The 70,991-nt window shown below is 51.4% G+C and overlaps 1 protein-coding gene across 3 annotated transcripts; it reads right to left on the bottom strand.

Annotated features, from left to right (window-relative positions):
- Positions 1 to 7,771: 7,771 nt before the first annotated feature.
- ARID3A (AT-rich interaction domain 3A) lies at positions 7,772 to 51,003 on the bottom strand. 3 transcript variants are annotated; one of them, XM_038740141.1, is made up of 9 exons: positions 50,915 to 51,003; positions 43,463 to 44,581; positions 40,270 to 40,615; positions 16,478 to 16,550; positions 10,594 to 10,777; positions 10,000 to 10,247; positions 9,224 to 9,520; positions 8,975 to 9,067; positions 7,772 to 8,548 (listed from the first exon to the last, which is right to left on the bottom strand). In XM_038740141.1, the coding sequence occupies exons 2-9, from the start codon at positions 44,002 to 44,004 to the stop codon at positions 8,313 to 8,315; spliced, it is 2,019 nt and encodes a 672-aa protein (XP_038596069.1). In that variant the 5' UTR covers positions 44,005 to 44,581; positions 50,915 to 51,003; the 3' UTR covers positions 7,772 to 8,312. The 3 variants fall into 3 exon arrangements, with proteins under 3 accessions (XP_038596069.1, XP_038596070.1, XP_038596068.1); XM_038740142.1 differs by lacking the exon at positions 50,915 to 51,003 and adding an exon at positions 50,189 to 50,370 and having other exon boundaries at positions 9,224 to 9,463; XM_038740140.1 differs by lacking the exon at positions 50,915 to 51,003 and adding an exon at positions 50,189 to 50,370.
- Positions 51,004 to 70,991: the final 19,988 nt, after the last annotated feature.

Consider the following 70,991-nt stretch of genomic DNA (forward strand, 5'->3'; position numbering starts at 1 on the left):
AAGCCTGAGCTAGAGCTGGTAGGGGGTGAGTGGGTGTGTTAAAAGAGGTAAATTCAGTGAGGTGGAACCGATCAGTTGATCAATCCATTGTATTTATTGAGCACTTACTGAGTGCAGAGCACTGTAATAAGTGCTTGAGAGAGTACAATGTAACAGTGGTGTTAGACACGTTCCCTGCCCATAATGAGCTTACAGTCTAGAGGTCCTTCTATTAGGTCTAGTGCACCACTTTCTCCCAGGGGGAAAAAGACTTCAGTCATTGGTACTGGCTCCCCTTGCCCCCACAAGACTCCAGGGCTGGTGACGGGGCCTTTTGACGACTCCACCCACACACCTGGATGTGGCTTTCCCCTCAGCCCCATCCCCAGCCAAACAACAGCATAACAGGGGCTCAGACGTTCCCCACCCAGAGTGTGGTAGAGGAGGCAACAGCTTGAAACAGAGGCCCCATGGAGGCTGAGGGGTGGGGAGGACAGAGATTCAGCTTGCTGCAGTCAGCATGCCCTCCCTCCACTGAGTATGCTCCTGGGTGGTGGTGCTGGAAAAGAGCACCTGGAATACAGGAGGGGGTGGGGGCAAAAAGGTCATGTTGAAAGACATACACTTTTGCCTTGTCCCACATTCCCTCACTCCCCAACCCAAGAACTCCAGACCCTTTGTCCAACCTATGACCCCCTTCCCCTTCTAGTGAGGGGGAGGTAGGAGACTCACTGCCATATATCATCCAGGCTCTTCTGAAAGAGGTCCCTGAAGCAACAGAGGGAAGGTAAAGTTGGGACCCCATTCATCCTGTCCCTGGGCCCCCAGATGTAATGTTCTGGTAGCCCAGAACACCCACCTTCACTCCCCCCACTCCTCAAATAATAACTATCATTATGGTATTTGTTAAGCGCTTACTATGTGCCAGACACTGTTCTAAACACTGGGGTGAATACAAGCAAATCAGGTTGGACAGTCCCTGTCCCACATGGGGCTCAGAGTCTCAATCCCCAGTTTACAGATGAGGCAACTGAGGTACAGAGAAGTGACTTGCCCAAGGTCACACAGGAGAGAAGTGGTGGATCCAGGATTAAAACTCATGACCTTCGGACTCCCAAGCCCCTGGTCTATCCACTACACCATGCGGCAAGCTGTTCACAACCCCCAAAATATAAGGGAGCAGGCAGCTGGAAGGAGAGAAATGTGTGGAATAAAATGTCTCTGTTCCAAACTCACCGAGGCAGCAGGAGGCAGGCAATAGTCAGGGCCTCGGGCTGCCTACTGGAGGTCACTTGATAACAAGCTGTTTCTTGCAAGCACTCTGGTGCCCAACGGCCAGCTCAGCTGAGCTCCGTCAACTCAGCCAAGCAGCACTGGCATGGACTGGATCCACTGGGAATTCCTGCCCTCTGGGAGCAAAGACCCTGCTCTAACCAGTCTCTGTCCCCACACCAACCCCCAAAGTCTGACTTCAGGCTGGGCCCCAAGAGAAGGGGATGACACCAGCCCAACTCCCCCGGGGGGGTTAGATGTGGGTGTAGGGAGGGGCGGGGCGGGGCGGGGCAGACAGAATGAGAAGTTGGGAACCTCAACTCCCTCATGGCTGGCCCTGGAAGGAGACAGGCACCACTGCCCCCATTTTGCAGAAAGGTAAAGCCACTGATGCCAGGCTGGGGATCCTGCTGTCTTCAGAGCAAACCGGGTGTTCCCCTTTTCCTCCATCCTTCCTCTCTTGCTCCGATCCATCCCTGCCTCTGGTCTGTGTGCCTCAGGGACTGTCCTGTGTGACTTCATTGCATCTCAGGTCTAGTTGTTGCCTTCTCTTTCTGGTTAGCTGGTCGGTGGGCATCTTACTCTGGCTTCGGTCCACATCTGCCTCTCTAGCTGCTGAACGCTGCTGTTTTTCCTGAATTCCCTCTGTTATTGTCTTCCTGTCCACCTTTTTTGACCCCTCGAGTCTGGTGGATCCTTGAGGGCCCCAGCCCAGGTGCAAATAAGTGGTGGTGTACCACTCCCCAGCACTCAGTCCAATGCTTTCCTCCTCCAACCCCAAAGGTCCCAGCTACCTTGCTGTGTCGCAAGGTAGGAAACAGAATCAAAGAGCCCCCAGGCCCCAGGGAGGTTCCAACCCTCCACTCCCTATCCCCAAGCAATTGGGGCCCGAAACATCCTAACTCCCAGCTGGTCCTGGAGGGGGAGCGAAAACAAAAATGATAAGGAGGAAAAAAAAAAATTCGGGGGTTTTGGGTTTTTTTTTTCTCTTAAAAAGTCAGAACTTTTTTTTTGGTTTCATTTTTAATATTTCATCAACTTTACAGGGTTACAATTGTCTTAAATATTTCTGAAGTTTAAATACAATCTGTATAATGTTATTATAAAATGTAAACTTTCAGTGTTTTTAATCACAAGTTTTATTTTATATATTTTTTTTTAATACCTGAATGTTCTGCAAAACTGAAATAGTCAAAGCCAGCCCTGGCACAGCCGGCAGGCTGGCAGAGCTGTATCAGAGGTAGAATGTGGTTTTTTGCCTTTTTTTTGGTTATTTTTTCTTGTTTTTAAATAATTTTTTTCTTAAGTTTTTACCTGAGTTCAGGCCTGGTCCCCCAGCCACAGATCTGACTGGGATTCCATGCTGTCTAAACAACCCCAGAGAAACTGAAATTTCACATGCTTTTAAAAAAAAAAAAAAGCTGACTAATATGCTCTCCAAAAATGAGAAACCCAAAGGAAAATGTAAGAAGCAAAACAAGGGAAAAAAATTGACTGTACAAACACAACTACTCAAAACTAATCCCAACCCCACCCCACACCCCCAGATCCCCACCCCCCACTTACCAGAAAGGGTTAGATGCAGGACAGCCCCTCAGAGACCCAGTTTAAGTTAGATCCCCCAAAATAGCAGGTAAAAATAGGCTCATCAAGCAAGAAAAAAAAAATCCCAAAGCACAGCAAAAAGTTTTGCACCAGGGAGTAGAGCTGTGCCCTTGCCAGCCTTGGGGACGAGAAGCAGGAAAAGGGGAGGAAGTTGGTTTAAAGGGGTGCTGGGCTTGGCCCTCCAGAAAAGCCTCCCCTCCCCAACCAGAAGCAGAAGTTGCTGCTGGAGATGGCCACACAGGCTTTAGGAGAGGGTAGGGGGGCTGGGGGGAGGATGTGGGGAATTTCACATGTGTATGGGGCAGTTAAGTGGCCTCGGGGTGGGGGGAGTTGCAGCAGGGACTTCCCGGCTTCCCCCTCACCTTTGCTGAGCTCAAGTGTTGCTCCTAGGGCAGGACTGGGAGGGAAAGCCCCCCGATGGGGAGCAGTCTCCCACAAAGCCACATCAAGTCTCAGTAGTGTCCCTTTCAGGGAGTTTGGTGCCCCGGGTCTCCTCTCCAAGGGGCTATTCCTTTGGGTGATAGAGGGGAAGGGAAGGTGCCGCTAACTGGGAGACACCAACAGGCTGCCAACTGAAAGAGGCTGACTGTCTGGGGCTGGGAGGGGAGCTCAACTCCTGCCCGGCTGTGCTGGCCAACACAGCTCAATAGAGGGTCTCTAGAAGAACCTCCCAGAGCTGAAAACTGGGTGGTCCCTCTTCCTCTAGCACCCCCAGCCCAGTACAGCTCTCCCTCTCTTTCCTTTACTCCACCCCACTTGCCAAATTAAACAAAATCCACCTCCCTCTTTAAGTCACCTTCCCAGGGTGTCAAGAAAGCTACCCTAAAAACAACAGGGCCTCATGTGTGCCTTCTGCCACCCCAACTTTCCCAATACAATCATTGGAGCTAAACAGCAGATTATATTCCCCTGAGTTAAAAATCCAGCTCCTGCAGAGAGACCTGGAAAACACACACACAAAAGACATCCTTTACACAGAGGTCTCAAAATACACACACACACACACACACACAGTGTATAGATATATATATATATATATATATAAATTTCAATATAAATTTTGTTTCTCCCATCCCCACTCCCCTCCCTTTCCAACCCCTCCACCCCCACCCCCCACTTCAAAAAACTTGCTCACCTACAAGAATAAGCCACGCACTAGTCTGACCGTAGATGATCACGCTTGGAATGGAGCAGCCATGAGTTAGGGAAGAATGGGAGGGGGCTTGAGTCTGCTACTATAAGGCGGGGTGGGAAATGGGGAACAAGCTAGCTCAGGATGGACCAACCCCAGCTGGAGAAGAGACCCCCCGCCCCCCCCCCCCCCCCCCCCCCCCCCCCCCACCCAGAGTTTGGGCACTAACCCTCTGAATCAGTTTGAGGGGCCTGGAAGGGATTTTTTTTGGCATTAAATATCAGCTATGAGGTAGACATTTTAAAAGCTTCATTTGCTTCCCTGCTATCCACCCACCCCAGCCCAGACACCAACCCATGGAAACTTTTAAAAGCCCAAAATAAGCTGCCGACTCTCGGTTTTAACTGTGGGTTTGGCCAAGGAGGGCAGCTGAGGCTGGAGGAAACTAGTGTTTGGGATTGGATTCCCTGTAGCCAAAGCTCCTGGATCTAAAGGTAAAGTCACCTGCTTCTGAGGAAATGACCCAGGAAAGAGAAAGAACACAGAACTCCTGGAGATATAGGCTCCCATCCACACTCCAGGACAAAAGGGTTACCCTGGCCAACAAGAGGAACTTGCTGGATCAAGAGTAGGCTCCTGCCTGCTCCAGGGTGGAGGCCATCCATGGGCCTGAGGAAAGTATTGGTCAAATCAGGAAGTCCACTGACACACCATCCTGCAGCCAGCCCAAAAACATCTGCCACTCTCCCACCCACCTCTATTCTCTTTAAAAACAAAACAAAACCCCCCAAAACAAACAAAAAGAAACCCCAAAGGAGAAAACAAAATGATCACTCCTGTCTGTACAGCATGAATAGCAACTCAAACACAGGGTGGCCTGGTGGGGCGGTGCATCTAAGAAAAACTTACGCTTCCAGGCCAGTCCTAATTCCCCATCTCAGGATCCCACATAACCACATCTCCTATAAGACCCACATTTCCCTACCCACAATAATGTTCAATTCTAGATGCCCCATGGACACAAGCTTTTCATCAGGAGAGTAGGGTTAGAGCTAAAAGGGATCAGACACACACAATTTGGGGGTCTCTGTCCAGCTCTGCTCGGAAGCTCTGGAGTCTTGGAACCCCCCAAGGGGAGCGAGGCCGGGAGACCAACCCAGGAGCTGCCAGGGCGGGAACGGCCTGCATCATTCCCAGCTAGGACCCAGAGGTGGGGGAAGGGGGAACACAGTGGCCCCCATCACCCTCATAGGACTGGTTCCTGTGCATTTAGACCAGGCTCCCATCGCCCGCTCCACAGACCTAGCACTTCTGCTTTGTCTCCCCAACTAGACTGGAAACTCTTTGAGGTTAGAGATCGTGCCCATTAATTCTACTGTACTCTCCCAAGCGTTTAGTTCAGGACTGCATAGAATGAGCACTCAAATACCATCTACTGATTGATTGTCCCCTCAGCCAGGATGGGAAGACTGAGCACACCAGAAGACAAACCATTCTCAGAGCTCCTCCTGTTCCTGGTTTGCAGTTGCCCACCACACTACTGGGGGTTGGGGGTGTCACAAGGAGTCCCAGCAGGCCCTGTTTGCCCACAAAACAAGGACCCCAGGTTAGACCACGAGCTCCTTGAGGACAGGGATCATATCTATTAACTCCATTGTACTCTGCCACATGCTTAGTACAGTGCTCTGCACATAGCAAGAGCTTAATAAATATCATTGATTGCTGCCTCCCCCTCAAACATGATGAGGAAGAGAGGATTGACAATTTTAAAAAAATAAACACTCCTCTTTCTCTGGAACAGGGATTGACCAGGTGGCAGAGGATGAAGAGCAGACAGGGAGATGCCACACCACATTGCTGGATAGCACAGCTGGTGGGGATTTCGTCAGCCAGGAAAGACAGCTACCTGAAGAGAATGGAGGTGGGGGGGTGAATGGGAGAGGGGAGGAGACTTTCCATCCCACCACTGCCCCTGAACCTTGTGTGTGGTTCCCCAGTTCACCTACTTCCCCTCATTGAGCACAGTTCCCTGGGCCTAATTATTGGAACCTGATGGGGGGCCGGGGGAGCGGGTGAGGACCTGAAGGCTAGCGGAAAGGAGCCAGGGAGCCAACAAGCCAATCTCCCCAGAACTCCTACTGCCACCCCCACCCTGGGGAAATTACAAAACAAGTGCAGGTAAAATCAGAAACCGGGCAGGATGAAGGGTTTTCCCACCAGAGGGATGGGGGTGGGGAGGATCCCAAATAAACCTATGTGGGAGGCAAGACCCCCCAGGGGAGAAGGAAAGGGTGTTGGGGTCCAGCAGAACCTCCCTTATCACACAGAGGGGATCTTAGTGACTGGGAGGAGAAAAAACAAATATTTAGAAATTTGACCCTGGCTGTGAAACCATCTCCCCCTCACTCCCAGGGTACTCAGCCTGATGAGAAGGAAAAGAGTGCAAGTTGGACAGGCTGTCCACACTGCTCTCCAGACCTGGAAATTGGGGGCGAGCATGCTAGAATTCCTTTCTGCTCTTGCTTAACATCTAACCCTCCTGCCCCCACTCCCAGTGCTTTCCAGTTTCTAATGAGTCAATCTATGACTTGGGGGAGGGGAGAGGAAGGACAAATAGTTTGCACTTACATTTCTCTGCATGAGCAGCTAAAGGACCTTGTGGTCTGACCTAAAAGAGTGAGTTTGGGGGGTTTGCTGGACCTTATTTCTGCAGCAGGGTGAGACCTCTTTCTATCCTGTGCAGGCGGAAGATAATGGGAATGTGGACTCAAAGCTGGGGGGGGGGGGGGGGGGGGGGGGGGGGGAGGAGAGAGAGAGAGAGAGAGAGAGAGAGAGAGAGAGAGAGAGAGAGAGAGAGAGAGAGAGAGAGAGAGAGAGAGAGAGAGAGATGTCCAGGTGTTTTCTTAGGTCCTCACCCTCAAGATTTTTCTCTTAGCAATCTCAGTCCTAGGTGACCAAACTCCCCAACCCCAGCCCTAGCATCAACACCTGCAAGATCCTCATCTCCCACGCCACTGGCTCCTTCAACTCAAATTTCCTCAATCTTCCCCTCCAATTCATAATTACATCCCTGCCCTTAAAAACCGCTACCCCAGGCTTGTTTGGGCTGCTTTTCCAGAGCTTCCTGAATCTTTGGGTGATGAGACAGAGGGCCCTGTCTCTCTCAGTTTCTCTTCATCTACTTCCTTGTGAGGGGAAGATAAGGGACCATTAGTTAGCAGCACACAGACCTGACAACCTGCACCTCTGATAGGACACACACGGACACACACACACACACACACACACACACACACACACACACAATGAGAAAACACACAGGTGTCAAAAGGAACAGTCCTCAAGTTGAATAAAATAGTAGCAGCCTTCCCCCTGCACCTAAATCTATCCTGTTCCCCCTACCTCACATCCTGTCCCCAGCACCTGAGTTTAACTCTGGGAGACTCCAGTCCCCATAACTCCAGTGTTACTGAGTATCATAAGCTTTGGAAATTAACCATGCATCAGACAAAAATTCACAAAAGTAAAATCAGTCACTGGAGAGAAAGGGAGGGAGGAAAATAAAAGTTACTAGAGCTTTTTTTGTAATTTTAAAGTCCAGTTTCCCTGACCACACACACAGAGATAGAGAACACTTTTTTCCCCTAGATTTGAGTATTCTTAGAGAATAAAATAGATTATTTACAAAAAAACCTTCTTATAATTCCATATGGCTCAAGTGTGGTTATTTCTAAAGAAAAAAAAGATATATATATATATTTTTTAGAAGAACCTCCACCTAAAACCCACCCTCCCACTCCAAAAAGAAAATCTTCATCCGATCTTGGCCTGGAAGGTTTCAATGCAACTTGAGGAAAAGCTGGGGTGTTATGTATGAGATGCATCCCAAATGAGAAAAGAATCAAATCAAGACAGTGCAGGGGCTGGGCAGGAAGGGGCCAGGGGGAGTGCAAGGTAAACAGAGGTTGAATTTTACATTGCAACTGGTCAAAGAGCTGGATTCAAGTCGCCAAGCATTGTCATCAAACTCCTGAAAAGCTTTCCCTTTGCTGTCTCTCCATTTCTCATAGCTGTTCTGCCTTGTTCCTCTTCCTGCATCTCTCACGTTCCGAAACCCCAGAAATTCTCAAATGTTTCTTGGTTTTCTCCCCCCATTTTATTTAATAGATATGATTTGTTTTTGGCATCAGCTGATCTAGCATCTCCTGCTTGGGACCTCTTTCCTCTTCTCCATCCATCCCCGCCCAGGCGTTACCCCACCAGTCCATGGACTGGCTATGTCCCAGAGAGAGGAGGGGTTGGTCGCCATGGCCACAGGCTGGGGTTAGGGCAGAGAGTTATTCGAGGTATTCTGAGGGACAGGCAAACCCGCTGTCCCGGGCTGAGAGCTGGCGCTGGCCCCGCCGCCACTGCTGCTGCTCCCGCTGCTGCCGCCACTCCGGCCACTGCTGCCGCCACTGCTGCTGCCATTGCCACCACTGCCACCCCCTCCGCTGCCCTTACTGTGAGCGGAAGATGGGACAGAGACGGATGCTCCCGAAGGTTGGGCAAATAGCACTCCTGAGGGAGAAGGGAGAGGAGACGGGGAGAAAGGGAAGAAGTGTTTTCTAAACATTCCACCGAACGCGGACAGCAAAAACCCAAGACAACCTTTGGCTCCATCCTCAAGTTGGTGGGGAGCACTAGTGCTCTGCCTGGGCAGACAAGGTGGATGCTTTGGGGGTAAATGGACCAGTTCCACCTTTAAGAACCCAACCCATCCAGGGCAGCCAAGACTTGACAGAGGGGATTTGGGGGCTCTTCAAAAATGTGTGGATTTGGCTCATTGCCAACTGTGCACAGCTGCCCTCTTATCTCCTTTGGTTCCCTTATGATTAGCTGTCTGGGTTTGACCGCAGAACGGGTCTTAAAATGTGGATTTCTCTCCTCATTTCCCTGGTGCTTCAGGCTCTGAGGGAGGAACCAGGGGATGGTCCTAGTCCCTACCTGCATACATGATGCCGTTGATCTCGACTGATACGCTGATGCTATTGGTGCCATTTGTGCTGATCAGATTGATGGCTGAATCCTGGCGATTGTCTGCAGTAGAAGCACGCGCACACATGTCAGACTGGGAATGGATCGTGCCCCCTCCCACCCTTCCTCCCGCCCCCAGCCGCTTACAGTCCACCCTCCTGCCCTGGCACCTGCTGTCAGAGGAGAGCCCAGACCATCCACCCACCCGCCTGCAGGTACCTTGGCTAGTGATGCTGATGCTCATGGGGACCTGGGTGGTCATCGCAAGGAAGTTCTGCTGCAGGGCCCGCTGCATCAGCCGCTGCTGCTCGTCAGCCACCAGCGCCATCTTCTTCTCTGGAGGCTCTCCGGACTCCAGTTTCTCCCGCAACTGTTCCAAGGCTGCGGCCTGGGCGGCCACTGCAGCCTGGGCTGCTGCCGCCTGCACCGCTGCGGCCTGGGCTGCCACCATGGAATGCCCTGCCAGGGAGACAGGCAGACGGCTGGGAACCGCGATGGGTATGGCCGAATCCTCTTCTGTGTCGGGGGGTGAGGGGTGGGGAGGAGATATGGCATTGGGGAGGGAAGAGGGGAGCAGGGTAAGCCAAGGGTGTTTGGGCTCACACCCTTCACTCTGTCCAAGCAAGCCTCCTCACCCTCTCATTTTTACCTAATCCGTCACAGACCCCACTGTTCAGGCCTCTCACTTTCATTTGTTACTTATTCAATTGGACCTATTGTCTTCTGCCTGTGGCTGGTTGTTCATGTTGCTTGTCACCCCTAGGAACAGATTTCCCAATAGGCCCTGTCCTAGAGTGGGAATTATTTTTGGGGGGGGGGGGGTGGGGGGGTGAGGAGAAGGGTGAGAGAACACAATTTCTCATCGAAGGGAAAGAGTAAAGATTTTTCCCCAGTTTTTTCATCTCTCAATCTGATCAAGCAGAGTGTAGGGCAGTCCCAGGTGATTATCCCCATTTCCTAGGCATGGAAAACTGAGGTCTCAGCTCCACACTCACCTTTCTTGTTCTTCTGGGTGGAGGTAATGGGGCTTCCGTTGGTGCTAGCCGCCAAGCCAAGGGTGGGCACCTGCATCTTGGGTGAGGAGAGCATGCCGTGGGCCCCGCCAGGTGAGTAGGTGAAGAGAGAGCCTCCGAAGCCCTGGCGCCGGCCCTCTCTCCGGTTGCTGTCTATTGCAGCCTGCAACTCGTTGGGGTTGCTCAGACCCCGTTTCTCGCATTCATAGGGATACAGGTACTTCATGTATCTGCCGGAGGCGGGAGAGGAATAAGAGGAACAGCCACTGAGAACCCCTACAACCTCTTTACTGCTGCTCGACCCCCTCGGCACCCTGCTGGGACCTCTAAAGATGTCTCCGTGGGCTGGGCGGACTGGCAGTCTGGGAGCTTGGGATGAAACGTGACACGTGGGCCACTCTCACTTCACAAAAACCCCTCAATTCCTGCCGCGCCCCCGCCCCATCCCTCTCAGGTACCAGATCCCATCAAGGGGAAAGAAATTCAACCCCGGAACAGCAGGCAAGTGTGTCTTTGGGATCTTCTCCCTCCTGGGGAACTAGGCCTAAGCTACGCCTTCCTATTCCAGGCACTCACTGCGTCCGGAGGGTAAAGGCAGCGCTGGTAATTGATGTGGGTAGGTTCAGGCCCTTGGTAATTTCTCGCCAGAGTTTCTTGTTGATGACTTCTACCAGCCCACCCTTCTCTGTCACCAGCACGTATAGCATATACAGGTCCAGCACCTGCTTGGCCATGATTGGGATCCGGTTCACTGGGGTCCCTGCAACCAAAAAGGGAGGGATTGGAAGGTTAGCTTAGCATAAAAGAGCTGGGAGAAGGGGCTGGCAGGAAACTGGGGGAGTGGAGGTGTCACAGCCCTCTAAAGAGGGTGTCACACCTCACAACCTCTTTAATGCCCCTCTTTTGCACTCATATCTAGCAGAGAAAGAGAAATAAAGGGACATTTGCCTGGAACTTTATTCAGTAGTGTAAATAGGGAGTAAACATGCAGAGTTTTCAGGGAAGGGTGGACAGCAATGGGGGACGGTGGCGAGGGAGGTCTTTTGGACAGAACTCCAGCTTCTCACGCTGTGGGTAAGATTTAGAACTTCACATCCTACTCTCCCCATCCACTTTCCTTGACAGTTTCCTAGTGCTATATTTGGGAAGAATGCCTAGTCTAGTCACCATGGGATTGGTCTTCCCAGAGGCCCAGCTGTGGGGTGGATTAGTGCCTTATTCCCCACCCCAATCTCCCACCCACTGAACTAATAATAATGATGGTATTTGTTAAGTGCTTACTATGTGCCAAGCACTGTTCTAAGTGCTGGACGAGAGAGGGTAACATCTGGCTAGCAGAATTGGAGGGGAGGACGGAGGGAAGAGGTGGAGGGCGGGGAATCCTGATCACTCCATTTCATTAGACTCAAGGTTGGAGAGTTGCCCTGTGCTTCCAAGATGTCAATGCTGCAATGAGACAGCATCCACGAGTGTGAGCATCTTTGGAGAGAGAATCTCTTGCGCACCATGTCCATGAAAATAGTTGGGCTCCTTTACCGGCCCCTCACCATTCAGGGTAAGCACTGCTCAGAGACCAGTGGTGAAGGGGGGAAAGGTGCATCTATTGCCAGTGGGGCAAGGGAAAAGCAAAACACCCACAATCACCCATAGCAACACCAAAAATGCACAGCTGTCTCTGCGAAACTAAACAGCCCAAAGACAGGAAATAACAGGAATATCGGATCAGAGCATGACAGCTGTTTCCAGGGGCAGCATCACTGGACAGATTTGAAGGCCGGATCCCCGACAACTACTGCAGGGATGAGGAAAGACCTCCCCAAAACAAGATTCCTCCAGATGCTGCCTCTGTGAGCCAGTTTTCACAAGGCTGGGCAACCTCATCCTGAGCTCCCAAACCGACTGTACACTCAGCCGGCCCACAGGCTACAAAGTGGCACCATATTTCCTGGGTGAGGGAGTATGATATGGAGGTGACCCTTGAACATAGTGAAGCAGGGTGGAAAGTGTTAAAAACCCACACTCTATCTCTACCACACCAGCTAGGAGCGGGAAATACCATGATTCTCCAGAAGCTCCTTCTTTGTGGTCTGAGGACGAGAGGAGACGTTATACCTCTCTCCCTTTGGGAAAGTGAGAGTCCCAGTGTCCGCAAGTGCCTTGGGGCCCCTGCAGTAGATAGAGTCCTGGGCTGCATGGGCTGAGGGACTGACCCAAGGGATGGTGGCCTGGCTCATGGTTTGATGGTTTTACACAATGCAAAGCAGTTGCCCAACACCCAGGGTGGCTGGCCGGGAGGTAGTGGAAGGCGGGGTGAGGAGTGGAGGGGGGAAGTGGTGGATGACCGACAGCCACCACGCTGCTGCCAAAGTCCATCCCCCACAACTTTCACCCCCTGTGCAGGGAGAAACAAACCACCCAGATTTAAGAAGCTTTGAGTTCTCAAAGCCCGCGATTCTCGACCCTCCCCATTCCCTTCATCCCTTTCCTACCTGCCGCAGGAGAGTGAGAGGATGGAGCATCCAAATTATAACAAGAGGTGACCCCAGTGGGAGGTACAGGAAGAGGGTATCTGAGCATCCCTCCTCAGAAGGCATGGAAGCACCCTGGGGATCGGGTAGCTTGGGAGCCAGAACCAAGAGACCTGAATTCCTGAATCCTGTTTCTCGGCTCTACCCTAATGGGACCTGGCTCACATCCCTTTACCCTTCCCCCAGACTTTAAACCAAGCCTTCTCCTTTCTCCACCCCTCCACTCCTCTCCTGAGCAGGGAGAGAGGGCAGCTTTAAAATAACTCCAGGGCACCTCCTTTTTCATTCCTGCAAGTAGGCTGGGAGGGACCAAGAGTTGAGGGGGAGAAGAGAAGAGGGAGATTTCTGGTCCATAACTCTTCTGCCTTCACCCCCAGGCTCCCCCAACCCGGGCCATCACCTGCCAGGATCTGTGGCCCCCAAACCAGAACCCTGAGCTTCTCTCCCCCTAGATTCCCAGGTTTCATCAGTGCCGGGGATTCAGATATTTGATTTTAATGGGAGAGGGAAGAGGTTTCAGGGATTGGGAAAGCCGGTCAGTTCAGGAGAGAGGGAGGCAGATGCAGACTAAAAAATAAAATTAAATTAAAAAATCACACACTAGAGTTCAACCAAAACCAGAGTGACACACACACACACACACACACACACACACACACACACAGACATCCAGATACAGGCACAACCTAGACAGACCAGAGGGGGAGAGGTGTAGAGACAGAGTAGTAATGGCATTTATTAAGCCTTACAATGTGTGAATCGCTGTACTAGGCACTGGGGAGAGATAAACGGGCATCAACTCAGACTTGATCTCTGATCCACTGGCCCGGCGGTGGTGGGGGTGGGGGGGGGGCACACTCAGAGGGGCCCGGGAGAATAGGCACAAGTGGGGAAAGAGTAACAGGGTCAATTCAGCAACAACAGCCACAGCCTGGCAGACAGCCAGAGGGTGAGGAAAGAATGAAGGAAAAGGGAAACATCCTTATCATCTGCGCTCACTAGGTCATATAGCCACTTTAAAGCAAACCCCAAAATTCCCCAGGAACAGCAGGTACGTTACCCCAAATTTTTAATGACCCTCTTGGGGACATTTAAACCTTGAAGCTGTTGGAAGGGAAAGGTCTGAATAAGTCTTTAATGTCCAGGACTAAAACTGCAAGGAAATGGTGGAGATGAGGGGAGGAGAATGTCAAACATCATTCCCAATAGCTGGCTGGGGGAAAGGAAACACAAATCTAATTTGGCTCTTGGAAAAGCCCCAATTCCCAACTCTGGCCCGCTATCCCCTTGTCCACCCCCCGCAGCCGCCTGTCCCTACCCCTTCAGACTCCCTGGCTCAGGCCGCCTCTGCCATCCAAGCAGAACAGAGGGCTTTGTGTGAGGGCAGGGGGCAGTGGGAAGGATGTTTATATAATAACAGAGGGGGGAGGCCCCACAGTGGGGGCCGGGGGGAGGGCTGCGAGCAGAGCAAAGGGGTGGAATCTGAGCAACAAACTGGTCCATTCATTGCCGGGTGGCCTGCAGAATGATCCCCATCAGGAAGGAGTGCGGGGGGCCCCGTCTCCGCCTGACCCCTGCTTCGGCCAGCTCCCCACCCCCTGCCCCCAGATCAAAAACCATGGCAGGGCAGGTGGAGTGGCCCAGAAGTAGGATCAGATTCCCCTTAGGGTGGTGGTGGGGGGCCCTCAGGGTGCCCTTCTGTGATTATCCTGCCTGTCTCCCCCCTTCCCTTCCCAAGAGCCTTTGCTAAAGCCTCAGTCACCACCTAAGGAACCAGAAGGAGACACTCCCCCATCCAGCATTCAGAGGGCAGAGAACCCCATCTCTGGAGAGACAGAGTCTACAAGAGGATCTGATTTCCCTAAGTGGAAGCTCCCATCCCCAAAACTCCCAGCAGGGGAAGGGTTAACCTGAAGGAGCTGATATGATTGCTCAGCTGCAGCTGCCCCTCACCCCCACCTCGGTGGCCATCCAACCACAGCACACTCACCCCCACCCCCTCCTCCAACTCTCCACCCCACCTTTCAAAGTGTGTTTAGAGAAACTTCTCTCTTCCCTGGGGCTGAGGGGCAAGGGGCGGGGGGCTGGGGGCACACTAGGGCAGACCTGGAAATTCAGCAGGAAGACCAACCCCCACCCCATCCCCACCGGTCCACAGCAGAAGAGCCAAGAATTTCCTGAATATGCTTGCTCTCCTAGTCAGTCTGGCCCTGGGGAGGGCTGTGAAGAGCTGGGGGTCAATTCAATCAATCATATTTATCAATCAATTGGTGGTCAATTCCACCCCCAACCCTGCGGGGAGAGGGGGTGGGGCAGTGTCCCAGAGTTAGGAAACAGGTTCCCCTGGGTAGGAAGGGAAGAGCTTGGCACCCCCTGAGGCCCACGCTCTAGAATCGGTCACCCCTAGCTTCAGCAGTGCTGCTTCCTCCTCCCCTTTCCCAGCCCATAAACTGGGGGAGGTCCTTCTCTCTAGCCTGAGCAGGAACAACCCTGCCCACCTGCCCCACTTCCCTCCCTCCTCTCCAGACTCTGCAGCCCCATCCAGTGCAATGCCATCTGCTTTCTGTGGGAATTAGATCCCCCTGACTTAGGCAAATCCTCCCTCCTCTTGCCCCTGGGTAAACACAGATGCAGATTCATTTAGTTTCCACCTTCTTGGCCCCCAGCTTCAATTCTACACCCTCCCCCCAAACACACACACACTGCCAAGGGACAACCCCCCCACCCCCCCACCCCTCTCAGGTCTTCCTCCCTTCCAAACCTCAGCTCTGGGAATGGAACCTATTGAACTCTGCTTTGCATTTCCTCCCCACCCCCTGGACATGGGGGCCCAAGTGGGCCCATCCTGGAGCCAAGGAGGCCAATTGATGCTTCCCCAATTCCTAACCTCCCCCAAGGGAGTCACACCAGCCTCCCACCTAAATCTCCCACACTTAGTCTGCTCTTCACTGGGGCTTAATTCCAATCCCAGAAAACTGGACACAAAGCCCCACTCCCTATATCTCTGGGGAGGGCCTCTGTTTGCAGGGGACAATGAATGATCACACAAATTCTCTGCACCTACCCCCCGACCCCCACAAAGAACAATAATAATTGGGGTATTTGTTAAGTATTTACTACACATCAAGCACTGTACTTACTAAGCGATGGGGGAGATGTGAGATAATAAAGTCCACAGTCTAAGCAGGAGGGAGAACAGGTATTGAATCCCCATTTTGCAGGTGAGGGAATTGAGGCACAGAGAAGTGAAGTGACTTGCCCAAGGTCACACAGGCAATTGGCGGAGTCAAAATTAGAACCCAAGACCTCTGACTCTCAGGCTTGTGCTCTTTCCAGTAGGCCATGCTGCTTCTGCTTCACCAGATAGGGCAATATCAGAGCCCCAGCAGGCCGTTCGGACAAGGACCAAGTAGTTAGGCCCTTGGGTCTACAGCTCAGCACTGGGCCCGCTCCACTCCCCCCCTCCCTGAAGCCGAGCCCTGACCCGACCCCCTCCCCTCACGCCACCATCAGCGCCAAGCTGGCTGTCTCCCAGGGGGAATGTCCTCCTAATCAGGGCCCCAAAGCGTTGACTTTAAACAAACAGCCAGCATTTCCCCCCCCCCTACCACCACCCCAAAAAGAGCCCCTTATCTATAGTTTCCCCCACCCCTTTCCGTCTCCCCTTTCCCATCCTGCGTTAGGGGGTTGACCAACCCAACCCGTGTGTCTTGAGCTGCTTTAAGCAGCTTCTCCTTTACTCTCATTAGGGAGGAGGAGGAGGAGACGGGGCCCCCCTGCTCAGACCCTGGCCCCTGCCTCCCTGGAAACTAGCTATGGGGCTTGGAAGCCAAAGGGCTAGAGTGCTAAGACCCCTAAAAAAGTCCCCCTTTCCTCCAGGCTTCCACAGTCCCCGAGAGAAATCTGCAAGGTGAGGGAAAAGATGGACTCACCTCGCTTTTGCATGAAGCTGAAGAGATCATCCAGGAATTCCTTCCTTTTGGGGTCTCCATCCAATTCATACAGCTGTGCAGAAAGAAAAGGGAGATGGACAGGGTTACATGCCCCCCCCCCCCCCCCGGGGGGGGGGGGGGGGGGGCGGGCAGCAAGTGGAGTAGGGTGGTTTATGTTTCCAAATTCCTTTAGGTCACCCCCACACCTTCCATCTGCTACTGAGATTCATAGTGGGGGCCACAGCTGGAGGATTTTGTTTTTATTTTTGTTTTTCCTGTGGTATTTGTTAAGCGCTTACTACGTGCCAGGAACTGTACTAACAGCTGGGATAGATAGAAGCTAATCAGGTTGGACACAGTCCTTGTCCCACATAGGGCTCACAGTCTTAATCCCCATTTTACAGATGAGGGAACTGAGGCACAGAGTAGCTTAGGGATTTGCCAAAGTCACAGAGCCAACACATGGTGGAGCCAGGATTAGAACTAGGGTCCTTTTGACATTCAGGCCCATGCTCTATCCACTAGGTCATACTGGAGTGAGAAAGGAGACCCTCTGGGAGCTCATCTGAGACCTCACACCACCCAAGGTACCTTTGAAGGACCCAGCAGAGGGTCAGGGACATATAAACTTGGCCCAGTTTCTAGGACTGAGCCATTTTTTTTGCTGGAGGGTGGACAGGGGAGATGGATGGGCCCCTCCTTCCCAGGAGTTTCTAGGCAGTCAAGCCAAGTTTCTCCCCTCTCACCCTTGCAGTGCTCCTGATTCAACTTGAGCTCTCAACAATCATACAGCTTTCTGAAGCACTGGTGAGCCTGCACCACCTTCCCACTATATTTGTTGACAGAAAACACTTCAAGTGAAAGGTGTTCACATGTGCAGAGAGACACGTGCAGACAGAGACCTGCACAAACTCACCCAAACCAATTTTTTGGGGTGTGAGGGAGAGGTCACAGAGGTGATGGAACAACAGAGGGAAATTCAGATGAAGACCCAATCCCACTTTAAGGTGACAGAAAAGAAAGCCTTCCTTTCAGACAGCGGCAAACCCAACTTTCCTGTCACTACCCAGAACCATTTGTGGCTCTCCTGGAATCTCCACACATACCCTAGTATAATGAACATTATTGCAATGGGGTGGGTAGAAGTTGGGGAAGAGAGGTGGAGGGAATCCAGGCTTCAAATTAAGACCCAGCAGGAACTAAAAGCTGAATCTGACTAGGAGAGGGAAAGGAATTCAAGCCATCCTGAAAATGACCATTAGGCCTCCCTGCTGCCTGGTGTGAGCCAGCACTCTCTCCCCATCTCCCAAGTCAACAGTCAGTTGGGTGAGGGTGGGGAAGGGGGCAGGAGGCAAGAAGCTCAGCATTCTGGGCAGGGAACATGTCTGCCAAGTCTGTTGTATTGTACTCTCCCAAGCGCTCAGAATAGCGCTCTGCACATAGTAAGTGCTCAATAAATACCTTTGATTGATCATTCACCACCAGAGTCCCGAAAGAAAGGCCAGCCTTCCCCTGGATTTCCAGAGACATTTTGTTGGGGGGCAGAGTATCCCCATTTCCTATGTCCACCTTCCTGGGGATTTTGTGTGTGTGTCTGTGTTTTTGGACCACACCCAGCGCCAGACTGTGGCAGCCACACATTCCAGCCCTGATTTATGACCCCGGCTGGGGAAGGGGAGGTGGGGGGGGGGGGGGGGTGGAGGGCAAGCAGACCAAAAGGCTGAATTTCTCAAGGGGGTTAGGTTCAGCCCCTCCCCTCTCTATTCCAGCTCTTCGGAAACCAAATCTGGATTTAGTTGGGCAGGGGTGTGGGGGGCAGGAGAGAGAAAAGAGAGAAGGTCCCACAGTGGCAGTCAGGGATAGTTGGTGGGGAGGAGGAGCAGAGTCAGGGAGAGCTGGAAAGACTACTGTGGGGGATGAGGGGGTGCTGGTAGCACACCAGGGAGCCTGTAGGAGAGACCATACCAGAACCAGGGAGAGGATAGAAGGAGGGATATTCCACTACAAGTGGTCCCAAAAGAGGGGAGGGAAGGGTTCAGGAATCCAAGCTTCAGGGTCAAAAATCTAGCAGTCCTTAGTCTCCCTTGTGTAAGGCATCCAGAGCCAGCAGTTTGAGTAGCTGAGGGTTCACCTCCACACTCTCAATCCCTAACTCCTCACTGCAATCTCTTTGTCTCTTAGGCGCCCACCACCTCTCCTGCTGGACCAAGCTGGATAAAAGAGGGAAAACCCATTCCTTAGGCTAGAAATATATATTGACACCTGGATGTCAAGAGAATAGTGAGGTGGGGTGGGGGGGGAGAACACATAACCTCTTGACTTCATTCCCTCCCACACACTACACACACACCCTGCCTTCCACTACTAATTCACCTCCAGGTCCACCTCAAGTAAGTCTGTTCTCCTCTTAAGTGTCCTGCTTCTCTCTTTTCAGTCTCTTCCACTCCTGTACCCAAGCCTGTTTGGGGCACTCCACAAGGCTGGATTCCCATGGTCCCTTCAGGGGCTGGGCGGAAAAGACAGTGTCCTTCCTGTTGGTCTTAGAACTGAGCCTAATACTCTATTTGCTAAAACACATTCGGGTCCCTTCCTCTTGAAGGGAGGTGAAGGGAGAGGGAATTGGATGGCAGCCAGCTCAAGGTCACAGGTAAACAATTCCCAAAGGACATCACCTTCATATGCTGGCCTCCGCATGCCCCCTGCCAACCCTAGCTGTTTCACACGAACAACTGCCTCCCTTCCCCCAACCAGCTCCAGCCGCCCTGGCGCCCTCATCTGAAGGTGGGGTGGGGGGAGAAAGAGTGAAGATGGACAGAGTGAGAGGCAAGAGGGGCTGGGGGCCCCTGCAGCTGTCTGTGTGCAAGATCAGATATCACCACCAAGCTGGGCAGAAGGGTGGAGGTGGTCCCTGGAGCCATACAGCTCTTACACCAGTCACTACCTCAGCTCCAGGTGCAGGTTCCCAGGAGAAGGGTAGATGGAGATAAAGCAAACAAGAAAGCACTTCTTTTCCACCCTGCCCTTTCCTGCTCTCTAGAGAATGGAGGGGGAGCAGAGAGGGAAGAAATAGGCCAGTCCCTAGGAGGAGGAATCCAAAAATCACTAGTCACAGCCAGGCTTCTCTCAAGTCCCAAACCCACCACTCTACTTGGGTAACCTCCCCTTCCCCTTGACCCCAACCTTTCCACTGAGGTATACCATTCTGATCCTTGGCAAGACATGTGCTTGGAGCTGGATTGTCCCAGTGTTGGTGGAATTCAAGAACTGGGGCAGGGGGTTGGGGATGGCACCTAGACAACCTTCACCCCATCCATTTCTTCTCCTCTACCAGAGTCCCTGGGCCCCTGGGGACCTCGGACCCTGTGATGTACCAAAGCCATGGCTGTAGCCAAATTCCCCACAGCTAAGGGTCAGGATGAAGTGGAAGGGATCCCTTTCTCCTGAAGACTGCTCCAACTCTGTTGTATTGTACTTTCCCAAATGCTCAGTATTCATTCATTCAATTGTATTTATTGAGTGCTTACTGTGTGCAGAGCACTCTACTAAGCGCTTGGGAAAGCACAACACAATAATAAACAGATGCATTCCCTGCCTACGAGTTTACAGTCTAATACAGTGCTCTGCACACAGTAAACGTGCAATACCATTGATTGATAACTGATAATCCCTACTGTCCCCCTGTCCACTTGCATCCCCCCCAACCCCTGCCCTAGGCACTGATGAACAGCTCCTGCCTTATCTTCTCTGCACCATAGTCAATGCTCAAGGTCTGAATTCCTCTCCCTCTGTGGTTTCTGGTTCCCCGGCTTAACTCCACTAAAAGTCTTGACATAGATGCTTCCCCCAGCATCCACTGTGCCCCCACAGAGATATCACTCCTGGGTCCAGTGGGACCACCCAGAAAGGGTATCTTTGCCCCTAAGAGTTGCACAGCAAGATTGGGGGGAGGTGCATTGGGATTTGAACTCTGCCTATCCCATTCCCGTTTCCAAGTCAGGCTGCCTTTTGACCCCACCCCCGACCTTCAAGAGGGGGGACCTAGGCAAACATTGGGGAGTGGGGATTGGCCATGGTGGACTGGACTCCCTGCCAGTTCTCCAGCCCTTTGTCGGCACTGAGGATTCACCAGGAGGCAGGGTGCCAGGCTCCTATATGCCAACACAGAAGCAGCGGTGAGGGAAGACAGCCATAGGGTGAGTTTGAACCCTCCACCAGCGCCCCCCACTCCTACCCCCCAGGGTCTGAGGAAAAGAAGAAATGCCAACAGGAAAAAGCACACACTCTCCAGACCCTCGGGATGGGCTGGTTTTGCTGACACTAGGCAGACGAACAGGAAATACTTGTTCGGTATGTTCAGCATTGGCCGGTGGGGGGGTGGGGGGGAGCGGGTGAGAGAAGCAGTAGGCAGTAGCAGCCATTCAACTGAGTCCCACTTCTGGCCTGCAAGATAACGGCCCCTTGGGGGGGATGGGGAAAGAAAGGAAAAGACAGTGCTCTACACCACACACATTTGTTCTGAAGGAGAAAATTGAAATCCCTGTTTCTCCTTTCCCTGCCTGGAAGCACAAAGATGGCAGCTCCCCAACAACCAACACCCTCACCCTCCAGCTCCTGACCTCCCCCACAATTCTTCCTAGGAAAGCTCCTGGCAGCTAGTCCTGCTCACTGGGGCTCACCGAGAACTGGAAAAACTCTCCCTACTCCTGTAGGAGACAACAGGGTTGGAGATCCGAAACACCCTGGGGGCTCCTACTGAGGACATTCTGGACCTGGACCAAGCCCTCTGGTCCCTATCAAAGTCACAGGGTTGGTGGGGAAAGGATAGGGAGGCTTGAAGGTGTCAGAGGGGGCTTCTACAGGAATGGGAGAGGGGTCCGTGCCTACAGACCTAACAGAAGGTAAATCAGTGGAGTCGTGAGGGAAGAAGGTGGGGTGGAGTGGGGAGGGGGTCATCTCAGCCCAGGATCTGGATCCTAGTTCAGCCCACCAGCCACCTCCCTCAAAACCAGAGGAGCCAAGAAGCTGTTCTTTGGTGCAGACAGAAAGGAAGTTAGTAGAAGGGAAATCAGCTTAGAATCACCAAGAGCAAATGAAGACAGGGTTGGAGGGAATCAGCTCAGGGAACACGGTCCCCAGGTGCCCCCACCAAGGGAGAAACTGCATCAAAGACCAAGGAGCCTGGGCCACCTGGAGCCAATGGAGGTGGTCATCAGGATGGAGAGAAAAGGGCAGGACCAACAGATTCCTGAGACTTAAGTATGATCAGCTGCACCACAGTCCCCCAGAAGCCCCACCCTGGGGTCCTTCCCTGAAACGGCACAGGGCAAGGGTGGGAAACACCAAAGGTCAAAGCACTACTGTTTCAATCCCCACTCCAGCCACTTTCCTGAGACAAGTAAGGTGGGCAGGTGTGCACACACACACACACACACACACAACTTCTGCCAACCAGATATGTGAGGGGGTGGCAAAAAGGGAAAAATAAAAACCCTTCAAGGTCACAACAAGCCAGAGCAGTGAGCCAGCACCTGAGGGGCCCCCCAGAGTCACCTTTGGTCCCCGGTGCACAACGTCTGCCTCGACGGCTCCAAAAGCTGCTGACACAGGATCCCGCCACCTGGCAGGGGACAAAGTCTGGTGGGGGGGGAGGGGGAAGGGCAGAGGCACACTGCCCCACAATGGTGGGATCTTTATAGGAGTTTGAGGAGTCCCAGGAGAATACAACCAACTTCCTTTGTAGCAGGGGGAGAAAGAAAGAAAGCAGGAATTCAAGCTAGGGTCCGGACAATTGAATGAATGAAGGTAGAACATTGACTAACCCTTTGTCATAATCACCACCCCAACTGACATCTCTCTCTCTCTCTCTATTATATACATATATATGAATATTTCTCTCTCTCTCTTTCTCCCTTCCCACCCCCAGAGTTGAAAACTGGACAAATAGCCACCCTGAGTCCCTGTCTAGATTCCTATCATTGAGAAGGGGGTCTGAGACAGAGTCCCCAGTCTCCAGCTGACCCTGGCACAGAGGAAAGAACAGTACATTCCACCTAGATGCCTGATGGCCATGCTCACAGGCCCAGAGCCCCTGGGGCTCTGGTTTTGAATGACAGGAAATAGTGGAAAACTCAAAAAGAAAGGGGGTTCTTTTTTTTAAACTTACTAGGGGGCAAGTCCGTCTCCCCATGCCCCCCACCCTGATCTTCCCCAAAAGGGATCCATCCAGAAGAGACTAAAACTAAGTTGCACTATTTCTGGAAGCCAATTCCTAGACGTCGCCACCTTTCTCCCACAGCCCAGATCACTGGGGTGCTGGGAGAACAAATCCTCAGATATCAAGCTCAGCAGCATCTGTGGCCTTCCTCGCCCAGCTTGGCGGGGGTGGAGGGGAGGGAGATGTTTTGGAACGCTCAGAGCCACAAGCGCAGGCAGGAGGGAGGGGCGTGTGCCCCATAAAAACCTCAGCCCTGGGCCTCTCTGCCATTTCGAGGAAATGTTTCCGGCCATGACAAAGTACCCAAGCCCTGCTGGGGTAGGGGGTGGGGATCAGACCCTTCGGGGTTTTCTGGGAGGAAGAGGGCAGGAGACGCAGAAAGCAAAGCAAGTCAGTGCACCCCCCACCCCCAAAAGAACCATGCTACTACAGGAATCAGAGTCTCCACTCCTCTTTTTCTACCCTCCCACCCAGCTGGAGTGGGTCCCCACTGGTCCTGACCATCAGTTTCTCAAGTCCAGCTGCTGAGAAGAGCTGGGGCAACCACCCCCCCTTCCCACCCTCTCTCTCGTGGACATTTGGAAGAGCCCAATGCTGCTCATTTGCACATATGACAAGCCAGAGTTGAAATCCCTAATGAGGCTTTGGTTTCGTTTCCCTGAGCGGGACCCCCCTGCTCCCCACAAAGGCCCAGCAGCCCCCGAGTGATTGAGGAACTGAAAGCAAGGCTGAGAGATTCCACTCCCCCAGCAGAAACCCCACAGGCAGCCCCTGCCCCCCCAACCCTTTGGCTAATGGAGACATGGGGCGGGGACCAGAGAAAGTTTCACCTCCTACAGAGGTCCCCCTCCCCGCTAAACCAGCAGGTGTTCTAACGTTCCCTCACCCTGACCCCACCCAATGCCACGTCAAAAAATGGGTTTCTGCTTAGAAAGGCAAGTCAACCATGCAGAGAGAGTGTGCGGGGGTATATACATGTGTGTGTGTTCTGGGGAGGTGGGGGAACGACAATACATTTCTATAAATCATGGACAGATGTGAAAATGCTGATTGATTTTTTGCTGAATCCACCCAACCTGACTCCCCAGGGCCAACTACAGTGACAATCTTTATTTCCATTTCTGTCCATCCAGCCCCTCATCATTTTCAAGTTTCAGCATCTCATCTCCTTATTCTCCCCAAAGTTCCCTACCCGTGCTGTCTCCGAAGGAGGTGAGAGGTGATACTGGTTTCTGGAGAAATTAGCAGGACATCACTGGGGCTCCCACAGGACTCAGGGCTTCAGAGGGAAGGGACCTGAATTCTCTCAGTCCCCCAGATAGGATGGGAGCCATCTCCTCTGAGCTGCACCTCCGGCCTGGTCCCGGACCCTCTGGTTCCAAACCTAATGCTTAATGAGGGAACTCAGCAAACAGATTTGGGGTTTCTGCAGACAGCTGCACTTTCCTCTCCTGGGAAAACCAACAAACATTGCTCCCCAAAACATCACTCTGGAGGGTCTGTCTCCCCTCCATGCCTCCAGGCCAGCACCATCTATCCTCACTGCACTACACAGAGCCAGCTCTTCAGAACAGCTACAGATTCTGATGGACTAGGCAACCAATGAATGGCATTTATTGAGCACTTACTGTGTACACAGACCACTGTACTAAATGCTTGGAGACTCCCTGACCATTAGACACTTACAGTCAAGAGGCAGGTAGAGAAAACCTATCGCATGCCTCCCTGCCAAGCATTTATAGGACTTCCCCACTCCCCGCAACCGAACTCCCTTATAGAGCCCAGCTGTTGGTCAAAGTTGGTGCCACGTTGGGGGTAGAGAGAGGGAGAGCAGAGGGAGGATTAGGCAGCAGCACCCACGCCCACCATCCTAGGCAAGACAGGCCATTTTGGGCCAAAGCCAACACCCACTCTCACCCCCCATTATCACTGGTGGGTTTAAGGCTGTCAGCAGCATCCAATTTCGTTCAGGGAGGGGTGTTGGGGGCGCAGCTGTAGACAACTCAAGCTGCCCAAAACAGCTATTTCAGAGAGGGCCAGGAAGCTGACAGGACTCCTTGAGAAAATACCAATTAAAATTAAATTATACCACTGCTCCTCTTGGAGGGCCCAGGACTCCCATTAAATTTAATCACCCCCTCCACACCCCTTCCGCCTTTGTGTGCCTGGGAGAGGCCTTCCTGTTTGGCTCCAGGTCTGTCAGGATAGAAAAGAGGGGAGCAAGCCATCCTGCAGAGACCAAGGCCCCCGCCACTGCTCGATGCGGAAAGAGGATGAGCTACCCTTCCAGCCAAGGGAGTGCAGGGGAAATTTCCACCTGGTAGGTTCCCTGGGGCTCCCACTACAGGGCCCAGCAAACGTATAAGAGAAACACAAAAAGCCCACTAAAGGGGAAAGTTCCAATACAGGCTGATTCCTATCTAGTCACCCCTTACACGTGCTCCCAATCTCCCTTTTGGCGAAGATCTGCTTAAGTAGCAGGGGATGGGCCCACTCAATGTTTAGAGGGCAGAGGGCAAGGAAACCTCCCAAATCTAGACCCAGGTGTAGACCTGCATGAGGAGACCCAGCAAACAGCCATTAACTCATAGACCTCCGATCCATTAGGAGGCAGGACCGTATCCAGCCTGGTTTTCATGAAGACCCCAGACAGTGTACTTTACCTGGCACAGTTGCCTCAACAATGTGAAGAATGTTGGAGAAAAAGCACCCCCTCTCCTCACATGGCCCTCTCCCCCTCCCAAATTCCCTCCATGGTATTTATGAGGAGAGCTTGTAAAAAGGGGGCAATGTAAAACCAAAAGGTGGGGGGGGGGGAGGGCAGTTAACTCACTTCCCCTCTCTGTCCCACCCCCTGCTCCATGGGGGAGTGGGGAGGGTGGGATGGGTTGCTGATTTAATAAGGGGGTTGGGCCTTGGAGCCAGATAAAACTTTTTTAAACCTTATACCTGTCTGTGGGAAGGCCCGCTGAGCCATCCGTGTCCACCCTTACCCCCCAGCCCCACTGCACTGAATCCAACACGTGCCCAGGTCTCTGCCTTCTGATGGGGGAGTATCTCTCACTGGCATTTACTATGTACAGAGCACTGTACTAAGCACTTGGGAGAGTACAACCTCTAATTTGTCCAAGGAAGAGGAAAAGAGAAAAGAGATGGAGACTTCTTTGCCAAAAGAGGTCCTGCTCCCGCAAAAGATAACCCGATTGGATAACAGAGAGCCTCCAGCAGTGCTCCTCCAGATCGGTACGACCCCTTCCTGGACTTTCCCCAATTCTCATCTCTTCCCCCAACCCCAACCTCACAGCTCCCACATCAGACTCAAGCAGAAGGGGCAAACGTTTCCATTCACACAACACTCCACGCAACTTCCTGGACTTCGTCCAATTCCCCTCCCTGCTGGCACCCACTCCCATGCCAAGGAAGCATACATTGTGGTAAAATTAACGGCCCTCCTCTGGAGTCACCAGCCATGAGGTCTGGCTCCAGGGACTCTGTCCACCTACCAGGGTGGAACGGCTCCTCAGCCGGGTGCCAAGCCTACGAAGAATGGTACCAGTCGGAAGTCGAGCTCTCTGCTCTGTTTCCACCCAAGAATCAGCTACATTTCCTGGGGGCAGAGAGAGTGAGAAGGCCTGGGCGACTTCATCAGCTGTATTGGGCCTCCTCAGGGATGAAGACAGGGATCAAGGGATGGCCGGGGGCTCCATCCGTGCACGCATGTGAGAGATAGATGTCCAACTGATGTGTGGGAGCTGATGGTGAGCACAGCTTGGCCAAGACAATGTAAGGTTGTAGCTCTGCACAAGCGAGCTAATTCTTGGAAAAGAAGTTAGTCCTTGCCTTACTGCCAAATGGGGGAGAAAGGAGGAAGCCTCAGGGAGGGGACGACTATGAGCGAAAGAGAGAAAATCCTGGGCTCTCTGCCATCTTTCTGAAAACAATGCACCCTGAAGGTCAGGGCAGGTAACAAGTTAGAGATTCCCCTGCCCGTTCTTACAGTGTGGGGAAGCCGAGGCTCAGGAAAGGCATGACATCTCCCCCCTCACCACCCCCAAGAATCCCAAAGCAGGTACTCCACCATTTACTCCCAGCGCAAACACCCCCTCCCTTGCTTTGAGAGAGAACTCCATTCCTCCGCCTCCGACTCTGCCAGCACCCTGATGACCACACACCCCCACAGGGTAGGTCTGAGGGGCAGCATGGGCAAGAAGAGGCTCAAACCATGGCAGCGGCCTTGACCGAGCTGCGGCTCTGCAAACTCTCTCCTCCCCCTCCCCCAGGAGTAGGAATTGAGTTCCAACCCGGAGCATGCAGAGGAAGAGGGAGGAAGAGGGAGGGAGACACAGAGAGCACAGACACACAAGTCAGTGCACCCCCCACTCCCCTGCCCCCATGCCCCCCGGCCCCCTCTGCGCCCTTTTGACTACACGGAGGCCATTCAATGCACAAATTAGTTACCGTTTAACCTCCCTGACCCTCGATTGTCCTCTACTTGCTCTGGCCTCCCCCTTTTGTGGAAGGAGGGGAACAAAATAAATAGAACCTCCAAGGGCACTGTGATTTTTTTTTGGGGGGGGGGGGTTTAAGAGGGCAGTTTACCAAACCCCTCAGATAAATCACAGGAACCGACCCCCATCCCACCAAACACACCCACAAATGCTTCGGGTGACAGAGTGTGTAGGAGAGCAAGAGGCAAGAGGAGAGGAAGGCGGCAGATATGCCCATCACCACGGCTTCTGAGCAAGGGCTTCCCCTTTGGGTACCCAGACTGGAGTACAGCTGACTCCAGCAATCACCATCCACTTTGGGGAGTTGAGAAGGGTCTTTCCTTGTCAAACCATTATGCTTTCTTCACCAGAATCTCTCCAGCAGAGTCCAAGGTTCCATCAGAATCCCCTCCCTCAAACTGATCCAGGGCAATAGGTTGAGCTGAGGGGGTGGCCCCAGGTGGGCAGAAAAGACACATAGTAAAAGGTAGGGGGGAGTGAGGGGGCCGGGAAGGGGAAGCGGCTAAGAGGATGTCGGTTAATCCCCCTTCTTGTCAGTGAAGAAGGTGGGGTTGGGCCGAGCTGTTCCATCAGAGCCGCAGTAGGGAGACACACAGTGGGTTTGGGGGACTGCAGGCAAAAATCTTGAAGGCTTTGCCTCTGACTGCAGCCAGGAGGGCAAGGCTCAAAGAGTGAGTGAGTGTGTGTGTGGGGTGGGGGAGGAGACAACACAGGCTGTGTGGAAAGTGTAACTTTTTTTCCAGGGTGCAAGTCGTGTTAATCTGTCCCTAGACCTGATTAAGATCATTTACCCTGCAGATTCTATTTTCAAAACAAACCAGGGTTCGTTATGGCTAATGGTTAACAGGTTTCATCATAAACTGCACTCTCCTGGCTGCAATGGAGAAGCTATAATTAGAATTAAATTATTACTTTAATGGAGAGTGGGAAACAGACTCTTGCATACACATGCGCATGCAGACATGGACATGCACATGTGCATATATGCACGCCCCCCTTCCCCCCACCCTCAATTTTCCTAAGAAGTTTGGTTCAGCAAAACCCACTTCCTCCAGCCTCAAATGTCTAAGCTGCTCCCCTAACTCTCTCCCCAGAAACTCCCCACCTTCCAAGCCACCCTCTCCCCCCAACCGGCCCTCTCCACCACTTCCATGGTGGGGGTCAGGCAAGGGGGAAGATGGAATAAAAACAGGTGTGCACCTTAGATAGGATGCATCCCCATCCCCATACACCCATCTTTCTACCTGTACAATGGGGGCATCTTCCCGTTCCCCTCCCATGGCAGAAGTGCCATCAGCAGAGAGCCCCTCCCCTCACCCCCCAGCAGCTCCGTCCGCCCGTCCTGGGGACGCTCCGGAGCAGCGTTGGTTATTAGAAGGCATGGGGAGGGACCGGGGTGGCTGGCACGGGTTTGCCCGATCCCTCTGGGCTCGCGCTGGTGCTGCCAGGCGGCCGCGGGGGCAACACGATCACTGGAGAAAGAGAAAGAGAGAGACAGAGACACACAGACATCAGTCTCTTTTTCCTGAGGCAGCTGACTCAACTAGGGCTTTCCACCTTCTAGTTCTGCCAGGGACACTGGCACTCAAGCACACTAACCCCCACCTCCCCTACCCCCCTAATAATCCTAAAGGCTCCCAATTTCAGATAATCCAAAGGGCTCAGACTGTAAGGGGCTGGGATGCGGGGGGGGGGGGGGGGACCGAAACAGAGAGAGAGACAGAGAGAGAGAGAGAGAGAGAGACAGAGAGAGAGAGAGAGAGACAGAGAGAGAGAGAGAAAAAGAGCTCGCCCCTGCCCCCTCCACCACCAGAAGGCTGGCACTAGTCCAGCAGCCACAGATGGTTTTGACAAGAGGCCAGCTGTAGGGCAGCAGGGAATCACTACCAGGCTGCCACGTGCAGGCGGGGGAGGTGGGGAGGGTGAAGGGGCAAAGGGGTGAAGGCACGGGCATTCCCAGGGGACTTTGGAACAGAGGCACTATGGAACTGCCATTCTCTTCTCCAAAGGGGAAGGCTGCCACATCATGCCAGGGGACCAGGCGGGACCAGGCATACCACATACCCATAATCCCAGGCTTCTGCCGTGGATGCCCCTGGTGATTCTTCTCCCCAGGATTCCCATATGCCCCCAGGAGTGGGTACAATTTGGAGGCAGGTGGAGCTCAGTCCTCTCAGACCTCTCCAGATAAAGTTCAATCTATGCAGAAGAAGGGGAAAAGTCCTGAGCCAATGGGACTAGTTTAACCCGTCCTTCTGAGCCCTGCCCCCCATCCCAATCCCCTCCCTCCAACAAGGCCAGGAGGGAATGGGATACAGGAAATGATCTAGGGAGAAACTTTACAGCTACAAGTCCCTTCACTACCACTCCCTTTCAAACATCCTTCCCCTCTGGGGGTGAAGAGAAGCTGGAGATGCAAAAAACTGTCCCACTCTAAAGCCCCAGACTCTTTAAATGCTCCTTTCCCTGAGCCCCTCTGCGGCCCCCCCCCCCCACCAAAAAAAGGCTTGCCTGTTCAGGCCCACCCTCAAACCCCTTTAGAGTACAGCATCATTAAACACCTGCAACTTCTTTGATGTTGGAGACTGGCCAGGGGCCCCTGCTTGACTTTGGCCCCACCCCTTGATAATTTTGCTGACCAAATGGAAAGAAAGAGATAGAACAGAGAAATGTACCTGATCAATTTTTTAAAAAGTAAATTGAAACTCTTGCAGTCTACACACACCCAACACACACCCCAAACCAGGATGGCCTAGAGGAAAGAGCACAGTACTGGGAATTAGGAGTCCTAAACCCAGCTCTGCTAGTTGCCTGCTGTGTGACCTTGAGCAAGTCACTTAAGGTCCCTGTGCCTCAGTTTCATCATCTGTAAAATAGGGATTAAATACTTATTTGAAGGCACAACTCCTCCAAGAAGCCTTTCCTGATTAAGCCCTCCTCTCCTCTTCTCCCTTCTGTGCTGCTCTTACTTGCTCCTTCATTCATCCTCCCTCTCATCCCCACAACACATATGCATATACCTGTGATTTATCTATTTATTTTAATGTCTGTCTCTGCCACTAGACTACAAGCTCATTGTGGGAAGGAATGTGTCTGTTTTATATTGTACTCTCCCAAGTACTTAGTACAGTGCTTTGCACAGAGTAAGTGTTCAATACAATTGAATGAAATACCTGTTCTCCCTCTCCCTCAGACTGAGACACCCATTTTGGACAGGAACTCTGTCCAAATTAATTGTACTGTATCTACCCCAATGCTTGGCACATACCACAATAGTTATTACTATTACACCCACAGACACTCACAGAGCCATTGGAGAGCACACATGCAGGATGAGACATCCAGAGTGTCAAGTTTTCCACTGTGAGCAGCAGACAGCCTGTGCACTGAGCTAACAGATCAGAAAACCCAACTGGATGATAATGATAATAATAACAATAATAATGGCATTTAAGTGCTTACTACATGTCAAGCACTGTACTAAGTGTTGGGTAGGTACAAGATAAACAGATCAAACAGACCTGATCCCACATGGGCTCACAGTCCATTCATTCAATCTATATTCTGAGCACTTACTGTGTGCAGAGCATTGTACCAAGCACTTGGAAAGTACAATTCAGCAATAAAGAGAAACAATCCCTGCCCACAATAGGCTTGGAGGGGAACAGACATCAAAACAAGTAAATAGGCATCAATATAAATAAATATCATTCTAGATATATACATAAGTTTTGTGGCAGTGGGGAGCAAAGGGAGCAAGTCAAGGTGATGTGGAAGGGAGAGGGAGCTGAATTAAGAGGGGACTTAGGATGGGAAGGCCTAATGTCTACCCCCCCCCCTTCTAGACTGTGAACCCATTATGGGCAGGAATTGTCTCTATATATTGCTGAACTGTACTGTCCAAGTGCTCAGTACAGTGCTCTGCACACAGGAAGCATGCAATAAATACAATTGAATGAATGAATGAGGAGGTGTGCCTTCAGTAGGGCTTTAAAGGGGAGAAAAGAGTGATTGAAGGCAACCAGGTAAGGAAACTGAGGCATAGAAAAGTTAAATGACTTGCCCACAGTCATTCAGCAGAGACTAGAATCCAGGTCCGAAAAAGCAAAAGTTTCTAAGATGGGCTGGAAAGACACAAACATGGGGTAAATAAGGGTGGGAGACCAGCCCAAATGACTGTGGAAACAAGAAGGTGGGTTCTGCCCACAACTGGGAACCTGGGGGAGGGGTCACCAGCCCCTTTAGGGTTGGCACCTATGACCCACAGCAAATTTCTGACACCAAGAAAACCTCATCCTATATTACCACCACCCTTGGTTACACTGCAGGTAAGCACTTCCCCCAAAATTCTGGTCACCCACCCCCCACCCTTCATCTTGCTCAGACTCCCTCCCCTGCCCAAGTCCCTCTAAGACCATCAACACATTCAGCTGGTGGGGGATATAAGCAAATAACTCCCCTATTTAAAAGTAGCTCTAATTTAAAAGCAATCCTCTTCCCCCACAGGCCCCACCTGCTTCCTGAGGTGTAAGTAGGTGGACTTTTCACTAGGATCCCCCTATGACACCCCCCTCCAAATCTCTGCCCATCCCCCTTCATCTCCTACACTCTCCAATCACCACCCTTATAGTCCCCATCGGAAGTCACATCCTGGAGAAAGGGGAGGAGGTGGAGGGGAGAAAGAGGGCAATACAGGAGCCAGTCTCTATTCAGAAGGCTTCTTTGAAAAAGGGGGGAAGGAGGGAAAAAAAATTCACATTTCCTCTGCTTTGAGCCCTGCCTGTCCAGATCTTCACCCATTTCCCCTGTTCTTGGGGGAGGGGTGGGGGGGTGAGTTTAATTGCTGTCTGAGTCATGTGAACAGCATGAAACCATTTACAGCACCTGCCCCCAGGCAGCCGGGCTCCCGGCATCTGTGCTGGGGCAGGAGCCAAAAGGCTCTTTAGTGGGGAAGGGGAGGGGGAAAGGATGGATTGGGAGGGGGGTGGATAGCGGGTACATGGGGAGATTGCAGGCAGTTTTGAAAGCAAAGCACACAGCCCACACCTCCCCCCATCCCCATAAAACCAGATCAATCCCCCCAAAGGAAATCACTCAAGAGGAAGTCAAATTCTGTTTTGGACCCTGCCAGCCCTGTAATTTTAAAGGAAAAGCAGAAAGGCTCCCCTACCCCCTACTGCTGGGTGCGCCTTTATCCTGGGGTCTCCAACAGCCGGACAACCGAACAGCCGCTGTTCACTGGGGGAGGGGAAACTGTCTCCTCCCTCTTCCCCATCCTGACAGTCCAAGATCTGAGTGTGGAGAGGGGCTGAAAGACCAATTTCACCTTTGGGCACTTTCAAACCAACCTCTCTCACTTTACCACCCTAGGCTCCCATCTGTCCAGGAGTCATGCCAGAAGGGGGTGGGTGGGTGACAGAGTTGGGGAAAGGGGAGGGAGAAGGAAGCAGGGGATTTCCTAAGGGTCCACAGAGGTGCTCCGCAGCAATCAGGGACACAATGCCCACATATCTACGGAGATTTTTCAAATTCTCCCCATTCTAGAAAATTTCCCCAAAGGCCTTGCCCTCCTCATTGCTACTGAAGAGTATGAAATGCTTTCAGTCCCTGGTGTCAGAGCAGGGGAAACAGGCCGGTCCCATGCACCCCACCCACCCCCCTTAGGAAAGGGGAAGAGATTTGCTGCAGATGGGCTTTTGAAAGTGGTATCGAGGAGTAAGAGCCTTTTAGTCCAGATTCCCCATCTCCTCTCCCTCCCTATCCATATACCCCGGGGCCTGAGTCTCTCCCCATCTCTTCCTGTGCCCCGAACACCCCCAACCCCACCCCCATCAAGAGCCCCAGCCCTTGCCTCTCAGTTCTGCCACCTATTCTGGGAATGAGCAAGACAGAGGGAGGGGGAAACTCCAGGATGGGCCCAAGGGTGAAAAGCCAGTCATTGCGCCCACCAAGTTCACCTGAATTCAATACTTCTGATATTAGCAAAGGCCTCTTGTGAGAGAAACTGGGAACGGGTGTTCTCCCAAACCTACAGAGATGCCAACTTGTCATTTGGAGAGGGGGAGGATGGGGGAGATGGACCGGACAGGGCAAATAGGCTGCGGAGACCTGATTTGGGACATTTCCAGCCCCTCCAGACAAGCGGCGAACCATGGCTTCACCCACAGTTGGAAACCAGCAAGGGGATGAGGTTGGGGAGAAACAGGGACAGGTTTGCATGGAGCTGGCCCTTGTGTTCACAAATACACACACCACCAACCCAGAAAATACAGCCGATCACAAGTCACCATATGCCCCCAGACTCATTTTTGGGGAGGTGGGCAGCTGTGTGGATGTGCATGTGTGTAGGGGCGGAAGGAGTCAGGCAACAGAAATAGGAGAAGGATATGGTGGGGGAATAAGAGTCAGAAGAGACTCTTCTGCTCAGGACACACCCACCCTACTTAACCCTGGCCCCTTGGCAGCCATTAGATTGTAAGCATCCAAGAAGGCAAGGACCACTGTCTGGTATTTCTATTGTATGTACCCAAGATTCATTTACAATAATGCTGCTGCTGCATTCTTTGACACCTCCAAGCTCAGAAGCCATAGTCTGGCACCTCTGGGTTTACCATTTCTATTATGAAAGTAAAACTAAAATCTCAATTTTAGACGCTGTAAACACCCAACACTTGTACAGTACTATACTTAGCTGCTCTTTCAAATAAAACTGATTAGGACTGAACATGCAGCCAGATTATTTGCCCTTCTTCACGATGACTATATTTGCTCTTTGGTCCAACTTCAAACTGTAAGACAACGTAACTGCATGCACCCAGGCATAGCTTGATCAAATTTTGGGGGACCCTCTAGGGGTCAAGTAAGAGGAGGGGGTTCCAATCATCAATACCACAAACTCAGGACAGAGTCACATTCCAAACTGAATATGCCTACACTCAATTCTTCTCAGGTCACACAAGTTTTCGCTTCCCACTCTGGGCTGAACGCTAGTGGGGAATTAGAGAACATTCTTCTTGACAACTCAAACCCATCCAGATAAGGCCCAATGTGATGCTGGAAGAAATGGTTGTTCACACATGCCTATGGCAGACAAGTCTTTTTGAGCATCAAGTGGAACCCTGCCAGGAAACAGCCCCCCTTCCTGCTCCTTCTCCACCTCCCTTTTTCAATTCCCCAACAGTCAGGCACTGTCTTTGGTAGAGAAGAGAAGGCAGGGGGATGATTTGATTCTCCCTTTCAAGCCTCTGAGGGGGTTTTTGCAAGAAAGACACTCGTTCCCAGTGGATCAAACAAGAGAAAATGGGCTTAAAACTAGCAGGAAAGAAATGGCGGGACCTACGGAAGAACTTCCTGAAAGTCTTGTTTCCTAGGTGCCCTGAAGCCCCCCGAGAAGTTGAGGAATATCAGCTCTCTCCCGTCAGCCATCCTTCCCCACCGCACCCCGCCACCAAATTTAGAAAGTGGTTCCACGGAGACGGAGATATGTACTGAACCCTGCCTGGACTCAGCAGTCCAGAAGCCCAAAACCACTAGCTTCTCATTGCAACTGTGAAAGGAAAAATAAAATTGCCATTTTGGATTCGCAAACCTCTTAAGTGCTGTAAACCCCAAGCTCCTTCCAGGTCACTAGGACTGAATGGGAGGGGTGTATATCTGTCTTTGGTAATAACACTGATGATACCACTGCATGTTTCCAGTCGTGACGAATTTAAAATGTCAAACGGCAGACTTGCTGATAGCCCAGAATTGGCACCTATGGGGCACCCCCACCCAGGGGGTCTTACCGTTCTGCCAACTAACAACAAGGCGAGGGTGAGCATAGTATGACAGAAGACTGTAAGCTTCTTGTGGGCAGGGATCGTGTCTACCAACTCTGTTGTACTGTACTTTCCCAAGTACTTAGTACAGTGCCCTGCACACAGTAAGTGCTCATTACAAGCCACTGATCGCTAGATAGAGATGGTGCCTCAATCTTCCATTTTTAAATTGCTGTTAAATTGGGAGCAGAAGACTTTGAGTGAGGGATGATCCTGGATGGAAGGGTGGGACTCAGGACTATGCAGTGGGTGGGAAGTTTTAGAAAACTCAAAAAGAGCTGGGGGGGGGGGGGGGGGGGGCAGTATGGTCTCTGCTGTCCACCCGGGCATTGAGGAAAAACTGACATAGGAGGAGGAGATGACCCTAAAGAAGAGCTGTAGACTTTGGGGGGAGAGAAATGGTGAAAATTCCCTAATATTAGGAGAGGCACTTAGGAGAACAACCCATATTGCAGGCTAAATTTATTTCATCAAAGCTCAATCTATGGCAGAAGTCCTATTAACAGGATTTGCACTGATCAAAATGGGGGGGAGGCACAGAATTGGGAAAAAGAGGGGGATGGAAACCAGATCTGTCTCTCCCACCCTCTCCGCTCCTGCTGCTCTTCCTTCCTGCCCCCCCCACCCCCAACAACTCATACACACCCATCCATTCCGAGCCAAGAATGACACTTCCACCTCATCTCCTCGGACAAGCCAGGGATAATGGCTCCTCCTCCCCCCCTCCCCCCATGGCGGGCCTTTGTTCAGGGCAGCGTGGAAGCTGTTGAGCATGGTTAGGAGTCGGGAGGTCATGGTGCTCTGACCTCCACTGTGCACCCCCGGGGCTGGCTGCTCTCTTGAGCCCTGGTTCCCCATCCTTTCACCCGCCCAACCCAACTGCCCCTGGTAGATTACTCAGCCTCGCAGAGAAGCCTGTAGGAGTACCAGCCCACCAACATTAGAACAAGCCCGACATGCGCCCCCCCGCCCCCCCAGCCCAAACACACACACACACACACACTCATACACACACCAGCAGAAAGCAAAAGGAATATCACAATCCTTCCTTCCCTTCCCCCACCATTGCATTTTTAAGCCCTTACCCCAGAGGTGGGTTTTGCAAGTCAGCACCCCACCCCAAAATGAACTGCCCAGAAGGGAGAATGTGTGGATTGAATTCAATGGGGTGAGGGTGGGGGGCTAAATCATTGAAAGTCAGGGTCCTATCCAGAGATGCCAGCAGCATCAAACCAGGGCAGAAAAATGGCTGGGGTGGGGAGAGCAAGGGAAGCTCAAATCAAGATGACCTCCTATCAGGATCTTATGCCCCTCCAACCCACCAACTCCCCCCAAATCCCTTCCCCTCTGGACCACCAGACCAAAGCTTTTTTCCAGGACTCTCTCTCCAGAGCCCTACTGAACACTCCATTCCCAGTTCCCCTGTCCTCCTGATCTTCAGAAAAGACTAGATAAAAGGGGAAGAGGAAGGAAGCACCCCCCCACCCCAAGCGGAAAGGGGGTGGGTGAAGACAGACAGAGGAATCACCCGGAGCAGCACCCGGAGGCTCTTAAAACCACATCCCCCACCCATTTCACTGGCCAAACCCCCCCCCCCCCCCCACTCCCAAGAAAGTTCATTTGTGCAGCCTGCGGTGTGGGGGGCAGCTCTGGCCAACACCCCTTTTCTCTGCCTCTTAGACCCCTAGGGGAAGGAACTGCCAGCACATTGTCTGAATGGGGCTAGGGGCTCAGCTCCTGAAGGCAGAGACAGATGGGCGGGTGGGGGGAGAGATAGGAGAAAAATCAAAGGGAAGAGAGAAATGCTCATTTATACAAACATATACAGCCCCCATCGAACCCCACTTTTGACCAGGGCCACTTGTTTGTGGAGTCCATGGGAAATGAATGCCCTGACTCCTGGAGCCCTGGGTGGGAGAAGGGGCAAGAGAGCAGAGAAGAGAGAAATTCTGCAGGCCCAGAACCCTGCTCCAGGCCCACCCGCAAATCACTGTTTACATTCCTGCTGCTGCCTATACACCCCACATCACCAGTGGCTGTCAGAGGTTGGAGGGGAAGAGGGGGGCCGGGGAAGGCAGAAAGAGAAGGCGTGTCCACTCCCCCAGTATCTCCTCTCCAGCTGATAGGGGACGGAGTAGGGGAAGCAGCTTCCATCCAGTATATGGGCTGGAGAAGAGCCAAGGGTGTTCTCCTGCCAAAAAAACCCCGGTCATAGCCTCTGGCGCTCAGCCAGCCCCGCGCACACCCTGATGGCCAACCGCCAGCCCAGGCAAGCCACTGTGGGCGGCACCTGCAGAGCTAGGGGCTTGTCCTGTGGGATCGGGGAAACCGCTGCCCACCCCCCAGCCATGAAGAGGCCAAGCCCCCCGCCACCCTTCCTAGCAGTGGGCTGGGGGAAGCAACCAACTCAGTCACTCTAAAGGTCCCTGGGTGTGTGTTCATAGGGCGGGAGGAAGATGGGTGGAGGGTGGCAGACAGCCCTTCCCTCCCTCAGTTCCATGCCCAGACTGAAGCCACAGTGCCCTCCTCAAGTCTCTTGGCCGAACGCCCCCTCTCCCTCCCCTGACTCTACGCGGCCTTGCCAGCAGCCAAAACTCCCACAGTAGCATATCTAGGTCAGTGTTCTAATGAGCCCTGGCCACTGCGTAGCACCAGGCAGAACTAAGGTCGGGCTTGGAGGAGCCATGATCTCCAAGAGGGGGCAAGGGTAGTGCAACATTATCAAAAAGAGTAAGTATCGAGGTTCAAGAGTTCTGGGGTTTTAGTTCCCCCCCAGGCTCCAGTCTCCTGTGTACCCTAAGGTAAATTGTTTAACCTCTCTGAGCTTCAGTGTCTTCACCTGTAAAATGGGGACAATAATCCCAGCCTCCTCAACTTCATGAGGATACAATCAGAATACTGTTGTGAAAGTTTAGAAAAAGTCTACAAATTCAAGTTATTTTTATCGCTATTACTATTTAACCCTCGCCTAGACAACTAAACACTTCTACACCAAAATGCTAACCACTGGGCACAAGAAATGATTTTAGAATGGAGGCGGGTCACCAAAAGGGAGAAAAGCGACCCGCCAGCCCCCATACAAAAGCACACATTGGGCCATGGGGGAGCCCCTCAAAGCAGTGGTGGCTGAGGCAGCAAACAGGAAGGCCACCCGATAGCTCTTGCGATAAGGAAGATTCCTTCCCTTCCAACCCCGGAGCTATCTACAGGAAGTGTAAAAAAAGCCACATGAAAGCCGGGCCTATGATGGGGAGGAATGGGGGGAGGGGAGGATGGTGAATAAAGGACTGAGGTATGGAGGGGGACTATGGGGAGAGGGTATAAGCACACTCACACAATCCCCCACCTCAAACCAGGGAAATTTTGCAGGAAGCAGTGCAATGTGACATACTGTTGGCAGCCCCCTCTAATCAGCCATATCCTGGTGGCACTGGAAAACTGAACTATTCTGACCCCCACCCCATTTCCGGCCCCTGGAAAGAAAAGCATATTAAAAATACAAAAGCGGCTGGACTCATGTGGGGGCCTTGGAGATCTCGGGTAGGGAAGTTAGGGAAGGGAAATCTCTCCTGTCTCTCACCTCCTGCTACCCCACCCCAGAAGCAGCCACAACTTGGCAGATCACCAGCCCCCCACCCTCAGTAAATCACTTCACAGCCCGGATCTGAGAGAGGAAGGTCTAGGGGAAAACCTAAAGCCAGCAAAGGGGGGGGGGGCGAGGGGATGCAGGAAGGAGAAAGGGGAGGGAGGAGGGTTGGAGGGTCTTCACAACTGACAGGCTTCAGGGCAGGGAGGAAGGGGGAGTTGGGTGGTGGAGAGAAGACTGGTCAGATCCATGTTTGGAAGAAGCCTTGGGGAAGAGCACACCACTACCAGTGGCTATTTTAAGCCCCAGCAACAAGGCGGCTGTCGTTGGGATTTCATGCATGAATGCGTGTGTATGTGTGTACACACAACACACACACACACACCCCACTCCCACCCCACCCCCGGGAAATGAAACGGGTGGGGAGCCAAAGCGTTTCCAGTTCTCTGGTGATGGTTCGTACAATCCAGATTTCAACTCTAAACTGGAGCCAGACCCTCTTCCCACCCCTTGCATTCAGCCTGGCCCAAGACCCACTGACCCAATTCCTTTGACAGGAAGCTACTGCCCCACACCCCAATTGCTTCTACATGGCTATTTAGTCCCCACCACTCACCACTACCATTATCTACCATTTCCAGCTGTTTCTCAGGAGTATCAGGAAGGGAGGGAGAGAAAAAAAAAAGTGCTGGAGGAAAATCGACTTCACAGCCACCCCCCACCAATTCCCCCTTTCTCCCCCCCCCCCCACCCCAACCCATCTGGAATCCATCTGCTGCTGCTGTTTGTGCGGTTGGGCTCCCCTCCCCCCAGCCCTAATCAACATTTAAACTCGGATGGACTTAAACACATACATCAAAGTGGCTCCCTTTAGGGTCTCCAGGGAACACAGCTTTAAGCACATTTCCTTCTATTAGCCAAAGGCTTACAGTTCCAATCCTCAGCCTGGAATCAACAGAGAAGGGAGAGAGGGAGAGGGGGAGAAAGAGAAAAAGAGAGAGAGAGAGAGAGAGAGAGGGAGAGACAGGGGGGGAAATAGAGGACAGGGAGAGAGAGGACAGGGAGAGAGAGAAGGAGAGGGAGGGATCTGGGAGCTTAGAGGATCTTCCATTGGTTTCCCAAGCCAGCTTGCCCCTCTCCCCAACCCACCAACCAGGAGACACAGAAATCATCCCGAAGATATCCCAACCACACTCGGACAGGCTAACTTTCTCTCTCAATCCCCTAAAATGTTCAAACAGTTCTCCCAGGTCCCTAACACCAGCCCCAGGTGCACATAGGAAGGGATCCAGGAGGCAAGCAGGACTCTTCCCCTTGTACAGAGGTGGACTTGGCGACCTAGAGAGGTTCCGTAATTTGCCTAGGTCACACAGCAAGTCCCTAGAGAAGCTGGGATGAGACCCCAGGTCTCTTCACCCCACCAGGCTTGGCCAACACAATACCATAGCAGTCCCAACAGGAACATCCTATGGCCCGCTCCTGCTCCCAAGCTCAAGCCCACTAAATGGGAGAGTGAGTGCTGCAGGGATCCTTAGTTTTCCTGCCCCCCTCCCCCCTCCCCACCCTGCCACCAGCTCACCTCAGATCTCAGCCAGATTCACCCAGCACCATAGATGGTCAGATTAAACACACAGAGGAAGGGAAGGGAAAAGGAAAGGGATTTGTACCTGCTTAAATTGCTCCTCGTAGGTCCAGTCTCCATGGTCTGGGACTACTTGCTGTTGTTGCTGCTGCTGCTGCAGCTGGGAGAGGCCCTGGTGGGCCAGCCCAGGGGCCAGTCGCTCCTGCCCCCCAACCAGCCGGGGGGGCTCACCACCACGGAAGAGCTGGGGAACCTGCTGCTTGCGGGACAGCAGGGGGCCAGGACCCAAACGGGTCGGCCTTACTGGGCCAAGCCCATCTCCCACCATGCCATCATCCTCTTCATAATCATCCTCGTCTTCCTCTTCCTCCTCCTCCTCATCTTCCTCCCCCAGGTCCTCTTCAAAATCTTCTTCGTCCCATTTGTGTTTCCTAAGAAGTGTGGGGAGGGCTCTGAGTTGGGGGGCAGAGCCACAATCACAGATTCGGCAGCACTGATCGAGCCCTTCCTGGATGTAGGGCACCATACCGGGAGTTTGGAAACACACACTAACAAACATGGGTACCACACTAATACACAAACAACAGAAGACACAGCCCCTGCCCTCGAGGACATTACAATCAAACAAAAAGAAGCAAGCACACACAAATTGCCAAATGTACAAGAAAGCCAGGATGGGGAGTCAGCTATCTCGACATCTCACTCCCATAAGAACATCAAACCACAAGCAAGGCCATCCTGGGTCTGAACAATAGTTCACCCAGCATAGGATTATGTCTCCGATAGCAGCACCTGGACAGTTGGAGGAACTGTGTAATAATATTTTTGGCAAATACTAAGTGCTGGGGGTAGCTACAAAGTTATGAGATTGGACACAGTTCCTGCTCTGTATGGGGCTCACAATCAATGGTATTGAGTGCTTACTGTGTGCAGAGCACTGTACGAAGCGCTTGGGAGAATACAACACAGAGGTGGTAGGCACGTTACTTGCCTACAACGAGCTTACAGTCTAGAGGTGGGGACGGACGTTAAAGTAAATTACAGATACGTATGTTAGTGCACAATCTCTCATCCCTACTTTACAGATGAGGAAACAGAGGCCCAGAGGTAAAATGACCTGCCCAAAGGCACACAGAAGACCAGTGGCAAAGCTGGGACTTGAACCCAGGCCTCCTGAATCCCAATCCTATATTCTTTCCCTTGGCCTCCTGTGACATTGGGTGGCCCTCCTGGACGCCCAGCTTCATGGTTAGAGATAGACCATTTAACAGCCATCACTTTCCCTCAAGTGTCCCAGTAGGGACTGTAAGGTGGCACTCTGCTTCAGTAAAGTAAAAAAGTTTGCTGCGTGGGGGGGAGAGTGGGTCATTGACAATTCAAGAGTGACGTGGCTGCAGAAATGCCAACATAATCAGGGAATGGTGCAGTTTTCATATGAAGACAGACGGAAAGGGTTAGGGCTCTCTGGGTGGGAGAGAAGCAGGCTGAGAGGGGATGGGATTGGAGTTTACAGAACCATGAAAGGGCCGGTCAGGGCAAACACAGGAACTGTTGCGCTGTAAATCTCACCGCACCGGGACGAAGGGGCCCCCGTGGAAGCCGGAGCAGGGCAGGTTCAGAACAAGCCAAAGGCAACACCCAGCTCATGCAATTCTTTCCCACAGGAGACTGTCTAGAGACGTCAAGAGAGGTTTGAACAGATGAATGCATGAGAGAGCCTTGCTGGGTTACTTAAAGCACTTAGAACAGTGCTTTGCACGTGGTATTTGTTAAGCGCTTACTAAAATTATTATTATTAATAAAGGGAAGTTAGGGATGTGGGATTTACTGGGGGGGGGGGGGGATGACGGGTGTCGGATGGTCTGTCCCTCCCTGTGTCCAGAATGGTTTCCGACCATCACGCAGTTCCTCCGAGCATCCTGGTGCCACTGTCAGACATATAATTTTGTGACCCAGGATGGCCCAAACCACGGTCTGAGGTTGTCACGGGCTACCACTGGTAGGGGCCCCAGGCTGTACGCCTAGCAGATGATGATAATAATAATAATAATGATAATAATGGCATTTGTTAAGCGCTTACTATGTGCAAAGCACTGTTCTAAGCGCTGGGGTGGATACAAGGTGATCAGGTTGTCCCATGTGGGGCTCACAGTCTTAATCCCTATTTTACAGATGAGGTCACTGAGGCCCAGAGAAGTGACTTGCCCAAAGTCACACAGCAGACAAGTGGCAGAGCTGGGATTAGAACCCATGACCTCTGGCTCCCAAACCCATGCTCTTTCCACTGAGCCATGCTGCCTCTCATGGAACAACTAAGGATGACCACACACCATGACACAAAACCCTTCAACCAGGGACCAGGCTCCCAGAGCCACCCACCACTTCACCAGCTGTAATTCTACATCTGACATACCCCTCACCCTCAACCTGCCATTCTCCCTGCCCCTTTCTCCCCATCCTCCAGCTCACAGACTCCACAGCACTTGCTTTCCCTTCAACAATCACTCTGAGCAGGGGGCGGGGGCACTCCTTCTCCAGAGAAAGTTCCACGGAGAAAGACACAGACACCAAGAGACAGAGACATAGACCAGCGCTCTCCCCTCTAAACATTCTCTCACACGGATTGACCACACTGCAGCTGGCCAGAGGCCCCAACTCTCCAGTGTTTCAGGTCTGTGGTTTTAACACCATATGGTCTCTCGAAGCCTCCCCCCCTTCCTCCCCCCTCTGCCTCTGGCAATCATATCAGTCCCTTGAGAGCATGTTTGCTCAAGACAAGTGTCCGGCCATAAGGCCAGAAGCAGAAGGGGACCCAGGGGCCCCCCACTGCTCCCGAGGTCACAGGGGAACTGGGCTCAGGAAAGAGAGAATAATGAGCCAGCTTGGGAGGAGACAATCCCACCACCACCCCTACTTCTGGTGAGAGCTCCAGAGTGGTCTCAAGAAATCACTCCTGCGACTCAGGAGACTCCTTTGGGAGTGAGATGTTTCCTCTCCGGGTTGAGCTGCTTGCTCTGGGGAGAAAGGAAGATTGAACGAGGCGCGGTGGGGGGGGGCACCTAATGTGGACTCTTGGGTCCCACAAGCCAGAGCCGCTCCCATCGCTCAGTTATCAGCATCAAGGGGGCTGCGCCCTGCTTTTTTTTTGGGTGGGGAGGTGTCTCTATCCCAGCAGGAAGGGCTCATTTCATCTGGTGTAAAAGGAGTCAAACTGCCCAGAATCCTGTCTTGACCTCACTGCCCACCCAGCCCCAAAAGAGGCTCCTGTGCCAACTCACAGCTCCTCCTCCTCGTCCGAGCCCATCTCCTGGAAGTGCCCTTCTTTGCTTGCGCTTCCGTGGGGCGGCTCCTCCCGGCGCTGCCGCCCCACTTCCTCCTCTCCCTCTTCCTCCTCCTCGTCCTCTTCTTCTTCCTCGTCCTCCTCCTCCTCAGTGGCTGGGCTGTCCTCTGAGCCCCCAGGGCTGGGTGAGTGGCTCAGGCCTGCTGCAGCTGCCCGCATGGCTGCCAGCGCTGCCATCTGGGTCCTCTGCATCCGAGCACTCTCTGGCTCCCCATCCTCACTGCCAGCTGGGCCCTCTGGGCCCCGCCGGCCTGCTCCCACTCCGCCACCATTCCCAGGGAAAGCAATGTGGTTGAGTTGGGGGGGCAGGGCTGGGGGGGAGGCCCGGGGCTCCTGGGAGGGTGGCAGGGATGGGGCCGGGAGGGGCGGGGGCTGCTGCCGGGCCTCCAGCTCTTGTTGCTGCCGGGCCTCCAGCTCTTGTTGCTGTCGGACCCGCTGCTGCCGCTGCAGCAAGTTCTCCATCACCGCCTGAAGCTTCATGGTGCGCCGGCCAGAGGGCAGAGGCGCCCGGGGGCAAGGGGTTGGGGGTGGCAGGGCAGGGCCCTAGGAGGAGGAGAAGCTGGGAAAAAGGAGACACCTGGCAGCACTGTGCACCACCCAGCAAGAAGGCTGGGGAGGGCACAGCACAGCAGCGTGCTAGGAGCTGGTGAGTAGAGAAGCCCTACTCAGTGGAGTACGCTGGCCAGGGGCAGTAAGGGAGAAATGCCCAGTAAAAATATACCCTGGATTGGAAGGACGAGAGAAAAAAATAAGCTGCTCTGTGTGCAGAGAGCAAAGGCTGGCCTGGTCACCAAGAGGGCCAGGCAGGGGGCTCTCCTCTTCGGGCCTGGGTGTCTGGCAGTGCTGGGATTCAGCAGCCTCCCCCACCACTGGGCTCCCCAGACAGCAGCAGGTCAGGAGAGTGGGGTGGGTGGGGGAGGGAGTGGGAAAGGGGAGCGAGGTCGGGAAGCGGGGCAGAGTTTCGCTCTGGTCCAGCGGTGGTGGCCGTAGCCAGGTCAGCAGGTTGAAAGCGCCTAGTCCTTGCCTGGTCCTGTTTCATCCAGGTGTCTCTGGAAGCCTGCCCAGGAAAGAGAGGGGCAGGTTAGCATGGCCAAAGCTGTCCCTCTCCCTCCTACCCCGGGGGCCTGGCAGGAGAGTTTTCATGGCACCTTATTAAATCTGGTTTGGGGTGGAGGGTGGCAGGGAGGAAGGGCGTGCAGGTCTTGCAGGGAGGGGGAGGAGGTATAACTCTGGCAGCTTTTTCCAAATGCTCTAGAGGGGACAGTGAGAAAGTTGAATACCTCCCCCTTTCCCCGTCTGCAACCCCAATTCCCTGCTGTCACAACCCCACCTGCAGCCTCTTCTTTCACAAAGGGGAATGTTCAAGGTGCCCCTACCCTCTCACTTACTCCCCTTCCTCATCCCACAATTCTGTCCTTCCTCAACAAGCAGGGAAAGCTGGAAGAGGTGGGGGCCAGCCAGTCGGACCCTATGGGCCAGTGAAATGGCAGTCCAGGACAAAGACCAGGCTCAGAGGCGGGGGAGGAATTATCTGGCCTTGAGTGGTCAGGGGCCAGCAGTGAGTAGAGCGATGGTGGGGGGAGGGTGTCTATCTCCCCACAAGGGAGGGGAATCTTGGAGTCCAGGGGCCTGAAGGCCGCCTCCAACTCTTTCTCACCACCTCAAAATGAGAGGCAGAATCAGGATCCCAGCCAGTCACCCCTTTCTCCCTCCCCTCCCCGCTCGGCACTGTCCCCATCAGCAGATGCCATCTACCTGGACACCCACCCTCATCCCATCACACTACACTGCATGCCTCTTCTAGATGGATTCAGGCCCACCACGTTCACCTAGCATAGGGACTCTTCCCTTCCCCCTACATCCCACCCCGGGATCAAGTCCCGATTTCCACCTGGCTGGAGTCAAGGTTTTTCTGATGGGACTAAGTGGTCACATTCTCATGAAGAGGGGAACAGTAGCCTGATCCTGATAATTGGAGGGTTGGGGAAAAGGTAGAAAACACACTCCGTCATTCCTAGAACCTAATCTCCAGATCAGGCCTCTGCTTCTGTCTTTGAGGCAGACCCCAAGGCCTGTTTCTCAGAGCAGTCCAGAGACATCGATTCAACAAATTTCCTGCACCCCGGCTAGATCCGGAGTGACCCCTCCCCCTTCCTACGACTCCCAGGGAAGCCTTAACCAACATCTTGCCCAAGAGACATCTAGAAACTCCAACCCCAACGTGCCACATGTTGTACAAGGCACACAGATCCTGTTCTGACTTCTCAGGGCTGAACTCCGGTGGTTATTTCTCACCTCCTCCCTAAGACCCAGGATGATCCTAAGATCCAAGCTCTGGAAAAGACCTCAAATAATAATAATAAAAACAATAATAATAGACAACAATGATAATCTTATTTGTTAAGCACTTATTATTCATCAAGTATTGTTCTAAGAGTAGATACAAGATAAACAAGTCAGACACAGTATCTGTCCCACATGGCACTCGTAGTCTAAATAGGAGGGAGAACAGGTTTTGAATCTCCACTTTAAAGTTGAGGAAAATGAGGCACAGAGAAGTGACTTGACCAAGGTCACATGGCAGACAAGTGATAGAGCCAGGATTAGAACCCAGGTCCTATGACTCCCAGGCTTATGCTTTTTCCACTAGGTCACTCTGCTTCCATAGTCCAGTCATCTACTCCACTCCCTTGCCACCAAACATCATGGAGAAATCCACGTGCCTGATGTTTACAGTGGCTAGTTGGGGGCAGCGAGGAGGGCAGCGTGGGGTGCACTAGACTTCTTCCTCTGGAAAGTGGTGGGGCTGAAGGGTGTTCTGGGGGAAGGAACTCTTGAGGTTCACACACAGAGATTTTCCCCCACCCCTCCAATTGACCCAAGACCAGACCAGGGCATGTGGCTTCCCAAGAAGCCAACCATGCGGAGCAAGGGAGGGAGTGTCCGGGAACTTCACCCACCCCCTCACCCATATGCTGACCTCAGCATTAAGTGTTCCCAAAAAGGTAGGGAGAAAAAAGAATGGTAATTAGAGCCGCCTCGTAATAAAACACGCAGGCAGAGCTGGGGAGGCTTGCCCTTAGATGGAGAAGGTCCCTGGGATGGCAAATATCAAAAAGAGAAAAACACTACCCTCCCTCCCCCAATTCCCTACTCTAGCATAAAACTGATGATCCCAAAAGAAGGACATGCTGACCTGGTGATGGCCAATGAATAGTTATCATGGCCCTGAGGCACCCACTCTGCCCACAAGAACACATACCCTGCAGCTATACCCTACCGTTTCCCTCCTCTTCCTCCCTCTCCTCACACACCCACACACTCTCCCCAGTGGGCTGATACTGCTCTGCCAGGGCTAAGACTAAGCCCCCCTTTTCCTCATCTCCCCCCACCCCCACCTCCCCCCAACTTGCTCCCTTTGCTATACCCCCCTCCGCCCTACAGCACTTGTGTAGATATGTACATATCTATAATTCTATTTATTTTTATTAATGCCTGTTTCACTTGTTCTGATGTGTATATAATATCTCTAATTCTACTTATTTATATTGATGCCTGTTTACTTGTTTTGATGTCTGTCTCCCCTCTTCTAGACTGTGAGCCCGTTGTGGGCAGGGATTGTCTCTGTTGCTGAATTGTACTTTCCAAGCATTTAGTACAGTGCTCTGCACACAGTAAACGCTCAATAAATACGACAATGACAAAATAGCAACAAGTCCTGGACTCCATTTGGCTATGCTCACAGCCAGGGAAGGGAAGGTCCATGATTCAAACAGCAACTTGCCTGAATCGGACAGACCTAGGCCATCATTCATTCATTCAATCATATTTATTGAGCTTTTACTGTGTGCAGAGCACTGTACCAGAGGCTCCTCTCCCACCCCCAGCCCCCAACCTCAACATGGTTTCCCTTTGCCATATTGTCTACTCTTTCTTTGAACTAGATGTTCCAAGGGATGTCAGGAAGGGGGTACCCCACTCCCCCACCCCCATACCCTGCTCCAGTTCAGAATCTTGGAAAAAAGATGTGATTTCCCTGGGGGAAATGAGAATTCAGGAAAGTCCACCCTCCCCACCCGCTCTAATTCTGAGACCAATTTGGGTTGAGCCCAGAATTCATCCAACCCCATACAACCAGAGGGGTCAACAAACTTGATTTTCTAATGTCCTCAGGGGTCAGCCCCCCAACCTCATTCAAGACCCCTCCAAGATCACAGTGGGGGACCTCGGTGGAGTGGGAAACCCAGGCTACCTGAATTTCCCTTTCGAGGCAGGCTGAAACTCAGAGATAAAGACTTGGGTCTCAGCTTCTCCAGGGGAGATCTGAGTGCTCTCCCATCCCTCCCCAATATCTACTTCAGGCCCCTGTCTGAGCCCAATCCAGCTCTCATCTTCCCCACTAGCAGAGAGACTATAGAACCTGACCTGCAGCATCCCCCAACCTATAGGAGACCTTATGTTCAAGTCTCTCTCCTCCTCCAATCAACCAATCACTGATATTTATTGAGCGCTTGCTGTGTGCAGAGAACACTATATTAAGTGCTTGGGAGAGGACAATACACGGAGTTGGTAGACTTGTTCCCTGCCCTTTGACCAACCCAGCAGCCAGGGAATCCACTGCAAGAAGCCCCAGTCTGGGTGAGAGGACACAAACATCCAGAGACCAACTCCCTGATGTGCTTACCCCACATTCTCCCCACCTCCCAGCCCCGTCTCCAGACTCCTCTCACCCCTCTGCCACTGCTCTCCCCCACCACATACAGCCACGGGGCTAGCCCTCTGACCAAGTCCTGGGCCAAGCTGAAAGCCCTCAGCCGTCACCTCTCCTGCAAAAGTAGGCTCCGTTTTTAGAACCACCAGGCAGAGAGAACTGCATTTGTGTCTTCCTCTCTTTATGGCAGTGTCAAGTTTTAAATAGCCGGAATGCACAGCAAGTTCAGACCAGGCATCTGTGGCCTCTTATTGTGAGCAGTAGGATGAGGTAGAGGAAAGGCTGAAGGAGGTGATATGCTTTCTAACCTTTCTCCCCAGGGCCCTAAGCTGGACCCTGGGGAGAAAGGGTTTAAATTGGAACTGGGTCTCAGTTTACCCACCATGCAGCAGTCTCTCCTTGGAAATTCCTATGGGTCCACTGGACTCTTGGGAAAGGGAAGAAAGCCAGAGTTGCAATGGGTCTATGACACACTAGGGGAAGAGCTAAAATGTACTTTTTGTCATTCCCCACTCCGTCCCCCATTTAAGACATCCTCACACCCCTCCCTGTTTAGAAATCACCCTGCTCTGAAACCGCAAAGGTAGCAAAAGAGCTCTTCCTAATCCAAAATTTCACACCAGATGACAATTTCTGCCTACAGTTGGGGGATGAGGGGTGTGGATGAAAGAGCAGCTGGCAGTCAACTTAACCCCCGCCCCCCCACACCAGCCAAGGCTTCACCTAGAGTTCAAACTGCAGAAGGCTCAGTTCCCTAACCCCCACCCTCCTTGCAAAAGGCATGTATTTAAATAGTTGTGCAATTGGGGGGGGGGGGGGGGGGCATGTGAACAGGACAGAGGAGATGGTCTGGGTCAAAGGGCCCAACAAGTAACCAGACCAGCAACAACTGGTACGGTTTGGGGGTTGGGGGGAGGATTAGGGGCAGATGAAGCCACATTAAGGGTTAGCCTAAAAAATAGAAAGCAAGAAAGGTGGAGAGAAAAAGAGAAAATTGCATTGGGTAAAAGGGGGGAGTGGGCTGATGCCTCCGCTGCTGCCGCCTCCTCCCCCTTCGAATATGGATTTTATTTACAAGTCAGCTCCATTCAATCGATATTTCCTGCCGATTTCGCCACCCCCACCACGTAAGCAACTAAAAGAGGAAGAATAATTAGGGGAAGGGAAAAGAGCAGAGGGGACGGAGTTGGTGTTTTTGGTGGGGGTTGGGGGGACACGGACACACACACACAGCAATTAGAAGCCGTATAGCGGGGGTCATCCCGTTCCCTTCCCACTGCCCCCGGAAAAAGTCAGAGGGGCGAGCTTTTGACCAGGGCTGGGGGGGGGGGTGGAAGAGAGGGGGCAGGTTGGGGGGGGGTCTCGGCAAGCCCGACGAACCTATAAAGAGAAGCAGAGATGTTGAGAGGCGGTAAAGGGGATGGGTCCCCCGGGTCCTGGCCCGGCCATGGGTTGGAGGCGCTCGCTAAGGGTCATATATTCTGCAACGACATCTCTATCTAATACCTCCCCCCCCCCGAAAAAAACACACACATAAAACCCAACCCGATAGGAGGAGGAGGAGGATTTCCGCTTTGAGGAACAAACAAAATGGTCTTTGAATGCAAAACTGATTTCGAGAGACCCTTTCCGAGTAGCGGCCGTTTCCCCTTTGCAAGTTACACAATATACGGGGGTTGGGTGGGGGGGGGCGCCTTATTAAAGAGGAGGGGCGACATGAAAGTTGCAACCGGTGGGTTCCGGGAGAAGAAGGGGCTGCCTTCCCCACATCGGAGATATCCCCGGACTTAAGTTTCCACCGCCCCAACAAAGACAGCGTTCTGGGGTCACTTTGACTCTCCCCAACCCCAGTTTCTCAGGTCACCCGGGGCACCCCCCCCCCCCGGGGAAGGTAAATTGGAAGGGCCAGTTTGTCCCTACCCCAGATGATAGTTTGGGGTGGAGAGAACTTACCCAATGCCACAACCGCTCTGGGGCGTCTCATAGCCCCCAACTCCAGCTCGCTTCGCCGGCGGCCACCACTCCACCTTGCTGCCCAGCCCCGCCGCCGCCTGGACTTTCTGGCGGCTGACTCGCCCTCGCTCGCCTTTCTGTTTTCGTTTTTTTTCCCCCTGGCTTGGTCCCTATCTTTTAATTGTGTTTGTTTCAATGCCCCCCTATCTGACCTGATTGGTAAGTTTCTCATAGCACGCAGCTCCTACCCTCCCTCCCCCCGCTCGTTTTCCCCCTCCCCCTGCGGCCTAAGGCGTGCTCGCCGCCCCGCAGACTAATCATTGGGTGACAAATAGCAATCAGATGCAAATTCCTAACCTCTGAATCAGAGGACCGGACTAGGGAGCGTCTCCCAATTCCTCCTCCACCCGGGCAGTTGTTTCCCCCCCCCCACCTCGTTTTTTTTTTTTCCCAGAGCTGCAGAAACACCCCCCCATCCGACCGAGGGAGAGAGATTTGGGGTGGGGCGGTGGGTTTCCTAAAGAGGGGTTGGGTCAAGAGGAGCAGGGCAGGCAAATGATAGGGTTGAGTCTCTTTTAAATTAAAAAAAAGTAAGCCTGGTGGGAACGCCCCCTCTTTAGGGACCGTCGGGAAAGTCCTTTCGCCCGTCCGGCAGCCCTACCGGGTTTGGGGAGCCCTTCCTCTTGAAAGAAGAAAAGTGGGGTGGAGCAGGCCTTGGTTACTCACCTTCTACAGTACTTCTTCTCCCCCACACACACACACAGAAAAAGGGAGTATTTTAGAGCCCCGGGTTGAATCTCGCTTTCCACCGCAACTTCTGTTGAGAATTCAGGGGTGGAATCCAGCCGCGCGGCTTTCTACTTGTGACGTTGACTACCACCGGCATTCCGCCTCGGGAAGCCGGGCCTGACGTGGAGAGCGGCATGGGGAGACGCCGGCCGGGTGTTTTGTGGAGCGAGAAGCGGTGGTTTGGGCCCCGTAAAAGCGGCAGACGTGCTGACTCTATTGACATATGTTGCCAGTTTGTACTTCCCAAGCGCTTAGTACAGTGCTCTGCACATAGTAAGCGCTCAATAAATACGATTGGTGATGATGATGACTCCGAAGTGGGGCGGGGGATCCGGGGATCGGAAGAAGAAGGCAACTTTTTTCATGGGATTCCCTCAACTCCCTTCAGCTGCAGAGGCTAGTTGTCCATGCAGACCCATGAGTCCAGTTTGGATTGTAGACGAGTGGGAAATAGGGTGGTTCAGGCCAATGGGGATTTTTATCTTTTAGACTGTGAGCCCACTGTTGGGTAGGGACTGTCTCTATATGTTGCCAACTTGTATCATCATCATCATCAATCGTATTTATTGAGCACTTACTATGTGCAGAGCACTGTACTAAGCGCTTGGGAAGTACAAATTGGCAACATATAGAGACAGTCCCTAGCGCTTAGTACAGTGCTCTGCACACAGTAAGCGCTCAATAAACACGATTGATTGATTTAGGTATCAATTAGCAGGATCATTTTAATGCGTAGACTCTACCTGGAAGAGTAGGCTCTTTTTTAAAAAAAAAAAATGCACGATCGTCCGGGAAGTAACCAAATAAGGGTATCCGATCATTTGCCTGTGACAGAGGCAGAGTCAGAAGACAAACTCCTCAAACCAAGTCTGTGCAGGGCTTGTGACTGGTGTCTTGAAAAGGGAAATCAATCAATGGTATTTATTGAGCGTTTACTGTGTGCTCTTGCTCTCCTTACTATACTAAGGAGGGGAAAGAGATATTGTCTTTCTGCTTCAGTATCTGTCTCTGAGTTTACTTATCACTGTTGGTCAGGAGAGAAAAGACTATGCCCGCAGGAGGGGAGAAGGCAGAATTGTTACCAGAATTAATAACTAGTGGTGGCTCCAAGGATGTGGAATGGAGGCAGGAATTTCATAAAGGGAAACCCCACGCTTGGATGTTTCAGACCAGAGCCCCTTGAGAAGGTCCGGGTGTGGGATGGAATGAATTAGTTCCTGGGGTCGGTTTAAATTGATCCGTTTGAGGAAAAGTACCTTGTGCCTGGGAGGGGAAAGAGGTGGGGACCAAGGCCCCTTCTGTGGGTCGAAGTGTGATTTTTCTGACTGCATTTGGGCAGCTGTCCCATTTGGGACAGAGAAAGTCAAGGAGGACTCTCAGGAGGATGGAGCAGTTTCCATTCCAAGATCAATCAATCAATCAATCGTATTTATTGAGCGCTTACTGTGTGCAGAGCACTGTACTAAGCGCTTGGGAAGTACAAGTCGGCAACACATAGAGACAGTCCCTACCCAACAGTGGGCTCACAGTCTAGAAGAGGGAGACAGAGAACAAAACCAAACATACTAACAAAATAAAATAAATAGAATAGATATGTACAAGTAAGATAAATAGAGTAATAAATATGTACAAACGTATATACATATATACAGGTGCTGTGGGGAAGGGAAGGAGGTAAGATGGGGGGATGGAGAGGGGGACGAGGGGGAGAGGAAGGAAGGGGCTCAGTCTGGGAAGGCCTCTTGGAGGAGGTGAGCTCTCAGTAGGGCCTTGAAGGGAGGAAGAGAGCTAGCTTGGTGGATGGGCAGAGGGAGGGCATTCCAGGCCCCGGGGGATGACATGGGCTGGGAGTCGATGGCGGGACAGGCGAGAAGATGGACTGGAAAGGTTAGGGCTTCTGTCAGAAAATACTGGCTGAGAGAGGATGTGGAGGATGTGGATTGGGCCAACACAGAATTGTTGTTTTCCAGATCCCTTGCCACCAGAATGAAGGAGTACCCACTGAGGGTGCAGGGAGGTAGTAGTAGTCAATCAATCAATCAATGGTATTTATTGAGTGCTTGCTGAGTGCAGAGCACTATACGAAGTGCTTGGAAGACGACACAAGTTGGCAAACATGTTCCCTGCTCACCAGAAGATTTCAGTCTAGAGGGGGAGACAGACTTTCAAATAAATTACAGATATGGACATAAGAGCTTTGGGGCTGCCAGTGTGGGATATCAAGTACCATAAGCTCCTTGAGGGAAAGGATAGTGTCTACCAACTCTATTGAGATGTATTCTCCAAGGGTTAATTCTGTACACTACACACAGCACTCAGTACATACCACTGATTGATTTATTCTTCATCCAGCAGAAGGGAAGCAACTATAATTTGCTCCTAGCACAAATGTTCCTCATTTTTCCCCCCTTCAACCCCTGCTACCCTGGCCTAGAGCTCCCTCCCTTCAACAGACCACAGCACTCCCCAGGTTCAGTGCCCTCCCAAAATCCCACCTCCTCTAAGAAGATTTCTCTGATTAGGTCCCAGCACTCCATCATACAAACCACCAGCCAACCTCCAGCACTTGCACACTTACCTTCAGTTGCTTCCTTTAATTTATTTGCAAATATTTTCACATCCGTCTCCCCACTTAGAATGCAGATTATTTGTGGGCAGGGAACACTTGTTTGTTTTGTACTTCTCAATAGTTTAATAGTCAATCAATGGTACTTATTCAATCATATTGAGCGCTCACTGTGTGCAGAGTACTGTACTAATGGCTTGGAAAACTACAATACAGTAGAATTGGAAGGTGTGATTCAATTAATCATTGGTGTTTATTCAGAGCTTACTGTGTGCAGAGCGTTGTACTAAGCACTTGGGAGAGTACACTTCAACAGAGTTAGCAGATACTTTCCCAGCCCACAATGAGCTTAGAGTCTAAAGGGGGAGACAGATATTAATATGACTACATAATTTATAATATAATTTAAAGATAATTGCTGTGGGGTTGAGGGTGGGGCAAATATGCAATGCTCAAAGGTCACAGATCCAAGTGCATAGATGATGCAGAAGGGAAAGGGAGGTGGGGGGGGAGGGGGTTGACAGAGATGTGATCTCAACAATGCTTTGAAGGTGGGGAGAGTGATGGTATATGGAGGGGGAAGGAGTTCCAGGCTAGGGGGAGGGTGTGGGAAAGGGGTTGGTGAGATAGAGGAAGAGATCCAGCATAGTGAATAAACTGGTGCTAGAGGAGCGAAGATGCGGGTTGGACTTTAGTGAGGTGAGGTAGGATAGGGCAAGCTGATTACTTTCGAGCCGATGGTAAGGAGTTTCTGTTTGATGTGGAGGTGGATTCCTGCCCACAAGGAGTTTACGGTCTACAGGGGGAGACAGATATTTTTAAAAATTACAGCTAGGGGAAATGGTAGAGTGTAAGTTTATGGATATGAATGCTGTGAAGATGAAGGTGGGGCAAATATCAAGTGCTTAAGGGATACAGATCTGAGTGCATAGGCGACACAGAGGGAAGGACCGTTAAGGGAAATGAGAGCTTAGTCTAGGAAGGTCTCTTGGTGGAGATGTGATTTTTATGAGGATTTTGAAGGTGGGGAGAGTGGTGGTCTGTTAGATATGAAGGGAGAGGAAATTCCAGGCCAGAGGTAAGATGTGGCCATGGGGTCTTTGACAGGATAGACAAGATCAGGGTACGGAGATTAGGTTGGTGACAGAGGAGAGAAATAATAATAATAATGATGCTATTAAGCACTTACTATGTGCCAAGCACTGTTCTAAGCACTGGGGTAGATACAGGGTTATCAGGTTGTCCCACGTGAGGCTCACAGTCTTAATCCCCATTTTATAGATGAGGTAACTGAGGCACAGAGAAGTTAAGTGACTTGCCCAAAGTCACCCAGGTGACAAGTGGCAGAGCCGGGATTAGAACCCAGGACCTCTGACTCCCAAGCTCGTGCTCTTTCCACTAAGCCACGCTGCTTCTCTGTGCAAGTTGGATTGTAGATCAGCGAGGTAAGGGAGGAGGAGGAAAGCTGATTGAGGGCCTTATGGCCAGTGGTAAAGAGTTTCCGTTTGATGGGGAAGTGGATGGACAACCACTGGAGGTTTTTGAAGAGGGGGGAGATATGTATTAAACCATTTTTTAGAAAAATGATCCAGGCAACAGAGTGAAGTATGGCCAGGGAGAGCTAGGATGCAGGTAGGTCAGTGAGGAGGCTGTTACAGTAGTCAAGGTAGGAAGTAAGAGCTTGGATCAACTTGGTAGCGGTTTAGATGGAGAAGAAAGGGCAGATTCTAGAGACGTTGTGAAGGTAGAGCCGACAGGATTTGATAGGTTGAATGAGACGAGTCGAGGATAATGCCAAGGTTGAGGACATGTGACATAGGGAGGATGGTGGTGGTGTTTAGTGTGATAGGAAAGTTAGGGATAGGACAGGGTTTGTGTGGGAAGATGAGAAGTTCTGTTTTGAACATGTTAAATTTGAGTTGCTGGCAGGACATCCAAGTAGAGAAGTCCTGATGGCAGGACTGTAAGCTCCTTGTGAGCAAGAAATGTGTCTACCAACTCTCTTATATTGCACTCTCCCAAGTGCTTAGTATGGTGCCCTGCACACAGTAAGTGCTCAGTATATACCACTGATTGATTGAGGAAATGTGAAACTGCAGAGGAGAAAGGTCAGAGCTGGAGAGGTAGATTGGGGAATTGTCTGCAAAAAAAAAGGTAGTTGAAACCTTGGGAGCAAACGAGTGGGTATAGATGAAGGATAGAAGGGGATCCTGAAGTGAGCCTTGAGGGACCGCCACAGTCAGAGGGTGGGAGGCAGAGGAGGAGCCTATGAAAGAGACTGAGAAGGAACTGTCAGAAAGATGAGGAGAACCAGAAGAGGACAGTGTTAGTGAAACTAAGGTTAGATAATTTTTCAGTGTGAAGTGGGTGGTCCACAGTGTTGAAAACAGTGGAGAGGTCGAGGAGAATGGAGTAAGAGTCACTGGATTCGACAAGAAGGAGGTCATTGGTGACCTTAGAGAGGGCCCTTTCTATGGAGTGAAGGGGGTGGAAGCCAGATTGGAGGGGGTTAAGGAGAGAATTGGGGGAGTGCAACTGGAGATAGCAGGTGTAGACAACTCGCCCAACGATTTTGGAGAGGAATGGTAGGAGGAAGATGGGGCAATAACTAGAGGGAGCCATGGGGTCAAGGGAGGGTTTTTTTAGGATAGGAGGGACTTGAGCATGTTTTGAAAGCAGTGGAGAAGGACCCAGTGGAAAGTGAGCAGTTCAAGATTGTGGTCAGGGAGGGAAAAAGGAAGGGACAATGGTTTTGATAAGGTGCAAAGGAATGGGGTTGGAGGCACAGGTGGAGGGTAGATTTTGAGAGAAGGTGGGGGATCTCCTCTTGAGATACTTCTTGGAAAGGATGGAAGAGTAGAAGAGGGGGCAGAAGGAAAAGGACGGGAAAGGATCAGGGGAGATTTTAGGAAGACCATGCCTAATGGTTTCAATTTTATTGATGAAGTTCATGGCCGGGTCGTTATCTCTAACCGCTGCACATCTCCACCCTCACCAACTCTGAAATCCCTTTCTCTGACCACAACCTTCTCACTTGCCTCCTCTCTCACACTCTTCCTCCCCGTAAATCCGTACTACTCCCCCACAGAGACTTCCACTCCCTTGACCCCATCCATCTCTCTCAGCACATCACGCCCCACCTAGCCTCCCTACCCATTCTACCCACTCTTGATGACCAAATAGATGCTCGCAACTCCACCCTTTCTACTCAGCTCAACTCACTCGCTCCCCTATCCTTCCGTCACTCTCGCACCACTAACCCACAGCCCTGGATCACCTCCACTGTCCGCCTCCTTCGCTCTTATGCTCGAGCTGCTGAACGGTGCTGGTGGAAATCTAAACACCAAGGCAACCTTGTCCACTTTGTCCTTTCTTGCCTAAACTCTGCCCTCTCCTCTGCCTGGCAAAACTATTTCTCTTCCCTTATTGACACCTAGGCCCATCACCCTCATCAGCTGTTCCACCTACTTCATTAGGAAAATTAACACTGTCAGGTCTGAGCTCCCCAAAATCACCCCTCCTCCATCCCCCCTCCTCTCCCTCTCAGCCCCCTCTTCTACTTTCCAATCCTTCGCAGCAGTATCTTCAGAGGAGATCTCCTCCCTCTTCTCAACCCTCCACATGCACATCAGACCCCATTCCCTCCCACTTTATATAAACTCTCACGCCTTCCCTACTCAACTTCCAACTGCAACTGCTCACTCTCCAATAGCTTCTTCCTCTGTGCCTTCATACATACCCATGTCTCCCCCATCCTAAAAAAACCCCACCCTTGACCCACAGCCCACTCCGGTTATCGCCCCATCTCCCTCCTACCCTTCCTTTCCAAACTCCTGGAGCGAGTCGTCTACACTTGCTGCCTTGAATTCCTCTCCTCCAATTCTCTCCTGGACCCCCTCCAGTCTGGCTTCCGCCCCCTCCACTCCATCAAAACCACCCTCTCAAAGGTCACCAGTGACCTCCTTCTTGCCATATCCAACAGCTCCTACTCCATCCTAATCCTCCTCGACCTCTCAGCTGCTTCTGACACTGTGGATCATCCCGTTCTCCTCAACACGTTCTCCAACCTTGGCTTCACTGACTCCGTCCTCTCCTGGTTCTCCTCTTATCTCTTTGGCCGTTCATTCTCAGTCTCCTTCGCGGGGTCCTCCTCTACCTCCCATCCCCTAACTGTTGGGTTTCCTCAAGGGTCAGTTCTTGGTCCCCTTTTATTCTCCATCTACACTCACTCACTTGGTGAACTCATTTGCTCCCACGGCTTCAACTATCATCTCGATGCGGACCCCCAAATATATATCTCCTCCCCTGTTCTCTCTCCCTCCCTCCAGGCTCGCATCTCCTCCTGCCTTCAAGATATCTCCATTTGGATGTCCTCCTGCCACCTAAAACTCAACATGTCCAAGCAGAGTTCCTTATCTTCCCTCCAAACCCTGTCCTCTCCCTGACTTTCCGTCACTGGGCGGCACAACCATCCTTCCCGTCTCACAAGCCTGCAACCTTGGTGTCGTCCTTGATTCCGCTCTCTCATTCACCCCACATTCCAATCTGTCACCAATGCCTGCTGGTCTCACCTTCACATTGCCAAGATCCGCCCTTTCCTCTCCAAACTGCTACCAGTCTAGTGCAATCACTCGTCCTGTACCGACTGGATTACTGCATCAGCCGCCTTTCCAACCTCCCAACCTCCTGTCTGTCCCCACTTCAGTCCATACTTCACTCTGCTGCCCGGATTATCTTTTAACAGAAACGTTCTGGAAATGTCACCGCCCTCCTCAAAAATCTCCAGGGGTTGCCTATCAACCTCCGTATCAAGCAAAAACTCCTCACTATTGGCTTCAAAGCTCTCCATCACCTTGCCCCCTTTTATCTCACCTCCCTTCTCTCCTTCTACATCCCATCCCACACACTTGGCTCCTCTGGTGCTAATACTCTTGCTGTGCCTCATTCTCGCCTGTCCCGCCGTCAACCCCTGGCCTAAATCCTACCTCTGGCCTGGAATGCCCTCCCCCCTCAAATCCACCAAACAACCACACTTCCCCCCTTCAAAGCCCTACTGAAGGCTCACCTCCTCCAGGAGGCCTTCCCAGACTAAGCCCCCTTTCCCTCAGCTCCCCCTCCCCATCACCCCGACTTGCTCCCTTTGCTCTACCCCCTGCCCCACAGCACTTGTGTATTATGTACATATCTATAATTCTATTTATATTGATGCCTGTTTACTTGTTTTGATATCTGTCTTCCCCCTTCTAGGACAGTAAGCCCAGTGTGGGAAGGGATTGTCTCTCTCTGTTGCTGAATTGTACTTTTCACGTGCTTAGTACACAGTAAGCGCTCAGTAAATATTATTGAATGAATTGGGGCAAGAAATTAGGGGCTGTGAAGCAGCGTGGCTCAGTGGCAAGGGCACGGGCTTGGGAGTCAGAGGTCATGGGTTCTAATGCCGGCTCTGCCACTTGTCAGCTACGTGACTCTGTCCAAGTCACTTAACTTCTCTGTGCCTCAGTTACCTCATCTGTAAAATGGGGATTAAGACTGGGAGTCCTATGTTGGACAACCAGACAACCTTGTATCTATCCCAGCACTTAAAACAGTGCTTGGCACATAGTAAGTGCTTAACGAATACCATTATTATTATTATTATTATTATCATTATTAAGAGATGAGAAGGGCAGGGGGACAGAGGGTTTTAAGAGGGAGTTAGTAATAATAATAATGATGGTATTTGTTAAGTGCTTACTATGTGCAAAGCACTGTTCTAAGCGCTGGGGAGGTTACAAGGTGATCAGGTTGTCCCACCCGGGGCTCACAGATTGCACCCAGTGGGAGCTCAATAAATACTATGACTACTGCTACTTGCAAGTTGTGCAGCCAAAAATATCAGCAGGTTAAGGAGGCAGCACAGCCTAGTGGAAAGACCTTGAGTCTGGGAGTCAGGAGACCTGGGTTCCAATCCCAGCTCATTCATTGACCACCTCTGTTCCCTTGGGCAAATCATTTAACCACTCTGAGGCTCAGTTTCCTCATCTATAAATGGGGATAAGATACCCGTTCTCCTTCCTTCTTAAACTGCAAACCCTGTTTAGGACAGGGACTGTAATCTGATTATCTTGACTCTACCTCAGCCCTTAGCTCAGTGCTTGGCACCTACTAAGCACTTAATAAAATCCATAATAATGACGATGGGTTTGGAGAGATTCATAGATAAGCAGTCCATAATGATTCACCAGGGGGAACATTAGGGATGGGGAGGACAAAGCCAAGGATGTTGGATGGTTCATCACTGCCCATGAGGATAAGTGTCCAGGAGAGCAACCACCACACAAGCCCTCTGGAGCTGCTGCAGGGGCTGATGGACCATGGGTATGACTAGTGCTGAAAGTTAATGGGAAGAACTCAGTTCTGGTAAAAGAAAAAGTCCTAGTTTGGCCATTCCGGTAGGAAAACTGTTTGGCCGCCACCAAGATGGTCCATTTAGCAGGTGGTGGGAGTTGGGTGGGTGGGGCACACCCATGCCCACATGATCCCAAGAATGGGCTGTGGTGCCCACCCTTAGCCCCTACTGTCTGCTGTGTCTCTGGCCATCAGCCACAGCCCTGCCTCTCCCATATCACTCCATCCTGAGGCCATGGGCTGTGTGCCCTTAGAGCCAGAAGGGGCAGGGGTTAGAAGTGGAGCCAAGGTAGCGGCTCGACTCCTTGCCCTCTGCTAGCGGAACATGGCCTCTAGCCCAGAACCCAGTAAGGGTGATTCGGGGCCTTTCCCCTGGTAGCAAGCTGACCCTGTGCCCGCCCTCCCTCCGCCCTGTCCATGCCTGCTTGCCACCACCACATTCCAGTAAAAGTATTTTCTTACTTTCTCCCTTGGCTGGGTCTGACCCAGGATTGTATGTGCGGCTCTTGGGTCTGTGGTCCTATCTTTTCTGGATAGCTTAGGTAGGCATTCACCTGGGATTCTACCAGGACTCTGGGTCCCCTCAATCCCCAACACACACATACACTTCCCCCACTCTTGGAGATTTGATTTTGATTCATTTCCAAGAGAGATCAAATCTGTTTTGTCTAACCACCAGCACTGATTTTTTTTTTTAGAAGCAGCATGGCTCAGTGGAAAGAGCCCAGGATTTGGAGTCAGAGGTCATGGGTTCAAATCCTGGCTCCGCCGATTGCCAGCTGTGTGACTTTGTGCAAGTCACTTAACTTCTCTGTGCCTCAGTTACCTCATCTGTAAAATGGGGATTAAGACTGTGAGCCCCCCGTGGGACAACCTGATCACTCTGTATCCCTCCATCGCTTAGAACAGTGCTTTGCACATAGTAAGCACTTAATAAATGCTATCATTATTATTATTAAATAATTTCCTGTTTTGCATTTCCAAGGTGGAATTTGGAGAGAAGTTAGGGAACATTTTGAAACTTCAAATACGAAGCTTTAGAGGGCCAGGAGTTCAGGGACAGAGGGCCTAGGGGAGGGGAAATCATAGGAGAAATCATTGTCCTCACAAAATAACAGAACATTAGAAGGCAGTATGGGAAATGATACACTGTTACTAGGAAACTCATTTTTCCTAGACTTCTCCCCAGCCTCTGTGCTGGTATGGTAGGTTTCAACTCTGATATATCCTAGTTTGGATGATCCGCAGATCCAGTGGTGAAGAGCTTTCAGGCCTGGACCTCCCTCCCCATTCGTGTCCGACAGACACGTGTCCACCCACCCCATTTTCAAAGCCCTCCTAAAATCACATCTACTCCTAGAGGCCTCCCTGACTTCCTCTCCTGTATCACCTTTGCACTTGGATCTGCAACCCTTAAGCACTTAAGCACAGGCAGGGAATGTCTGCCAACTCTGTTGTATTGTGCTCTCCCAAGCACTCAGGGCAGTGCTCTGCATACAGTAAGCATTCAATAAATATCATTGATTAATTGATTTTTTGCAATGTGTGTCCCTTACTTCCCTCCATTCAATTGAAAGGCCTTTGAGAGCAGGAATCTTAACGCTTTTCCACCTATCGCCATGCTTGCTTGCATGCTTATATGCCCCATACAGCAGTGTTCTGCTCAGAGTAAATGCCCAATATAATGCTATGGCTGCTGAGGGTGTGAAGGTTTAGGTGAGTAGCAAGTAGGGTGGGGCTCGGACAGGCAGGCTTTGGAGAGCTAATGAGTCGAAAAGATCCAATTTGGGGTCTTTTCAGCCCCACTCGGAAGCTCTTCAAAGCCCTCCTGCTGTCCTGAAGCTTCATTCAACTCTTTACCCCCTTTCTTCATTTCTCTATGCTCTGGTGCAAGCTCCACCCCGAAAATGAAAAGTTGGAACCTATGGTGATCTTTTTTGTTTTTCTGAGGGATAGATTATGGGGTGTTGGGGGGTGGGGGCGGGGGACGGGTCATAAACATATCCTGAAAACTAAAGCAGGCAGCAGGACAAACCCTTACATTTTGAAAACCCAACAAGACCCCAGAGCTTTCTCCGAGCGGGGCTGAAAAGACCCCCAAATTTGATCTTTCTGACTTCTTCCCACTTCCCAGCCTGCCTATCCCCCCAAAGGCCCCACCCCCAGCAGGCAGAGAAGAATTGGCACATCAACTGCTCCCCCTCTCCTTGCCAGAGGTCTGACCCAATGAAGGCAGGAGAGGGAAGTGAATGAGCTTCCACCCCTCCTGCCCAGGAAATAATCTTTCCCCTCCTGCTTAGCACATTTTGACTCCTAACCCCTCCCAAGAAATTTGGTAGGGGCTCTTCCTTATCGGTCCCCTCCACCCCGCGCCCACCTGCCCCAGAATCCAGGGTATTTATTTAAAAATCGAGTTTTCCTTCTGTAGCCCCAGGAAAGTTTCAGCTCCATGGGATGGGGGTGGGGGGGAAGGGATCCATTATTATTCCCCATCCCAGGGCCCGGGAGGGAGAAACCCCAGACTTTTACCTGCCTGGGAGCATTTTCCAGCCCGGAGTGAGCGAGGCTGAAATTCTAAGGCCAGCTGGGAACCAGGGTGTATGTGTGTTTTGGGGGGCGGGGGGGGGGGCATCTGTTCCCATCACCTCCACGGATTTGGGGCATGGACCCCCTTCCCTGACCGCCCCCCCCACCCCTCACCTCCGCCACCGGTTGCCTTGTAGCCACTCATGAGAATAATAATAAAAATGGTGGTATTAAGCACTTACTATGTGCAAAGCACTGTTCTAAGTGCTGGGGGGATACAAGATGATCAGGTTGTCCCACTTGGGGCTCACAGTCTTAATCTCCATTTCACAGATGAGGTAACTGAGGCACAGAGAAGTTAAGTGGCTTCCCAAGGTCACACAGCTGACAAGTGGTGGAGCCAGGATTCGAACCCATGACCTCTGATTCCCAAGCCCGCGTGGCTTAGCGGAAAGAGTACAGGCTTGGGAGTCGGCAGTCGAGGGTTCTAATCCCGACTCTGCCACTTTACTGTGTGATCTTGGGCAAGTCACTTAACGGGTTCAAGTTCCCGCTCCTCCACTTGTCAGCTGTGTGACTTTGGGCAAGTCACTTAACTTCTCTGTGCCTCAGTTACCTCATCTGTAAAATGGGGATTAAGACTGTGAGCCCCAAGTGGGACAACCTGATCACCTTGTATCCTCCCAGCGCTTAGAACAGTGCTTTGCACATAGTAAATGCTTAACAAATACCACCATTATTATTATTATTATTCTCATGAGCGGCTACAAGGCAACCGGGGGCGGAGGTGAGGGGTGGGGGGACTGTGAGGCTGTGAGCCCCCCGTGGGACAACCTGATCACCTTGTAACCTCCCCAGCGCTTAGAACAGTGTTTTGCACATAGCGCTTAATAAATATTATTATTATTATTATTAACTTCTCTGGGCCTCAGTTCCCTCATCTGTAAAATAGGGATGAAGACTGTGAGCCCCACGTGGCACAACCCGATTACCTTGTATCTACCCCAGCGCTCAGAACAGTGCTTGGCACATAGTAAGCGCTTAACAAATACCAACATTATTATTATTATCATCTTTGGACTAATAAAGCTCGTCGCGGGCAGGGAACGTGTCTACCAGCTCTGCCGATTTGTCTTTTCCCGAGCGCTTAGTGCAGTGCTTCCGCACCCAGTGAGCGCTCAATAAATCCCATCGATGAATAATAAAGTGGATCGCAAACCCTACCCGACAGGGTTTTCTGTATCCCCAGCAAGTGCAGGTCGCGGCCAGCCTGAAGGGACAAGTCCCCAGGGGACAGGTTACCTGGTCAGCCACAGGTTTAAGGGAGAGGAGGACTTTAGGGACGCTCCCCAGAGCCCGCCAAGGTTGTTTTGGAAGTAAATAAATGAAGAGTGGCTGTAACCGAATCCCTAGGAGACAGAAGGTAGCAGCCGAGCCTCCGGGGAAGAGTAGAATTTCGGGATGAACTGGTGCGGGAATGGGAGCGGCTACTGAGAAGGCTTCTGGGCAAACAGAACTATCCAATGCTTAGCTCAAACCGGAGTGTCTCCGGGCACAACGAGCCCCAGCCCTCCGTTACAACATCCCCTTAATATTTCATCATCAGTGGGATTTATTGAGCATTTACTGCATGCAGAACACTGGACTAAGCCCTTAGGAGAGTACCAATGCAACAGAGTTGGTGGACATGCTTCCTGAGACCCCACACTTTCTCCCCTGTCTCCACCCTTCGCCCCAGCCTCCTTTTCCCATTCAGGGTCTAATTCCCCCAGTCAGAAAGTTCTTCCTCGTGTCTAATCCAATTCCCTCTAGTTGCAATTTAAGCCTTGTGTTTCGCCGTGCCGGACTGGGAGAATAAATGATGGACATCGATTCCTGTAAAATCCTTCACACACAAATAGACCCCGGTATAAATTGACCTCTCTCTGTCCCACTCCCTGTTTTCATATACATCAAGGGACAATTTTGGGTCCGCTTTTTGATGGGGATTAGTTATCACTACCACCTAAACTTTTATTCACAATAAATATGCAGTTAAAGTAGACCCTATTTACAGCCATATGGCACTGGAGTCTGTTGGAGAGGGGTCTAGCCTCTGATTTCAGATAAAGAGTGTCAGGGCAGAGTTCTCTAAACTCTCTCAGAGTTCTCTGAGAGGTAGTGTGCGTGGCCTAGTGGAAAAAGCACGGGCCTGAGAGTCAGAGGATCGGGGTTCTAATACCGGCTCTGCCACTTACCTGTTTTGTGATTTTGGACAAGTCACTTAACTTCTCTGTGCCTCAGTTTCCTCATATGCAAAATGGGGATTCAATACCTCCTACTTAGACTGTGAGCCCCATGTGGGATTATCTTGTATCTACCCCAGTGCTTAGAACAGTGCTCTGCACATAGTAAGTGCTTAACAAATGCCATCATTATTACTACAGTGGTTGGCACATAGTAAACACTTAACAAACTCCTCTGCCGCTAACCTCCTCACTGTACCTCGTTCTCGCCTGTCCCGTCATCGACCCCCAGCCCACATCCCTCCCCTGGCCTGGAATGCCCTCCCTCCACACATCCGCCAAGCCAGCTCTCTTCCTCCCTTCAAAACCCTACTGAGGGCTCACCTCCGTCTCTATATGTTGCCGACTTGTACTTCCCAAACGCTTAGTACAGTGCTCTGCAATCAATTAATCAATCAATCAATCATATTTATTGAGCACTTACTGTGTGCAGAGCACTGTACTAAGCGCTTGGGAAGTACAAGTTGACAACATATAGAGACGGTCCCTACCCAACAGTGGGCTCACAGTCTAGAAGGGGGAGACAGAGAACAAAACAAAACATATTAAAATAAAATAAATAGAATAGATATGTACAAGTAAAATAAATAGAGTAATATGTACAAGTAAAATAAATAGAGTAATAAATAAATACAGTAATTAATTAATTAATTCTATTCTGACGATTTTGACACCTGTCTACATCTTTTGTTTTGTTGTCTGTCTTCCCCTTCTAGACTGTGAGCCAGTTGTTGGGTAGGGACCGTTTCGATATGTTGTCGAATTGTACTTTCTAAGTGCTTAGTACAGTGCTCTGCACACAATAAGCGCTCAATAAATTCGATTGAATGAAATGAATGAATGAGCAAACACCACAGTTATTATTGTTTGGAAATTTCAAGTGTCCTTCTTCCAGGTGGTTGGCCCACCTTTCTGTGAACTGGAAGTGGCCCAGGTCTTGTTGCGTCTCTTCGGGTCCCTGAATCTACTGGTATCTGCCTTAGATCTGGAGGTTCCTAAAGGGTGGGGATGCAATTTATGTAACTGTAAGGTTCTCAGTCTCAGGAGTACCAGTATCACCTATAGGTCCTGGGTGCCTACTGGGTTCAGGGCACTGAACTGGGCACCTACTGGGTGCAAAATATGGTATACTGTACAGGTGACTTTTTATGGTATCTGTTAAGCTCTTACTATGTACCAGGCACTGTTCTAAGCGCTGAGGTAGATGCATGCTAATCAGTTTGGACACAGTCCCTGTCCCTCATGGGGCTCACAATCTTAATCCTCATTTTACAGATGAGGTAACTGAGGCACAGAGAAATGAAGTGACTTACCCAAGGTCACTCAGCAGACAAGTGGCAGAGCCGGGGTAAGAACACAAGTCCTTCTGACCCCCAGGCCCATCTGGGAGGGCCCAGGCCCTCTATCCATTAGGCATTAGCTGAGGGCAGCTGCTGTCTGTCTCCCCCTTTCATTCATTCATTCATTCATTCATTCATTCAGTCGTATTTATTGAGCGCTTACTGTGTGCAGAGCGCTGTGCTAGGCGCTTGGGAGGTACAGGTTGGCAACATGTGGAGACGGTCCCTACCCAACAGTGGGCTCACAGTGTAGAAGGGGGAGACAGATGACAAGGCCAAACATATTAACAAAATAAAATAAATAGAATAGATATGTACAAGTAAAATAAATAGAGTAATAAATATGTACAATCATATATACATATGTGCAGGTGCTGTGGGGAAGGGAAGGAGGCAAGATGTGGGGGATGGAGAGGGAGAGGAGGGGGAGAGGAAGGAGGGGGCTCAGTGTGGGAAGGCCTCCTGGAGGAGGTGAGCTCTCAGTAGGGCTTGAAGGGAGGAAGAGAGCTAGCTTGGCACCAACTTGTACCTCTTAAGCGCTTAGTACAGTGCTCTGCACACAGTAAGCGCTCAATAAATACGAATGAATGAATATTTTATTTGTACATAGTTATTCTATTTTATTTTGTTAATATGTTTTGTTTTGTCGTCATTTTAATGCTTTTATGCTTCTGCACTTGTGTTTTCTTCCACCTTTGGGGGCAGGGTTTGTGTAGTTTCTTCTAGCTTTCCTTTTCTAAGAGCCCAATATAGAGAGAAAGAGAGAGAGAGAAAGTGTGTGTGTGTGTGTGTGTGTGTGTGTGTGTGTGTGTTTCCCATCAGATTGTCAGCTCTTTGAGAACAGGGATTGTGTCTTCTCCCTAGGTTCATTGCCCCCACCCCAGTGTCTAGTACAGAGCCTGACAATACTATTGTATCTACCCCAGCGCTTAGTACACTGCTTGGCACTTAATAAGAGCTTAACAAATATCACAGTTATCATCATCATTATTATGTTTGACTGACATACGGCCTGCTACTCTTTCTCTCCTCCTTTTCTGCCACCCCTGCTCTCCCACCTTCCACCCCACTCCACGTTGGAGGCTTTCTGGGGGCCTGAGGAAAAGCCAGTACCTTTCAACATGTCAATTTAAGCAGCCCAGTGTTCAAGGGGATTAAAATGTCCAACAAAGACAGAACTGCGGAGGGGAGGGAGGGTGCCTGAGGCAGGGTGGCCCACATGTGGGATAGGGGGAAAGAAAGAAATAGTTTTTCCCTGAAGTGTTAAGGCTTAGAGGGGTGGATGTAGGAGAGCAGGCCCAGAAAACAACTACCCAGGTGGAGAAAACTTTGTCCCCTATGATCACTGGGTACAGCCATGTCAGAGGTGTACCAAGATTGATAATGTCCACAAGCACTCTCCCAAGGGATTGCAGGTGGGGCATCCCCAAATCCTGCTGGCTGTGAGGTGGTAGGGCAGGAAGAGGAGAGAATGGGTGGTGGGACAGATGATCATTGGCCCCCTCCACACTGGGAACAGGGAAGGCCTCCCATAGTGAGGGGGTGGAAGATCCGATTTGTACTTCCCAAGCACTTAGTACAGTGCTCTGCACACAGTAAGTGCTCAATAAATACAATTGAATGAATGAATTGGGGGGTTTACCCGTCACCACTTCCATCAGCACAGTGTCTCCCCTCCCTCCAGCACTTCTCAGAATGGTGGTTGGAGTGGTCCCAAGAAAAGCATTGGGAAACCCCAGGGGCTATGTGAGTTCTAACCAATTCATTCAATCATATTTATTGAGTGCTTACTGTGTGCAGACCACTGTACTAAGCCCTTGGGAGAGTACAATAAAACAGTAAACAGACACATTCCCTGCCCACAAGGAGCTTACAGTCTAGAGGGGGAGACAGACATTAGTATAAATAAATAAATTACAGATATGTACATAAGTGCTGTGGGGCTGGGAGGGGGGGATGAATGAAGGGAGCAAGTCAGGGTGACACAGAAGGGAGAGGGAGAAGAGGAGAGGAGGGCTTAGTCAGGGAAGGCCTCTTGGAGATGTGCTTTCAGTAAGGCTTTGAAGCCTACTAACTGGGTCATTCCAGGCTAGCTTTGGAACCTCGCTGGGCTCCTGGAGTGTGGTGTGCCCATATAGGGTCCCAGGGGTGAGATTGACTTCATATTTATAGATGTCACTCCCTTCTCTGACATGTTGTTGGAAACCTAAAAACAGATACAATGGTTTCTTGCTGATCCTGCCTCCCCTGTTATCAGGAGTGACAGAACACTGTGAGAGTAGAGGGATAGTGAAAGATACAGAAATGCAGAGCGTGGTCTTGGGGAACAGCTGATATCTCTTTTAAAACACAGACTGGGCTGGGCTGGGCTGAGTTGGGCTGGGCTGAGCTGGACTCTCTCTCTGGGTGGAAGTACAGGCAATGGTCAACAGCTAAGCACTCCCTCCCTGTCCAGTCTCCCCCCGCCCACACCACAAATATATGGGCCAAGTATTTAACATCTGAGTCCTATCTCTCCTTCCCAGGCACACTTGCTTAGGATGCTGGGAGTCAGGTCTTTGCGTTCCACCCCTCACTTCTGTAATAATAACAATGATGGCATTTATTAAGTGCTTACTATGTGCATAGCACTGTTCTATGTCCCCTAAGAGTGACCACCCAGCATAGCTGGAGCTGCCCATCCAAGCGGGGAAATTTGGCCCACTGGGTCATCACTAAGTCTGTCCAAAGCATATGGGCAGAGACAGAGAGCTTCTAGACTGTGAGCCCACTGTTGGGTAGGGACTGTCTCTATATGTTGCCAGCTTGTACTTCTCAAGCGCTTAGTACAGTGCTCTGCACACAGTAAGCACTCAATAAATACGATTGATTGATTGATTGATTTTCTGGGCACCTGGAGATTCCAGTTGGAGAACAAGTACAGTCCCCACATTCAGGAAACCCTTGATCTGGTAAGAGAGATGAAACTGGCACGGTCCTCACCTATGGTTTCATGGGGGAGTTGGGACACACCCACAGACACACATGAACACTCCCTCTCCATTTGGCTAGACAAATGCAGTTATGACAGGGATGACCAGGCAGGGTGAAGGGGAGGGGGTTCTAGACCAGGCTGACCAGTTCTTCGAAGCAGAGTGGCTTAGAGGAAAGAACCCGAGTTTGGGAGTCAGAGGATGTGGGTTCTAATCCCAGCTCTGCCATTTGTCTGCTGGGTGACCTTGGGCAAGTCACTTAGCTTCTCTGTGCCTCAGTTCCCTCATCTGCAAAGTGGGGATTAAAGCCTATGAGCCCCACGGGGGACAACCTGATTACCTTGTATCTACCCCAGCGCTTAGAACAGTGCTTGGAATATAGTAAGCACTTAACAAATACCATCATCATCATTATTATTTTTGAGCGAGTGGAGTGATTCTGGGAAGGCTTCCTGGAAGAGGCAGTCTTGGCGAGCTATAAAAAAAGGGAGAGAGGGTGGGTGGTAAACAGAAACAGGAAGATAGCAACCTTTCCTTTTGAAGAGCAGGGATTTAATGGGAAGTTCTCAGGTTTTGTGGTAGAAGTAGTAGTAGTTAAGGTGCTTACTGAGCTCCCACCGAGTGCAATGCATTGTACTAAGCATTTGGGAAAGTACAACATGGCTCAGTGGAAAGAGCAGGGGCTTGGGAGTCAGAGGTCATGGGTTCTAATCCCGGCTCTGCCACTTGTCAGCTGTGTGACTTTGGGCAAGTCACTTAACTTCTCTGTGCCTCAGTTCCCTCATCTGTAAAATGGGGATTAAGACTGTGAGTCCCATGTGGGACAACCTGATTACCTTGTATCCCCCACCTCCAGTGCTTAGAACAGTGCTTGGCACATAGTAAGCGCTTAACAAATGCCATTATTATTATTATTATTATTATTACAACAGAAATTTGAGAAACGGTCCCTGGCCACAAGGAGCTTCCACTCTAATGGGGGAAACAGACATAAAAATATTTACAAACAGTGGATTCAGAATAAATAATTGAATCTGATCTGATTGTCTATCTGCCCCAGTGCTTAGAATAGTGCTTGACATATAGTAAACACAACAAAATACCATAATCATAATAGACAGTTGAATATACATATATTCCACAAGGGCTGAGGGTGGGCTTAAAGAAATCCATAAGTGCTAGAGGTACTTGTTGGGTTGATATGACTCGGGTATCGGGAATTCAAGAAGACTTGTTGAAGAAGGTGGGATTTTAGAAGAGCTTTGAAGGTAAGGAGAACTGAGTTCTGGTGGATTTGGGTGGGTGGGGAGGAGGGAGTTCCAGGTAAGTGTGAGGAGCAAGAGGTTAGAGGCAGGCAAGGCAAGAGCACAGTATAGTTAGGAAGTAAGCTGGTGAGGAGCAAAGAGTGCAAATTGAAGAGCAGAGGGAGAAGAGAGCTGATATATATATATATTTTATATATATAAAATTCTGAAAGCCTTGAATAATAATAATGATAATAATGATAACAATTCTGGGATTTGTTAAGCACTTACTATGTGCCAAGCATTGTGGTAGATGTAAGATATTCAGATTGGACACCATCCCTAACCCACATGGGGCTCACAGTCTCAGGTGGAGAGCGAACAGATATTTAATCCTTTATTTCCAGCTGAGGAAACAGAGGCCCAGAGAAGTTAAGTGACTTGCCCAAGGTTCCACAGGAGGCAAGTGGCAAAGCCAGGACTAGAACCCAGATTTCCTGACTCCCGATCCTGTGCTCATTCCACTAAGCCACATGTGCTGCTTCACCAAAGCAGATTCACCCTGCCCACTCCCTGTTTTCCCATACTGCTTCTTGAAACCAATATTATGGAGTTTCTTCTTGAAGCCAATATTATGGAGTTTCTTCTTGAAGCCAATATTATGGAGTTTCTGCTTGAAGCCAATATTATGGAG

This window comes from Tachyglossus aculeatus, chromosome X1 (assembly GCF_015852505.1).
Source record: "Tachyglossus aculeatus isolate mTacAcu1 chromosome X1, mTacAcu1.pri, whole genome shotgun sequence".
NCBI classification, from domain to species: domain Eukaryota; kingdom Metazoa; phylum Chordata; class Mammalia; order Monotremata; family Tachyglossidae; genus Tachyglossus; species Tachyglossus aculeatus.

Bases quoted from the DNA above. Each gene is read 5' to 3' on its own strand.
- ARID3A (XM_038740141.1), bottom strand. From the start codon at position 44,004: ATGAAGCTTCAGGCGGTGATGGAGAACTTGCTGCAGCGGCAGCAGCGG. The intron at 40,616-43,462 runs GTGAGTTGGCAC...CACACTTCTTAG, and splicing joins TCGGACGAGGAGGAGGAGCT to GAAACACAAATGGGACGAAG. The intron at 9,068-9,223 runs GTACCTGCAGGC...CTTCTACTGCAG, and splicing joins CATCAGCATCACTAGCCAAG to ACAATCGCCAGGATTCAGCC.